The sequence below is a fragment of the Ranitomeya imitator genome, chromosome 4 (genome assembly GCF_032444005.1).
Source record: "Ranitomeya imitator isolate aRanImi1 chromosome 4, aRanImi1.pri, whole genome shotgun sequence".
Classification (NCBI taxonomy): domain Eukaryota; kingdom Metazoa; phylum Chordata; class Amphibia; order Anura; family Dendrobatidae; genus Ranitomeya; species Ranitomeya imitator.
In genome coordinates, this window is record NC_091285.1 from 48,868,663 (window position 1) to 48,940,751 (window position 72,089).

Here is a 72,089-nt window from a genome sequence, read left to right on the forward strand (position 1 = left end):
AGGTTGAGCCTTCTGATTGTCCTGGTGTAGATTCTGTGGTTGACAGGCTGCAGCAGATTTGGGCTCATGTGTTGGACAATTTGGTGTTATCTCAGGAGGAGGCTCAGTGTTTTGCTAACCGTCGTCGGTGTGTTGGTTCCCGGCTTCGGGTTGGGGATTTGGTCTGGTTGTCTTCCCGTCAGGTTCCTATGAAGGTTTCTTCCCCTAAGTTTATGCCTCGGTTTATTGGTCCTTATAGGATTTCTGAGATTATCAATCCAGTGTCTTTTCATTTGGCCCTTCCAGCCTCTTTTTCCATCCATAATGTGTTCCATAGATCTTTGTTGCGGAAGTATGTGGTGCCCGTTGTTCCCTCTGTTGATCCTCCGGCCCCGGTGTTGATTGATGGGGAGTTGGAGTATGTGGTTGAGAAGATTTTGGATTGTCGTTTTTCGAGGCGGAAGCTTCAGCATCTGGTCAAATGGAAGGGTTATGTGTTGTGAATTCTGTGGCCAAGCTCCCTCCTGTGGTCGAGAGTGGTACTTCGGCTGGTTCTGTCTATGAGCTTCCTTTGGTGGATAAGAGTGGTACTGCGGCTTCTGAGTTTCCTTCCTCAGGTGATGAGGTTAAGTCGTTAGGTGCTGCTCTATTTAACTCCACCTGGTGCTTTGATCCTGGCCTCCAGTTAATGTTCTAGTATTGGTCTTGCTTCCTCCTGGATCGTTCCTGTGGCCTGTCTATCCTGCATAAGCTAAGTTTTGCTTCTGTTTTTTTTGCTTGCTATTTTTTCTGTCCAGCTTGCTTTATTGGTTTTTCTTGCTTGCTGGAAGCTCTGAGACGCAGAGGGAGCACCTCCGTACCGTTAGTCGGTGCGGAGGGTCTTTTTGCCCCTCTGCGTAGTTGTTTGTAGGTTTTTGTGTTGACCGCAAAGCTATCTTTCCTATCCTCGGTCTATTCAGTAAGTCGGGCCTCACTTTGCTAAATCTATTTCATCTCTGTGTTTGTATTTTCATCTTACTCACAGTCATTATATGTGGGGGGCTGCCTTTTCCTTTGGGGAATTTCTCTGAGGCAAGGTAGGCTTATTTTTCTATCTTCAGGGCTAGTTAGTTTCTCAGGCTGTGCCGAGTTGCATAGGGAGCGTTAGGCGCAATCCACGGCTACCTCTAGTGTGGTGTGTTAGGATTAGGGATTGCGGTCAGCAGAGTTCCCACGTCTCAGAGCTCGTCCTTTGTTTTTGGTAATTGTCAGGTCACTTTGTGTGCTCTGAACTTCAATGTCCATTGTGGATCTGAATTACCTGTTCATAACAGTACTGGAGGCCCAAAGTACTAATGCTTCTCAATAGAGGGAAAAGAGAAGTTCTGAGTAGTGTTGAGCATTCCGATACCGCAAGTATCGGGCATCGGCCGATATTTGCGGTATCGGAATTCCGATACCGAATTCCGATACTTCCCGCGTATAGGATACCGGAATCGGAAGTTCCCAGAATTCAAACTGAACGCAGCAGCCAATGAGGAATGATTGGAAGTGTGGGCACATCCTTTTTAGCATGGTGGGCATGTAAGTACTGGCAAGGCTTGGATTGGCTGCTGAAATGATGTCACTCTGCACTATAAAAAACGCTGCCGCCATTTTGCGCTCACTCTGCTGTGATTTCAGTTAGGGACAGGACGCTGTGTTCTAACTGAGGGCCAGTCGAGCTAGCTAATTGCTTTATTTTCCTTTCCAAAGGCTAATTTAGCAAAACGCTGTGTGTTCTTCACTGTTCACCTTGCTCTTGCCTTGCAGCGCTGTTTTAACAGCGTTCTGCAAGGTCTCTGTGTGTGTGTGTATGTGTGTGTGCAGCTCACTCTGTAGTCTGTGTGCAGCCATATACCCGGTTGTATTCAGCTCAGGGGGGGTTCACACTGCCTCACACAGTTGTCCTTTTTTGCTCTTAGTGCAGCCTGCTGCACATTTTTTCTCAAATTTCCTATTAGTGTTTTTCCACCAGTCTCCAGCTCTATTGTGGAAAAACACTACATAGGATAACCTAGAGCGGGGTTTTTGGGCCTTGCAGCGCCGTTTACGGCTGTCTGCACGGTCTCCGTGTGAGCCCAGCTCGCCCTGTAGTCTGTGTGCAGCCATAGCCGGTTGGATTCAGCTCAGGGTTCGTTACTGGCTCATACCTTGAGAAAAATTTTACTTTTTTTCAAATAGTGCAGCCTGTTTAAAATTTAAAAAAAAAAAATTCCTATTAGTGTCTTTCCACTCGTATCCAGCTAAATAGTGGAAAAACACTATATAGGATAACCTAGAGGAGGGTTTTTTGGCCTTGCAGCGCCGTTTACGGCTGTCTGCACGGTCTCCGTGTGAGCCCAGCTCGCCCTGTAGTCTGTGTGCAGCCATAGCCGGTTGGATTCAGCTCAGGGTTCGTTACTGGCTCATACCTAGAGAAAAATTTTACTTTTTTTCAAATAGTGCAGCCTGTTTAAAATTTGAAAAACAAAAATTCCTATTAGTGTCTTTCCACTCGTATCCAGCTAAATAGTGGAAAAACACTATATAGGATAACCTAGAGGAGGGTTTTTTGGCCTTGCAGCGCCGTTTACGGCTGTCTGCACGGTCTCCGTGTGATTTAAACTAGCTCTGTAGCCCGATCTGCACCAAAAAAAAAGTTAAGTTCACCAAACACAACTTAACACTTGTGTAGGCCACATTTGAAAAATAATAAAGTTTAGTCCACAATTTACAACATTAGTGTTTCTTACACCTGTTAGGAGGAGCATTTCAGGAATAAGCACACTAAGGCCTTAGTACTTTTCTGCTTATCTTTATCTGTCAAGCAAGATGAAGAGGGCAGGGAGTAAGGCACGTGGGCGTGGGCGCGGAGCAGGGAGAGGAGCAGGGAGAGGACGTGGTGATTCTGTGCCTGCTGCGGGCGCCGGTGACTCGTCGTCACTCAGTTTCAGCAGGGAACAGTCTTTCATGCGCAGCTTTGTCGGAGAGCGCCGTGCACCGCTGCTACGTGAAGACCAAATTGAAGCCGTTGTCGGGTGGATGGCAGCTAACGCCTCGGCATCGACTTCAGTTAGTGCCACATCCTCTCAGGCACAGAGCACTGGAGAGCAGCCATCTGTCTCTTCACCACCTGCCAAATTGGCCAGGCAGTCAGAGAGCCCAGGACAGGAGCCGTCTCTACTTCTATTCTCTGAATCTCTTGGCTTGGAAACAGGGGGCCAGCCAAGCAGCATTGGAGAAATGGAAGAAGAGGCAGTGTGCAGTGATGCCCAAAAGCTTTATCTCTCTGACTCTGAAGAGGCAGGTGGGCCAGTGCCTCCGGTGACCACAGCGCAGTACGCATCTGATGATGAAACTCAGGTGCCGCTTTCTGATGCGTACTGTGCTGCCGAGACTACCCAGGAGGAGCAGTTGGTGGCAGAGGGTAGTGGAGATGATGAGGTCCTTGACCCATCGTGGCGTGAGGAACAGGAAGGTGGTGGGAGCAGCTCTGAGGAAGAGCTTCCCTTACGGGCCAAAGAGGGAGAGGGAGGGGGAAGACTGCGGAGCCTGTAGCCTCCACTTTGGCACCCGTTAGGAGCCTGTCTCTTTCCAAAGCCAAAAAGGGCGCTCCCAAGACTTGCAGTGCCTGGTCCTTTTTTGACACAGTTGCAGATGACATTTGTTTTGTCAAATGCAAGCTGTGTCATCAGAAAGTAAAAAGAGGTAAAAGTGTCAGCAACCTCAATACCACAAATATGTGGAAACATGTGCGGAACAGGCACGCGGTGGAGTTACAGAAACACAGTGAAGACGTAGGCCAACCAACAGCGGCAGCTACCACCTCTTCATCTCGTGTTGCCTCTTCCTCCACTGTTGTCCAGAGACCTAGTGTAATTCCACCCACAGCACCACCTTCCCAGTCATCCTTACACTCCCAGTCTACTCTACAGCCATCGGTAGTCCAGGCATGGGTGAAAAGGCGGGCATTCTCGGCCAACCACCCCCGAGCACAGGCTCTGAATGCAGGCATTGCCAAACTGTTGTCCCTGGAAATGCTCTCGTTCAGGCTGGTGGAGACTGACAGCTTCCATGACTTGATGGCATTGGCAGTCCCACAGTACAAGGTGCCCAGCCGCTTTTACTTCAGCAGGCAGGCTGTCCCTGCCCTGCACAGGCATGTTGAGGCAAACATAAAACATGCGCTACTGAACGCCGTCAGTAGCAAGGTCCACCTCACCACCGATGCGTGGACCAGTCAGCATGGACAGGGGCGATATGTTTCCCTCACTGCCCATTGGGTTAATGTTGTTGAGCCAGGTACAGATCGTGCGAGTGGCGCAGGACGTGTCCTGCCCACTCCAAGGATTGCAGGAATCCAGTCTCTACGCATCGACTCCTCCTCTTACACCAGTTCCTCTGATTCCTCTCTGCAGGATCCGTCACAGTCCACCTCCACATGGACCCGTGAACGTTTACCTATGACCGACATGAGCACAGCCGTGGCCAAACGTCAGCAGGCCGTCTTGAAACTAGTTTCATTGGGGCATCGAAGCCACACAGCGCAGGAGCTCTGGAATGCCATCAAGCAGGAGAGCGATGTGTGGTTACTGCCAGCGAATCTCCAGCCAGGCATGGTAGTGTGTGACAATGGCCGAAATCTGGTGGCAGCTTTGGCCCTTGGCAACCTCACTCACATCCCATGTCTGGCACATGTGCTCAATTTGGTTGTGCAGAGTTTTCTGAGGGACTATCCGGATCTTGATGCCCTGCTGCACAAGGTCCGCCTAGAGTGTGCTCACTTGCGGCGTTCCAGCTTGGCCAGATCCCGCATTGCTGCTCTGCAGCGCCGATTCCGCCTTCCGGAACACCGCATCATATGTGACCTACCTACCCGGTGGAATTCCACGTTACATATGTTGGAGCGGTTGTGTGAGCAGCAGCAAGCAGTTATGGAGTACCAGCTGCATCAGGCGCAAAGATGTCGCAGTCAGCGCCGATCAGACTTCACAACCACAGAGTGGGCCACTATGAAGGACGTCTGCCAGGTTTTGCGTCCTTTTGATTATTCCACGCGGATGGCAAGTGCAGATGATGCACTAGTCAGCATGACTGTCCCCCTTATCTGCCTGCTTCAGCAAACTTTGCAAGGGTTAAGGGATGATGTGGTGGAAGAGGTGGAGGATGAGGAGTCACCTTTTCCATCAGCTTCTGGAGAGTCAGCGCCACGTGGTTCCTCACAAAGGGGTACGCAGGGGCCAATTTGTGAGGAGGATGAGGAGGAGTCAATGGAGGAGGAAGAGCTCCGTCCAGAGGAGGGAGCGACACAATTGTCCAGTGGTCAGTGTGTACAGTGAGGGTGGGGTGATGACGAGCGGGCAGAGATCATGTCTCAAGCAGGGGACAGCGTTTCTGGGCCAGTTGGCACTCTGCAGCACATGGTGGATTTCATGCTGCAGTGCCTGAGAAACGACCGCCGCATCGACCACATTCTCAACATGCCTGATTATTGGGTGTTCACCCTCCTCGATCCTCGCTACCGGGACAACGTCCAAAACCTCATCCCTGCGTTGACCCGGGAGCGTAAATTGCGGGAGTACCACGACACACTGGTGAATTCCATCATCTTCTCCTGTCCAACTGAGAGGAGTGCTGCTAGTGCTTTACAAAGCAGCTCAGTGCGTCGAGGCAGTGGGGGAGGCTCTGCCCAAAGAGGGAGCAGAAGCAGTGCCTCTGCCCAAGGCAAGCCCAGTATGGCACAACTCTGGCACACTTTTGTGTGCCCGCCCCAAATGTCTACACCATCACCGGCGGCTCCAGTCAGCAGGAGGCAACGGTTCCGTCAGATGGTGACAGACTACATGGCTTGCCCTCTTACTGTACTCCCAGACGGCTCTTCCCCGTTCAAGTTTTGGGTCTCTAAGCTGGATACATGGCCAGAGCTAAGCCAGTATGCATTGGAGGTGCTGGCTTGCCCTGCGGCTAGTGTCTTATCGGAACGTGTCTTTAGTGCCGCAGGTGGTGTACTAACAGACCGTCGCATGCGACTATCCTCCGATAACGTTGACCGGCTTACTTTCCTGAAAATGAACCAGGCCTGGATCTCGCAGGAATTTGCCACTCCTCTGCCTGATTAAGTAATTGGGTGTCATCCAGGTCTCCTGCTGTGTTCATCTTTCTACCACCTGAACTGCTATTCCTGGGCTCCAACACCGCCAGTTGCGGCTCAGAAGTGCAGGCTGCACAGTAAAAACATACGACCCAGTGTTATTGGGTTTCAGTAACGTCAGCTGATCCCCAGCTGTGTAGCCGGCAATGTGTCCTGCGACCGCCACGCTGGCACAACAACCTAAATGTAAGGGAACCTGTCCCCCCCCCCCGTCGTTTGTTACTGAAAGAGCCATCTTGTGCAGCAGTAATGCTGCACAAGGAAAAGGTAGCTCTTTTTTTTTAGCTCTTTGCACACGCAGAACTTAACACTTATAAAATGTGTTCACTGATACCGTTATACCGTCCCGGAGCTGGGACTTTCCTTCGTAATGTGACGCAGCACAGCCGTCATTCCTACCCCCTTGGTGCCATGCGCTGCCTCCTCAGCGTTGTTTTAAGCTGTCACGGAGCCTGCGCTGTTCTGTTATCCCTTGGGCATGCCCTATTTGCGCTGCCTGTCTTCTGACATAATTTGGTGTCAGGCTGGCTGCGCCTGTGCGGCCGCGCTGCCCGAGATCCCGCCTCGCAGTGTCTTCTGATTGAGTCACACTGCGGGCCTGGGATCCATGGGCATGCGCAGTGCATATCTTCCCCTCGGGCTCTCGCTCATTTCCCTCCGCCTTCTTTAGACTGTGCGCCGTCAGCTGATCCCTAGCATGCCACGGCCGTGACACTGCACAGTCTGAAGAAGAGGGAAGGAGGGGAGTGAGAGTCGAGGTTATGCACTGTGCATGCCCATGGTTCCAAGGCCCGCAGTGGGATTACGTTAGACGAGACTGCGAGGTGGGATCTGGAGCAGCGTGGACGCACAGGCACTGACAGCCTGACACCAAATTATGTCAGAAGACAGGCAGCGCTAATTGGGCATGGCCAAGGGCTAACAGAACAGCGCAGGCTCCGTGACAGCTTAAAACAACGCTGAGGAGGCAGCGCACGGCATCAAGGGGATAGGAATGACAGCTGTGCTGTGTCCCATTACGAAGGAAATTTGCACCTCCGGAACGGTTTAACGGTATAAAGGGACACATTTTTAGTGTTTACTTCGGTGTTTGCAAGGAGCATAATTAAAAGGGCAACCTTTTCCTTTTGCATCCTTAGTGCTGCACAAGATGGCTCTTTCAGCTACAAACGTCTTGGGGGGGGGGTTAAAGGTTTCCTTTCAACTTGCTCCAATCAGGCTTCGGCCTACACTCTGTTCCTCTGCTCCTCCTGCTGTCCCTGGGCTCTAACACCGCCAGTTGGTGCCTGGAAGTGCCGTGTGCACAGTCAACAGTCGCTCCTCTGTTATTGGGGTTCAGTAACGTCAGCTGATCCCCAGCTGTGTGTGCGGCAATACCTCCAATCTGCTCCTCCTGCTGTCCCTGGGCTCTAACACCGCCAGTTGGTGCCTGGAAGTGCTGTGTGCACAGTCAACAGTCGCTCCTCTGTTATTGGGGTTCAGTAACGTCAGCTGATCCCCAGCTGTGTGTGCGGCAATACCTCCAATCTGCTCCTCCTGCTGTCCCTGGGCTCTAACACCGCCAGTTGGTGCCTGGAAGTGCTGTGTGCACAGTCAACAGTCGCTCCTCTGTTATTGGGGTTCAGTAACGTCAGCTGATCCCCAGCTGTGTGTGCGGCAATACCTCCAATCTGCTCCTCCTGCTGTCCCTGGGCTCTAACACCGCCAGTTGGTGCCTGGAAGTGCTGTGTGCACAGTCAACAGTCGCTCCTCTGTTATTGGGGTTCAGTAACGTCAGCTGATCCCCAGCTGTGTATCCGGCAACGTGTCATGCGACCGCCACGCTGGCACAACTAAAATGTAAGGGGACCTGTCCCCCCCCCCCTAGGCGTTTGTTACTGAAAGAGCCACCATGTGCAGCACTAATACTGCACAAGGGAAAGGTCGCTCTTGAAATTATGCTCCTTGCAAACGCTGAACTACACACTCATGTAATGTGTCCCCTCACACCGTCCAACCGTCCCGGAGGTGGGACTTTCCTTTGTAATGTGACGCAGCACAGCCGTCATTGCTACCCCCTTGGCACCGTGCGCTGCCTCCTTAGCGTTGTTTGATTCCGTCATGGACCCTGCGCTGTTATGTTATCCCTTGGCCATGCACAGTTTGCGCTGCCCGTCCTCTGACATCATTTGTTGTCGTCCTGGCTGCGCCTGTGCGTCCACGCTGCCCGAAATCACACCTCGCAGTGTCGTCTAATGTGATCCCACAGTGGGCCTGGTATCCATGGCCATGCGCAGTGCATATACTAGCCTCTCACTCCCCTTCTTCACGCTTCTTCAGACTAGGCGGCGTCAGCTGATCCCTAATAGCATGCCACGGCCGTGACGCCGCACAGTCTGAAGAAGCAGGAAGGAGGTGAGTGAGAGGCGATGATATGCACTGCGCATGCCCATGGATCCCTGGCTCGCAGTGGGACTACATTAGATGACACTGCAAGGTTGGATCTCGGGCAGCTTGGACGCACAGGCACTGCCAGCCTGACACCTACATGATGTCAGAAGACGGGCACCGCTAACTGTGCATGGCCAAAGGGATAACATTACAGCGCGGGCTCCGTGACAGAACCAAACAACGTTGAGGAGGTGGCGCCCGGCACCAAGGGGGTTGGAATGACGGCTGTGCTGTGTCACATTACAAAGGAAAGTCCCACTTCCGGGATGGTTTGACGGTGTGAGGGGACACATTATATGAGTGTGTACTTCAGCGTTTGCAAGGAGCATAATTTTCGGAGCCACCATGTTCCATGTGCAGTATTACTGCTGTACAAGATGGCTCTTTCAGCAACAAATGCCTGGGGGGGGGGGGTTAAAGGTTCCCTTTCAACTTGCTCCACTGCAGGCTTCGGCCTACACTCTGCTCCTCTTTGATTCCCTGGGTTTCAACACTGTCAGTTGCCACCTGGAAGTGTTGTCTACACAGAAAAAACACTAGGTGATGTGTCAGTGGGGTTCAGCACCGCCAGCTGTTCCCCTGCTGTGTAGTCGGCAACGTGTCCAGCACAAGCCACGCTGGCACAACAGAACAAAAGCTGCCACCAGTGCAGGCTTCGGCCTACACTCTGCTCCTCTCCTCCTCCTGCTGACCCTGGGCTCAAACACCGCTAGTTTTTGCCCGGAAGTGCTAGCTGCACAGAGAAAAACACCAGCCAATGTGTAAGTGGGGTTCAGCAACGCCAGCTGTTCCCCTGCTGTGTAGCCGGCAACGTGACCTGCAAACGCCACGCAGGCACATGAACTGAAATTAAAGGGAACCTGGCCCCACCCCCCAGGTGATTCTATGTATAACAGCCACCTAGTACAGCAGTACTGCTGCATTTGTACAAGGTGGCTGACTTTTTCTCCTTGCCCACGTGGAACTCAACACGTACAAAATGTGTCTCATTGAGACCATTCCACTGTCCCTGAGGTGTGACTTTCCTTTCTAATGATACGCAGCACCCCCCTTGGTAGCGTTTCCCGTCTTTTGTCATCATGGTTAGCTGGCTGCGCCTGTGCATCCGCCCTGCTAGAAACAACGCCCCTCGTTGTCATATTTATTTTGTCAGCGACGGTGTGGTTTATGGGCACGAGCAGTGCATATGTTCCCCTGTCTTAACTCATCTCCTTCCGCCTTCTTCAGACTGTAAACAGGAACACATGGGCTACTTGCACAGTGAACAAGTCTGTATGATCATGTTCACACACCACCAAGAAACCTGAAGACACAAAAGAGAATAGTAAAACCAAAAACACTCAGTTTGAAAAAATGTTGCAGTAATCCGCAAGTGCTAGTAAAAGATGTAAAAAACAGGGTATTTGGTTGATACGTTTTTTGCAAAAAATGTATACTAAGCTGCTCTACCAATCTTCACGGTATACCCTTTTTAGAGCAGTCCTAACTAATGTATGCAATCCCTATCTGATGTATTTAAAAACCTGATCATCTGTATATAACCTGTGTGAACAGGGTTCAGAGAGGAAAAATCCATGTGTGCATACAGGGTAGAACAGCTTTTGTGCAGATAGCCCAAGAGGAGTGGTGGAACTCCCCAGTCTTGTAGACACAAGAGAACAATTATGGAAACAGGAACACATGGGCTACTTGCACAGTGAACAAGTCTGTATGATCATGTTCACACACCACCAAGAAACCTGAAGACACAAAAGAGAATAGTAAAACCAAAAACACTCAGTTTGAAAAAATGTTGCAGTAATCCGCAAGTGCTAGTAAAAGATGTAAAAAACAGGGTATTTGGTTGATACGTTTTTTGCAAAAAATGTATACTAAGCTGCTCTACCAATCTTCACGGTATACCCTTATCAGAGCAGTCCTAACTAATGTATGCAATCCCTATCTGATGTATTTAAAAACCTGATCATCTGTATATAACCTGTGTGAACAGGGTTCAGAGAGGAAAAATCCATGTGTGCATACAGGGTAGAACAGCTTTTGTGCAGATAGCCCAAGAGGAGTGGTGGAACTCCCCAGTCTTGTAGACACAAGAGAACAATTATGGAAACAGGAACACATGGGCTACTTGCACAGTGAACAAGTCTGTATGATCATGTTCACACACCACCAAGAAACCTGAAGACACAAAAGAGAATAGTAAAACCAAAAACACTCAGTTTGAAAAAATGTTGCAGTAATCCGCAAGTGCTAGTAAAAGATGTAAAAAACAGGGTATTTGGTTGATACGTTTTTTGCAAAAAATGTATACTAAGCTGCTCTACCAATCTTCACGGTATACCCTTATCAGAGCAGTCCTAACTAATGTATGCAATCCCTATCTGATGTATTTAAAAACCTGATCATCTGTATATAACCTGTGTGAACAGGGTTCAGAGAGGAAAAATCCATGTGTGCATACAGGGTAGAACAGCTTTTGTGCAGATAGCCCAAGAGGAGTGGTGGAACTCCCCAGTCTTGTAGACACAAGAGAACAATTATGGAAACAGGAACACATGGGCTACTTGCACAGTGAACAAGTCTGTATGATCATGTTCACACACCACCAAGAAACCTGAAGACACAAAAGAGAATAGTAAAACCAAAAACACTCAGTTTGAAAAAATGTTGCAGTAATCCGCAAGTGCTAGTAAAAGATGTAAAAAACAGGGTATTTGGTTGATACGTTTTTTGCAAAAAATGTATACTAAGCTGCTCTACCAATCTTCACGGTATACCCTTATCAGAGCAGTCCTAACTAATGTATGCAATCCCTATCTGATGTATTTAAAAACCTGATCATCTGTATATAACCTGTGTGAACAGGGTTCAGAGAGGAAAAATCCATGTGTGCATACAGGGTAGAACAGCTTTTGTGCAGATAGCCCAAGAGGAGTGGTGGAACTCCCCAGTCTTGTAGACACAAGAGAACAATTATGGAAACAGGAACACATGGGCTACTTGCACAGTGAACAAGTCTGTATGATCATGTTCACACACCACCAAGAAACCTGAAGACACAAAAGAGAATAGTAAAACCAAAAACACTCAGTTTGAAAAAATGTTGCAGTAATCCGCAAGTGCTAGTAAAAGATGTAAAAAACAGGGTATTTGGTTGATACGTTTTTTGCAAAAAATGTATACTAAGCTGCTCTACCAATGAGCCTGTGTCTTCAGGTTTCTTGGTGGTGTGTGAACATGATCATACAGACTTGTTCACTGTGCAAGTAGCCCATGTGTTCCTGTTTCCATAATTGTTCTCTTGTGTCTACAAGACTGGGGAGTTCCACCACTCCTCTTGGGCTATCTGCACAAAAGCTGTTCTACCCTGTATGCACACATGGATTTTTCCTCTCTGAACCCTGTTCACACAGGTTATATACAGATGATCAGGTTTTTAAATACATCAGATAGGGATTGCATACATTAGTTAGGACTGCTCTGATAAGGGTATACCGTGAAGATTGGTAGAGCAGCTTAGTATACATTTTTTGCAAAAAACGTATCAACCAAATACCCTGTTTTTTACATCTTTTACTAGCACTTGCGGATTACTGCAACATTTTTTCAAACTGAGTGTTTTTGGTTTTACTATTCTCTTTTGTGTCTTCAGGTTTCTTGGTGGTGTGTGAACATGATCATACAGACTTGTTCACTGTGCAAGTAGCCCATGTGTTCCTGTTTCCATAATTGTTCTCTTGTGTCTACAAGACTGGGGAGTTCCACCACTCCTCTTGGGCTATCTGCACAAAAGCTGTTCTACCCTGTATGCACACATGGATTTTTCCTCTCTGAACCCTGTTCACACAGGTTATATACAGATGATCAGGTTTTTAAATACATCAGATAGGGATTGCATACATTAGTTAGGACTGCTCTGATAAGGGTATACCGTGAAGATTGGTAGAGCAGCTTAGTATACATTTTTTGCAAAAAACGTATCAACCAAATACCCTGTTTTTTACATCTTTTACTAGCACTTGCGGATTACTGCAACATTTTTTCAAACTGAGTGTTTTTGGTTTTACTATTCTCTTTTGTGTCTTCAGGTTTCTTGGTGGTGTGTGAACATGATCATACAGACTTGTTCACTGTGCAAGTAGCCCATGTGTTCCTGTTTCCATAATTGTTCTCTTGTGTCTACAAGACTGGGGAGTTCCACCACTCCTCTTGGGCTATCTGCACAAAAGCTGTTCTACCCTGTATGCACACATGGATTTTTCCTCTCTGAACCCTGTTCACACAGGTTATATACAGATGATCAGGTTTTTAAATACATCAGATAGGGATTGCATACATTAGTTAGGACTGCTCTGATAAGGGTATACCGTGAAGATTGGTAGAGCAGCTTAGTATACATTTTTTGCAAAAAACGTATCAACCAAATACCCTGTTTTTTACATCTTTTACTAGCACTTGCGGATTACTGCAACATTTTTTCAAACTGAGTGTTTTTGGTTTTACTATTCTCTTTTGTGTCTTCAGGTTTCTTGGTGGTGTGTGAACATGATCATACAGACTTGTTCACTGTGCAAGTAGCCCATGTGTTCCTGTTTCCATAATTGTTCTCTTGTGTCTACAAGACTGGGGAGTTCCACCACTCCTCTTGGGCTATCTGCACAAAAGCTGTTCTACCCTCTATGCACACATGGATTTTTCCTCTCTGAACCCTGTTCACACAGGTTATATACAGATGATCAGGTTTTTAAATACATCAGATAGGGATTGCATACATTAGTTAGGACTGCTCTGATAAGGGTATACCGTGAAGATTGGTAGAGCAGCTTAGTATACATTTTTTGCAAAAAACGTATCAACCAAATACCCTGTTTTTTACATCTTTTACTAGCACTTGCGGATTACTGCAACATTTTTTCAAACTGAGTGTTTTTGGTTTTACTATTCTCTTTTGTGTCTTCAGGTTTCTTGGTGGTGTGTGAACATGATCATACAGACTTGTTCACTGTGCAAGTAGCCCATGTGTTCCTGTTTCCATAATTGTTCTCTTGTGTCTACAAGACTGGGGAGTTCCACCACTCCTCTTGGGCTATCTGCACAAAAGCTGTTCTACCCTGTATGCACACATGGATTTTTCCTCTCTGAACCCTGTTCACACAGGTTATATACAGATGATCAGGTTTTTAAATACATCAGATAGGGATTGCATACATTAGTTAGGACTGCTCTGATAAGGGTATACCGTGAAGATTGGTAGAGCAGCTTAGTATACATTTTTTGCAAAAAACGTATGAACAAAATACCCTGTTTTTTACATCTTTTACTAGCACTTGCGGATTACTGCAACATTTTTTCAAACTGAGTGTTTTTGGTTTTACTATTCTCTTTTGTGTCTTCAGGTTTCTTGGTGGTGTGTGAACATGATCATACAGACTTGTTCACTGTGCAAGTAGCCCATGTGTTCCTGTTTCCATAATTGTTCTCTTGTGTCTACAAGACTGGGGAGTTCCACCACTCCTCTTGGGCTATCTGCACAAAAGCTGTTCTACCCTGTATGCACACATGGATTTTTCCTCTCTGAACCCTGTTCACACAGGTTATATACAGATGATCAGGTTTTTAAATACATCAGATAGGGATTGCATACATTAGTTAGGACTGCTCTGATAAGGGTATACCGTGAAGATTGGTAGAGCAGCTTAGTATACATTTTTTGCAAAAAACGTATCAACCAAATACCCTGTTTTTTACATCTTTTACTAGCACTTGCGGATTACTGCAACATTTTTTCAAACTGAGTGTTTTTGGTTTTACTATTCTCTATTGTGTCTTCAGGTTTCTTGGTGGTGTGTGAACATGATCATACAGACTTGTTCACTGTGCAAGTAGCCCATGTGTTCCTGTTTCCATAATTGTTCTCTTGTGTCTACAAGACTGGGGAGTTCCACCACTCCTCTTGGGCTATCTGCACAAAAGCTGTTCTACCCTGTATGCACACATGGATTTTTCCTCTCTGAACCCTGTTCACACAGGTTATATACAGATGATCAGGTTTTTAAATACATCAGATAGGGATTGCATACATTAGTTAGGACTGCTCTGATAAGGGTATACCGTGAAGATTGGTAGAGCAGCTTAGTATACATTTTTTGCAAAAAATGTATCAACCAAATACCCTGTTTTTTACATCTTTTACTAGCACTTGCGGATTACTGCAACATTTTTTCAAACTGAGTGTTTTTGGTTTTACTATTCTCTTTTGTGTCTTCAGGTTTCTTGGTGGTGTGTGAACATGATCATACAGACTTGTTCACTGTGCAAGTAGCCCATGTGTTCCTGTTTCCATAATTGTTCTCTTGTGTCTACAAGACTGGGGAGTTCCACCACTCCTCTTGGGCTATCTGCACAAAAGCTGTTCTACCCTGTATGCACACATGGATTTTTCCTCTCTGAACCCTGTTCACACAGGTTATATACAGATGATCAGGTTTTTAAATACATCAGATAGGGATTGCATACATTAGTTAGGACTGCTCTGATAAGGGTATACCGTGAAGATTGGTAGAGCAGCTTAGTATACATTTTTTGCAAAAAACGTATCAACCAAATACCCTGTTTTTTACATCTTTTACTAGCACTTGCGGATTACTGCAACATTTTTTCAAACTGAGTGTTTTTGGTTTTACTATTCTCTTTTGTGTCTTCAGGTTTCTTGGTGGTGTGTGAACATGATCATACAGACTTGTTCACTGTGCAAGTAGCCCATGTGTTCCTGTTTCCATAATTGTTCTCTTGTGTCTACAAGACTGGGGAGTTCCACCACTCCTCTTGGGCTATCTGCACAAAAGCTGTTCTACCCTGTATGCACACATGGATTTTTCCTCTCTGAACCCTGTTCACACAGGTTATATACAGATGATCAGGTTTTTAAATACATCAGATAGGGATTGCATGCATTAGTTAGGACTGCTCTGATAAGGGTATACCGTGAAGATTGGTAGAGCAGCTTAGTATACATTTTTTGCAAAAAACGTATCAACCAAATACCCTGTTTTTTACATCTTTTACTAGCACTTGCGGATTACTGCAACATTTTTTCAAACTGAGTGTTTTTGGTTTTACTATTCTCTTTTGTGTCTTCAGGTTTCTTGGTGGTGTGTGAACATGATCATACAGACTTGTTCACTGTGCAAGTAGCCCATGTGTTCCTGTTTCCATAATTGTTCTCTTGTGTCTACAAGACTGGGGAGTTCCACCACTCCTCTTGGGCTATCTGCACAAAAGCTGTTCTACCCTGTATGCACACATGGATTTTTCCTCTCTGAACCCTGTTCACACAGGTTATATACAGATGATCAGGTTTTTAAATACATCAGATAGGGATTGCATACATTAGTTAGGACTGCTCTGATAAGGGTATACCGTGAAGATTGGTAGAGCAGCTTAGTATACATTTTTTGCAAAAAACGTATCAACCAAATACCCTGTTTTTTACATCTTTTACTAGCACTTGCGGATTACTGCAACATTTTTTCAAACTGAGTGTTTTTGGTTTTACTATTCTCTTTTGTGTCTTCAGGTTTCTTGGTTGTGTGTGAACATGATCATACAGACTTGTTCACTGTGCAAGTAGCCCATGTGTTCCTGTTTCCATAATTGTTCTCTTGTGTCTACAAGACTGGGGAGTTCCACCACTCCTCTTGGGCTATCTGCACAAAAGCTGTTCTACCCTGTATGCACACATGGATTTTTCCTCTCTGAACCCTGTTCACACAGGTTATATACAGATGATCAGGTTTTTAAATACATCAGATAGGGATTGCATACATTAGTTAGGACTGCTCTGATAAGGGTATACCGTGAAGATTGGTAGAGCAGCTTAGTATACATTTTTTGCAAAAAACGTATCAACCAAATACCCTGTTTTTTACATCTTTTACTAGCACTTGCGGATTACTGCAACATTTTTTCAAACTGAGTGTTTTTGGTTTTACTATTCTCTTTTGTGTCTTCAGGTTTCTTGGTGGTGTGTGAACATGATCATACAGACTTGTTCACTGTGCAAGTAGCCCATGTGTTCCTGTTTCCATAATTGTTCTCTTGTGTCTACAAGACTGGGGAGTTCCACCACTCCTCTTGGGCTATCTGCACAAAAGCTGTTCTACCCTGTATGCACACATGGATTTTTCCTCTCTGAACCCTGTTCACACAGGTTATATACAGATGATCAGGTTTTTAAATACATCAGATAGGGATTGCATACATTAGTTAGGACTGCTCTGATAAGGGTATACCGTGAAGATTGGTAGAGCAGCTTAGTATACATTTTTTGCAAAAAACGTATCAACCAAATACCCTGTTTTTTACATCTTTTACTAGCACTTGCGGATTACTGCAACATTTTTTCAAACTGAGTGTTTTTGGTTTTACTATTCTCTTTTGTGTCTTCAGGTTTCTTGGTGGTGTGTGAACATGATCATACAGACTTGTTCACTGTGCAAGTAGCCCATGTGTTCCTGTTTCTATAATTGTTCTCTTGTGTCTACAAGACTGGGGAGTTCCACCACTCCTCTTGGGCTATCTGCACAAAAGCTGTTCTACCCTGTATGCACACATGGATTTTTCCTCTCTGAACCCTGTTCACACAGGTTATATACAGATGATCAGGTTTTTAAATACATCAGATAGGGATTGCATACATTAGTTAGGACTGCTCTGATAAGGGTATACCGTGAAGATTGGTAGAGCAGCTTAGTATACATTTTTTGCAAAAAACGTATCAACCAAATACCCTGTTTTTTACATCTTTTACTAGCACTTGCGGATTACTGCAACATTTTTTCAAACTGAGTGTTTTTGGTTTTACTATTCTCTTTTGTGTCTTCAGGTTTCTTGGTGGTGTGTGAACATGATCATACAGACTTGTTCACTGTGCAAGTAGCCCATGTGTTCCTGTTTCCATAATTGTTCTCTTGTGTCTACAAGACTGGGGAGTTCCACCACTCCTCTTGGGCTATCTGCACAAAAGCTGTTCTACCCTGTATGCACACATGGATTTTTCCTCTCTGAACCCTGTTCACACAGGTTATATACAGATGATCAGGTTTTTAAATACATCAGATAGGGATTGCATACATTAGTTAGGACTGCTCTGATAAGGGTATACCGTGAAGATTGGTAGAGCAGCTTAGTATACATTTTTTGCAAAAAACGTATCAACCAAATACCCTGTTTTTTACATCTTTTACTAGCACTTGCGGATTACTGCAACATTTTTTCAAACTGAGTGTTTTTGGTTTTACTATTCTCTTTTGTGTCTTCAGGTTTCTTGGTGGTGTGTGAACATGATCATACAGACTTGTTCACTGTGCAAGTAGCCCATGTGTTCCTGTTTCCATAATTGTTCTCTTGTGTCTACAAGACTGGGGAGTTCCACCACTCCTCTTGGGCTATCTGCACAAAAGCTGTTCTACCCTGTATGCACACATGGATTTTTCCTCTCTGAACCCTGTTCACACAGGTTATATACAGATGATCAGGTTTTTAAATACATCAGATAGGGATTGCATACATTAGTTAGGACTGCTCTGATAAGGGTATACCGTGAAGATTGGTAGAGCAGCTTAGTATACATTTTTTGCAAAAAACGTATCAACAAAATACCCTGTTTTTTACATCTTTTACTAGCACTTGCGGATTACTGCAACATTTTTTCAAACTGAGTGTTTTTGGTTTTACTATTCTCTTTTGTGTCTTCTTCAGACTGTGCGGCCTCCTGGCCGTGGTAGGCGATAAGGGATCAGCTGAGGCCGCCCAGTCTGGAGCAGGTGTAAGGACATGTGTAAGCGGCAAACCTATTTACTGCACAAGGCCACGAATCCCAGCCACGCAGTGTGATTTTTTGAAAACACACTGTGGGTCTGGGATTCATGTCCATCGCTAACCGCAACGGCCGAAATGAAATGAGGTCAGAAGACAGGAAGCGCTCACAGCGCATGGCCAAGGGATCACAATAGCGCAGACTCCTGTACGGCAAATAACAACGCTCAGGAATCTGCGGCCAGTACCTAGGTGCAAATTTTGACACCTGTGCTGCGTCTCCTTAAAAAGACAAGTCACGCCTCCACAACTGTTTGACAGTATAATGGGCTAAATAGTGTACGTGTTTTAGTCAGCGTGTGCAAGGAGCAAAACAAATAGAGCAACCTTTTACTTGTGCAGCATTAATGCTGCACAAGGTGTGGCTCTTGTACCTTGCAACACCTGAGGGGGGTTAAAGGTAACCTTTGAAATTGGTTCAACTAGGCTTCGGCCTACACTCTGCTCCTCTCCTGCTGACCCTGGGCTCAAACACCGCTAGTTTTTGCCCGGAAATGCTAGCTGCACAGAGAAAAACACCAGTCAATGTGTTAGTGAGGTTCAGCACCGCCAGCTGTTCCCCTGCTGTGTAGTCGGCATCGTGTCCAGCACATGCCACGCTGGCACAACTGACCAAAAGCTGCCACCAGTGCAGGCTTCGGCCTACACTCTGCTCCTCTCCTCCTCCTGCTGACCCTGGGCTCAAACATCGCCAGTTTCTGCCCGGAAGTGCTAGCTGCACAGAGAAAAACACCAGCCAATGTGTTAGTGGGGTTCAGCACCGCCAGCTGTTCCCCCGCTGTGTAGCCGGCATCGTGTTCAGCACAAGCCACGCTGGCACAACTGACCAAAAGCTGCCACCAGTGCAGGCTTCGGCCTACACATTGCTCCTCTCCTCCTCCTGCTGACCCTGGGCTCTAACACCGCCAGTTTTTGCCCGGACATGCGAGCTGCACAGAGAAAAACACCAGTCAATGTGTCAGTGGGGTTCATGTTGTGAATTCTGTGGCTGAATTCACTCCTGTGGTCACAAGTGGTACTGCAGCTTCTGAGCTTCCTCCCTCAGGTGTTCTGGTGAGCTCGTTAGCTGCTTCATTACTTAACTCCGCCTGATGCTGCTATCCTTGCTCCTTGTCAATGTTTCAGTGTTGGATCTGAGCTTCTCCTGATTGTTCCTGTGACCTGCTGCTCTGTATAGCTAAGTGCTTTTTGCTTTTTCGTTGCTTTTTTTCTGTCCAGCTTGTCTTTTGTTTTGCTGGAAGCTCTAAGACGCAAAGGGTGTACCGCCGTGCCGTTAGTTCGGCACGGTGGGTTTTTTTTGCCCCCTTTGCGTGGTTTTGCTTTAGGGTTTTTTGTAGACTGCAAAGTTCGCTTTACTGTCCTCGCTCTGTCCTAGAATATCGGGCCCCACTTTGCTGAATCTATTTCATCCCTACGTTTTGTCTTTTCATCTTACTCACAGTCATTATATGTGGGGGGCTGCCTTTTCCTTTGGGGAATTTCTCTGGGGCAAGTCAGGCCTATTTTTCTATCTTCAGGCTAGCTAGTTTCTTAGGCTGTGCCGAGTTGCCTAGGTAGTTGTTAGGCGCAATCCACAGCCGCTTTTAGTTGTGTTTAGGATAGGATCAGGTGTGCAGTCTACAGAGTTTCCACGTCTCAGAGCTCGTTCTTGTATTTTTGGGTATTTGTCAGATCACTGTGTGCGCTCTGATCGCTAAGCACACTGTGTTTCTGGATTGCCTTCATAACACCTGTCATTAGCAAACATAACAGTACAAGGAGCCAAACTAATGATTCTCAATAGAGGGAAAGAAAAAGTTCTGACATCATTTTTTTTTTTTTTTTTTCTGCTCTGTGTTCACCTTTTTTTTTTCCCCTAGACATTTGGGTGATTCTGGACACAGGTGTGGACATGGATATTCAGGGTCTGTGCTCTTCAATGGATAATCTCGTTATAAATGTACAAAAGATTCAAGATACTATTGATCAGAAATCTATGTTAGAACCAAGAATTCCTATTCCTGATTTGTTTTTTGGAGATAGAACTAAGTTTCTAAGTTTCAAAAATAATTGTAAGCTATTTCTGGCCTTGAAACCTCATTCTTCTGGTAATTCTATTCAACAGGTTTTGATTATTATTTCTTTTTTGCGCGGCGACCCTCAAGACTGGGCATTTTCTCTTGCGCCAGGAGACCCTGCATTGAGTAGTGTCGATGCGTTTTTCCTGGCGCTCGGATTGCTGTACGATGAGCCTAATTCAGTGGATCAGGCTGAGAAAAATTTGCTGGCTTTGTGCCAGGGTCAGGATGATATAGAAGTATATTGTCAGAAATTTAGGAAATGGTCAGTACTCACTCAGTGGAATGAATCTGCGCTGGCAGCTTTGTTCAGAAAGGGTCTCTCTGAGGCTCTTAAGGATGTCATGGTGGGATTTCCTATGCCTGCTGGTTTGAATGAGTCTTTGTCTTTGGCCATTCAGATCGGTCGACGCTTGCGCGAGCGTAAATCTGTGCACCATTTGGCGGTACTGCCTGAGGTTAAACCTGAGCCTATGCAGTGCGATAGGACTATGACTAGAGTTGAACGGCAGGAATACAGACGTCTGAATGGTCTGTGTTTCTACTGTGGTGATTCCACTCATGCTATTTCTGATTGTCCTAAGCGCACTAAGCGGTTCGCTAGGTCTGCCGTCATTGGTACTGTACAGTCCAAATTCCTTCTGTCCATTACCTTGATATGCTCTTTGTCGTCGTTTTCTGTCATGGCGTTTGTGGATTCGGGCGCTGCCCTGAATCTGATGGATTTGGATTATGCTAAACGTTGTGGGTTTTTCTTGGAGCCTTTGCGGTGTCCTATTCCATTGAGAGGAATTGATGCTACACCTTTGGCCAAGAATAAACCTCAATACTGGGCCCAGCTGACCATGTGCATGGCTCCTGCACATCAGGAAGTTATTCGCTTTCTGGTGTTGCATAATCTGCATGATGTGGTCGTGTTGGGGTTGCCATGGCTACAAACCCATAATCCAGTATTGGATTGGAATTCCATGTCGGTATCCAGCTGGGGTTGTCAGGGGGTACATGGTGATGTTCCATTTTTGTCGATTTCGTCATCCACCCCTTCTGAGGTCCCAGAGTTCTTGTCTGATTATCAGGATGTATTTGAAGAGCCCAAGTCCGATGCTCTACCTCCGCATAGGGATTGTGATTGTGCTATCAATTTGATTCCTGGTAGTAAATTCCCTAAAGGTCGATTATTTAATTTATCCGTGCCCGAACACGCCGCTATGCGCAGTTATGTGAAGGAATCCCTGGAGAAGGGACATATTCGCCCATCGTCATCACCACTGGGAGCAGGGTTCTTCTTTGTAGCCAAGAAGGATGGTTCGCTGAGACCGTGTATTGATTACCGCCTTCTTAATAAGATCACTGTTAAATTTCAGTATCCCTTGCCATTGTTATCTGACTTGTTTGCTCGGATTAAGGGGGCTAGTTGGTTCACTAAAATAGATCTTCGTGGTGCGTATAATCTGGTGAGAATCAGGCAAGGAGATGAATGGAAAACTGCATTCAAAACGCCCGAGGGTCATTTTGAGTATCTAGTGATGCCGTTCGGACTTGCCAATGCTCCATCTGTGTTTCAGTCTTTTATGCATGACATCTTCCGTGAGTATCTGGATAAATTCCTGATTGTTTACTTGGATGACATTTTGATCTTCTCAGATGATTGGGAGTCTCATGTGAAGCAGGTCAGAATGGTTTTTCAGGTCCTGCGTGCTAACTCTTTGTTTGTGAAGGGATCAAAGTGTCTCTTCGGTGTGCAGAAAGTTTCATTTTTGGGGTTCATCTTTACCCCTTCTACTATCGAGATGGATCCAGTTAAGGTCCAAGCCATCCAGGATTGGATTCAGCCGACATCTCTGAAAAGTCTGCAAAAGTTCCTGGGCTTTGCTAATTTTTATCGTCGCTTCATCTGTAATTTTTCTAGCATTGCCAAACCATTGACCGATTTGACCAAGAAGGGTGCTGATTTGGTTAATTGGTCTTCTGCTGCTGTGAAAGCTTTTCAGGAGTTGAAGCGTCGTTTTTGTTCTGCCCCTGTGTTGTGTCAGCCAGATGTTTCTCTTCCGTTCCAGGTCGAGGTTGATGCTTCTGAGATTGGAGCAGGGGCGGTTTTGTCACAGAGAGGTTCTGATTGCTCAGTGATGAAACCATGTGCTTTCTTTTCCAGGAAGTTTTCGCCCGCTGAGCGTAATTATGATGTGGGCAATCGAGAGTTGCTGGCCATGAAGTGGGCATTCGAGGAGTGGCGTCATTGGCTTGAAGGAGCTAAGCATCGCGTGGTGGTATTGACTGATCATAAGAACTTGACTTATCTCGAGTCTGCCAAGCGCTTGAATCCTAGACAGGCCCGTTGGTCGTTATTTTTTGCCCGCTTCGACTTTGTGATTTCGTACCTTCCGGGCTCTAAAAATGTGAATACGGATGCTCTGTCTAGGAGTTTTGTGCCCGACTCTCCGGGTTTATCTGAGCCAGCGGGTATCCTCAAGGAAGGAGTCATTGTGTCTGCCATCTCCCCTGATTTGCGGCGGGTGCTGCAAAAATTTCAGGCGAATAAACCTGATCGTTGTCCAGCAGAGAAACTGTTCGTCCCTGATAGGTGGACTAATAAACTTATCTCTGAACTTCATTGTTCGGTGTTGGCTGGTCATCCTGGAATCTTTGGTACCAGAGAGTTAGTGGCTAGATCCTTCTGGTGGCCATCTCTGTCACGGGATGTACGTACTTTTGTGCAGTCCTGTGGGATTTGTGCTAGGGCTAAGCCCTGCTGTTCTCGTGCCAGTGAGTTGCTTTTGCCCTTGCCGGTCCCAAAGAGGCCTTGGACACATATTTCGATGGATTTCATTTCTGACCTTCCCGTTTCTCAAAAGATGTCAGTCATTTGGGTGGTCTGTGATCGCTTTTCTAAAATGGTCCATCTGGTGCCCTTGGCTAAATTGCATTCCTCCTCTGATTTGGTACCTTTGTTCTTTCAGCATGTGGTTCGGTTGCATGGCATTCCTGAGAATATTGTTTCTGACAGAGGTTCCCAGTTTGTTTCAAGGTTTTGGCGAGCCTTTTGTGGTAGGATGGGCATTGACCTATCCTTTTCCTCGGCTTTCCATCCTCAGACTAATGGCCAGACCGAACGAACCAATCAGACCTTGGAAACATATCTGAGATGTTTTGTTTCTGCAGACCAGGATGATTGGGTGTCCTTTTTGCCGTTGGCTGAGTTCGCCCTTAATAATCGGGCCAGCTCGGCTACCTTGGTTTCTCCATTTTTTTGCAATTCTGGGTTTCATCCTCGTTTCTCTTCAGGACAGGTTGAGTCTTCGGACTGTCCTGGTGTGGATTCTGTGGTGGATAGGTTGCAGCAGATCTGGACTCAGGTAGTGGACAATTTGATCTTGTCCCAGGAGAAAGCTCAACTTTTCGCTAATCGCAGACGCCGTGTGGGTCCCCGACTTCGTGTTGGGGATCTGGTTTGGTTATCTTCTCGTCATATTCCTATGAAGGTTTCCTCTCCTAAATTTAAACCTCGTTTTATTGGTCCATATAGGATTTCTGAGGTTCTCAATCCTGTGTCTTTTCGTTTGACCCTCCCAGACTCCTTTTCCATACATAATGTATTCCATAGGTCGTTGTTGCGGAGATACGTGGCACCTATGGTTCCATCTGTTGAGCCTCCTGCCCCGGTTTTGGTGGAGGGGGAATTGGAGTATATTGTGGAGAAGATTTTGGATTCTCGTGTTTCTAGACGGAAACTCCAGTATCTGGTTAAATGGAAGGGTTATGCTCAGGAAGATAATTCCTGGGTCTTTGCCTCTGATGTTCATGCTTCCGATCTTGTTCGTGCCTTTCATGCGGCTCATCCTGGTCGGCCTGGGGGCTCTGGTGAGGGTTCGGTGACCCCTCCTCAAGGGGGGGGTACTGTTGTGAATTCTGTGGCTGAATTCACTCCTGTGGTCACAAGTGGTACTGCAGCTTCTGAGCTTCCTCCCTCAGGTGTTCTGGTGAGCTCGTTAGCTGCTTCATTACTTAACTCCGCCTGATGCTGCTATCCTTGCTCCTTGTCAATGTTTCAGTGTTGGATCTGAGCTTCTCCTGATTGTTCCTGTGACCTGCTGCTCTGTATAGCTAAGTGCTTTTTGCTTTTTCGTTGCTTTTTTTCTGTCCAGCTTGTCTTTTGTTTTGCTGGAAGCTCTGAGACGCAAAGGGTGTACCGCCGTGCCGTTAGTTCGGCACGGTGGGTTTTTTTTGCCCCCTTTGCGTGGTTTTGCTTTAGGGTTTTTTGTAGACTGCAAAGTTCGCTTTACTGTCCTCGCTCTGTCCTAGAATATCGGGCCCCACTTTGCTGAATCTATTTCATCCCTACGTTTTGTCATTTCATCTTACTCACAGTCATTATATGTGGGGGGCTGCCTTTTCCTTTGGGGAATTTCTCTGGGGCAAGTCAGGCCTATTTTTCTATCTTCAGGCTAGCTAGTTTCTTAGGCTGTGCCGAGTTGCCTAGGTAGTTGTTAGGCGCAATCCACAGCCGCTTTTAGTTGTGTTTAGGATAGGATCAGGTGTGCAGTCTACAGAGTTTCCACGTCTCAGAGCTCGTTCTTGTATTTTTGGGTATTTGTCAGATCACTGTGTGCGCTCTGATCGCTAAGCACACTGTGTTTCTGGATTGCCTTCATAACACCTGTCATTAGCAAACATAACAGGTTCAGCACCGCCAGCTGTTCCCCTGCTGTGTAGCTTGCAACGTGACCTGCAAACGCCACGCAGGCACATGAACTGAAATTGAAGGGAGCCTGCCCCCCACCCCCAGGTGTTTCTATGTAAAACAGCCACCTTGTACAGCAGTACTGCTGCATTTGTACAAGGTGGCTGACTTTTTCTCCTTGCCCACGTGGAACTCAACACGTACAAAATGTGTCTCATTGAGACCATTCCACTGTCCCTGAGGTGTGACTTTCCTTTCTAATGATACGCAGCACCACCCTTGTTAGCGCTGCCCGTCTTTTGACATCATTGGTTAGCTGGCTGCGCCTGTGCGTCTGCCCTGCTCGAAACAACGCCCCTCGGTGTCTTATTTTTTTGAACAGCGAGGGTGTGATTGATGGGCATGTGCAGTGCATATGTTTGCCTGTGTTCACTCATCTCCTTCCGCCTTCTTCAGACTGGGTGTCCTCATGGCCGCGGCAGGCGATAAGGGATCAGATGAGGCCGCCCAGTCTGAAGCAGGTGTAAGGACATGTGTGAGCGTCAAACATATTTACTGAACAAGGCCACGAATCCCAGCCACGCAGTGTGATTTTTTGAAAACACACTGTGGGTCTGGGATTCATGTCCATCGCTAACCGTAACGGCCGACATTAAATGAGGTCAGAAGACAGGAAGCGCTCACAGCGCATGGCCAAGGGATCCCAATAGCGCAGACTCCTGTACAGCAAATAACAACGCTCAGGAATCTGCGCACAGCAGCTAGGTGTAAATTTTGACACCTGTGCTGCATCTCCTTAAAAAGACTAGTAGTCACGCCTCCACTACTGTTTGACAGTATAATGGGCTAAATAGTGTACGTGTTTTATTCAGCGTGTGCAAGGAGCAAAATTAAATAGAGCAACCTTTGACTTGTGCATCATTAATGCTGTTCAAGGTGTGGCTCTTGTACCTTGCATCACCTGAGGGGGGGTTAAAGGTAACCTTTGAAATTGGTTCAACTAGGCTTCGGCCTACACTCTGCTCCTCTACTCCTCCTGCTGACCCTGGGCTCAAACACCGCTAGTTTCTGCCCGGAACTGCTAGCTGCACAGAGAAAAACACCAGTCAATGTGTTCGTGGGGTTCAGCACCACCAGCTGTTCCCCTGCTGTGTAGTTGGCATCGTGTCCAGCACAAGCCACGCTGGCACAACCGACCAAAAGCTGCCACCAGTGCAGGCTTCGGCCTACACTCTGCTCCTCTCCTCCTCCTGCTGACCCCGGGCTCAAACACCGCCAGTTTCTGCCCGGACATGCTAGCTGCACAGAGAGAAACACCAGCCAATGTGTTAGTGGGGTTCAGCACCGCCAGTTGTTCCCCAGCTGTGTAGTCGGCATCGTGTCCAGCACAAGCCACGCTGGCACAACTGACCAAAAGCTGCCACCAGTGCAGGCTTCGGCCTACACTTTGCTCCTCTCCTCCTCTTGCTGACCCTGGGCTCAAACAACGTCAGTTTCTGCCCGGACATGCTAGCTGCACAGAGAAAAACACCAGCCAATGTGTTAGTGGGGTTCAGCACCGCCAGCTGTTCCCCTGCTGTGTAGCTGGCAACGTGTCCTGCAAACGCCACGCAGGCACATGAACTGAAATTGAAGGGAGCCTGCCCCCCACCCCCCCAGGTGTTTCTATGTATAACAGCCACCTTGTACAGCAGTACTGCTGCATTTGTACAAGGTGGCTGACTTTTTCTCCTTGCACACGTGGAACTCAACAAGTACAAAATGTGTCTCATTACAGACCATTACAATGTCCCTGAGGTGTGACTTTCCTTTTTAATGACACGCAGCATCCCCATTGTTAGCGCTGCCCATCTCCTGACATCATTGGTTGGCTGGCTGTGCCTGTGCGTCCCCCCTGCCCGACACAACGCCCCCTGTTGTCTCATATATTTTGACTGCGAGGGTGTGATTGATGGGCACGAGCAGTGCATATGTTCCCCTGTCTTCACTCCCCTCCTTCCGCCTTCTTCTGACTGTGCGGCCTCATGGCCGCGGCATGCGATAAGGGATCAGCTGAGGCCGCCCAGTCTGAAGCAGGTGTAAGGACATGTGTGAGCGGCGAACATATTTACTGCACAAGGCCACGAATCCCAGCACCGCAGTGTGACTTTAGGAAAAGCCACTGTGGGTCTGGGATTTATGGCCATCGTTAACCGCACCGGCCAACATGAAATGAGGTCATGAGACGGCCTGCACTAACAGGGTATTGCCAAGGGATAACACAAGAGCGCAGTTTCCTGTACTGCAAATAACAACGGTAAGGAATCTGCGCACAGCACCTAGGTGTAAATTTGTACACCTGTGCTGCGTCTCCTTAAAAAGACTAGTAGTCACGCCTCCACTACTGTTTGACAGTATAATGGGCTAAATAGTGTACGTGTTTAATTCAGCGTGTGCAAGGAGCAAAATTAAATAGAGCAACCTTTGACTTGTGCATCATTAATGCTGTTCAAGGTGTGGCTCTTGTACCTTGCAACACCTGAGGGGGGGGTTAAAGGTAACCTTTGAAATTGGTTCAACTAGGCTTCGGCCTACACTCTGCTCCTCTACTCCTCCTGCTGACCCTGGGCTCAAACACCGCTAGTTTCTGCCTGGAACTGCTAGCTGCACAGAGAAAAACACCAGTCAATGTGTTCGTGGGGTTCAGCACCGCCAGCTGTTCCCCTGCTGTGTAGTTGGCATCGTGTCCAGCACAAGCCACGCTGGCACAACCGACCAAAAGCTGCCACCAGTGCAGGCTTCGGCCTGCACTCTGCTCCTCTCCTCCTCCTGCTGACCCCGGGCTCAAACACCGCCAGTTTCTGCCCGGACATGCTAGCTGCACAGAGAGAAACACCAGCCAATGTGTTAGTGGGGTTCAGCACCGCCAGCTGTTCCCCTGCTGTGTAGTCGGCATCGTGTCCAGCACAAGCAACGCTGGCACAACTGACCAAAAGCTGCCACCAGTGCAGGCTTCGGCCTACACTTTGCTCCTCTCCTCCTCCTGCTGACCCTGGGCTCAAACAACGCCAGTTTCTGCCCGTACATGCTAGCTGCACAGAGAAAAACACCAGCCAATGTGTTAGTGGGGTTCAGCACCGCCAGCTGTTCCCCTGCTGTGTAGCTGGCAACGTGTCCTGCAAACGCCACGCAGGCACATGAACTGAAATTGAAGGGAGCCTGCCCCCCACCCCCCCAGGTGTTTCTATGTATAACAGCCACCTTGTACAGCAGTACTGCTGCATTTGTACAAGGTTGCTGACTTTTTCTCCTTGCACACGTGGAACTCAACAAGTACAAAATGTGTCTCATTACAGACCATTACAATGTCCCTGAGGTGTGACTTTCCTTTTTAATGACACGCAGCACCCCCATTGTTAGCGCTGCCCGTCTCCTGACATCATTGGTTGGCTGGCTGTGCCTGTGCGTCCCCCCTGCCCGACACAACGCCCCCCGTTGTCTCATATATTTTGACTGCGAGGGTGTGATTGATGGGCACGAGCAGTGCATATGTTCCCCTGTCTTCACTCCCCTCCTTCCGCCTTCTTCTGACTGTGCGGCCTCATGGCCGCGGCATGCGATAAGGGATCAGCTGAGGCCGCCCAGTCTGAAGCAGGTGTAAGGACATGTGTGAGCGGCGAACATATTTACTGCACAAGGCCACGAATCCCAGCACCGCAGTGTGACTTTAGGAAAAGCCACTGTGGGTCTGGGATTTATGGCCATCGTTAACCGCACCGGCCAACATGAAATGAGGTCATGAGACGGCCTGCACTAACAGGGTATTGCCAAGGGATAACACAAGAGCGCAGTTTCCTGTACTGCAAATAACAACGGTAAGGAATCTGCGCACAGCACCTAGGTGTAAATTTGTACACCTGTGCTGCGTCTCCTTAAAAAGACTAGTAGTCAAGCCAAACTACTGTTTGACAGTATAATGGGCTAAATAGTGTACGTGTTTAATTCAGCGTGTGCAAGGAGCAAAATTAAATAGAGCAACCTTTGACTTGTGCATCATTAATGCTGTTCAAGGTGTGGCTCTTGTACCTTGCAACACCTGAGGGGGGGGTTAAAGGTAACCTTTGAAATTGGTTCAACTAGGCTTCGGCCTACACTCTGCTCCTCTACTCCTCCTGCTGACCCTGGGCTCAAACACCGCTAGTTTTTGCCCGGAACTGCTAGCTGCACAGAGAAAAACACCAGTCAATGTGCTAGTGGGGTTCAGCAACGCCAGCTGTTCCCCTGCTGTGTAGTCGGCAACGTGTCAAGCACAAGCCACGCTGGCACAACAGAACAAAAGCTGCCACCAGTGCAGGCTTCGGCCTACACTTTGCTCCTCTCCTCCTCCTGCTGACCCCGGGCTCAAACAACGCCAGTTTCTGCCCGGACATGCTAGCTGCACAGAGAAAAACACCAGCCAATGTGTTAGTGGGGTTCAGCACCGCCAGCTGTTCCCCTGCTGTGTAGTCGGCATCGTGTCCAGCACAAGCCACGCTGGCACAACTGACCAAAAGCTGCCACCAGTGCAGGCTTCGGCCTACACTTTGCTCCTCTCCTCCTCCTGCTGACCCTGGGCTCAAACAACGCCAGTTTCTGCCCGGACATGCTAGCTGCACAGAGAAAAACACCAGCCAATGTGTTAGTGGGGTTCAGCACCGCCAGCTGTTCCCCTGCTGTGTAGCTGGCAACGTGTCCTGCAAACGCCACGCAGGCACATGAACTGAAATTGAAGGGAGCCTGCCCCCCACCCCCAGGTGTTTCTATGTATAACAGCCACCTTGTACAGCAGTACTGCTGCATTTGTACAAGGTGGCTGACTTTTTGTCTTTGCCCACGTGGAACTCAAAACGTACAAAATGTGTCTCATTGAGACCATTCCACTGTCCCTGAGGTGTGACTTTCCTTTCTAATGATACGCAGCACCCCCCTTGGTAGCGCTTCCCGTCTTCTGACATCATTGGTTGGCTTGTGGCGCCTGTGCGTCCGCCCTGCCTGAAACAATGCTCCTCGTTGTCTTATTTTGACTGCGAGGGTGTGATTGATGGGCACGAGCAGTGCATATCTTCACCTGTCTTAACTCATCTCCTTCCGCCTTCTTCAGACTGTGCAGCCTCATGGCCGCGGCATGCGAGAAGGGATCAGCAGAGGCCGCCCAGTCTGAAGCAGGTGTAAGGACGTGTGTGAGCGGCCAAAATATTTACTGCTCAAGGCCACGAATCACAGCACCGCAGTGTGACTTTATGAAAAGGCACTGTGGGTCTGGGATTTATGGCCATCGTTAACCGCACTGGCCAACATGAAATGAGGTCATAAGACGGGCAGCTCTAACAGGGCATTGCCAAGGGATAACACAAGAGCGCAGACTCCTGTACAGGAAATAACAACGCTCAGGAAGCTGCACCAAGCACCAAGGCGTTATTTGGGACACCTGTGCTGCGTCTCCTTAAAAAGCCAAGTCACGCATCCACTACAGTTTGACTGTAGAATGGGCTAAATTGTGTACGTCTTTCATTCAGCGTGTGCAAGTAGACAAATTAATAGAGCAACCTTTCACTTGTGCAGCATTAATACTGCACAAGGTGTGTCTCTTGTACTTTGTAACACCTGAGGGGGGGTTAAAGGTTTCCTTTGAAATTGGTTCAAATAGGCTTCGGCCTACACTCTGCTCCTCTCCTCCTCCTCCTGCTTCAACACGGGCTCTAACATCGCTAGTTTGTGACCGCAAGTGCTAGCTGCACAGAGAAAAACACACGCCATTGTGTTAGTGGGGTTCAGCAACGCCAGCTGTTCCCCCACTGTGTAGCCGGCAAAGTGTCCTGCAAACGCAACGCAGACACAAAGCTGCCTCCAGTGCAGGCTTCGGCCTACACTCTGCTCCCCCTGCTTACCCTTAGCTCCAACACCGCTAGTTGGGGCTCTAGGAAGACAATCTTTAATAGGCAACGCATCTGGGTTCCAGCACCGCCAGCTGGTTCTCGGCAGTGTTCTTGTCACAGGTACTCCCTCGTGCCAAGCCTGGTTTCAGCACCGTCAGCTGTTTCCGGGTTGTGTCAAGCTCACTGAGATGCCTATGCTTGCCCCGTCGTGGTGCGGTCGGGTTAGCCAACTCCAGGGTGCCTCCAGTTTAGGAGCTTCCTATGTGGGCTGCGTGAACTGGTAGTCAAGGCTGGTTCTGTAGTGCCAGTAGGCCCAGCTCCCCCTGTAGGACTGTTGGGGTTCGGTAACTGCGGCTGCCTCGCGGCCTAGCTGTTCTCTCCTCTCCTGTGGGCCTTGGGGTCCACCACCTGGTTCCAGCATCGTCAGCTGGTTCCAGGCCGCGCCTTTGGCTTAGGTGCCTCCTCCTGGGTATCCGAGTTCCGCCAACGTCAGGCGGTCCTTGGTAGTGCTTTTAAGCGCGGGCACCTACAGCTTAGTAACCGGGTTCCAGCACCGCCAGCTGGTCCTCGGTCGTGCCATTGGCTCTTGCACACTGGGGCAACGCATCTGGGTTCCAGCACCGCCAGCTGGTTCTCGGCAGTGTTCTTGTCACAGGTACTCCCTCGTGCCAAGCCTGGTTTCAGCACCATCAGCTGTTTCCGGGTTGTGTCAAGCTCACTGAGACGCCTATGCTTGCCCCGTCGTGGTGCGGTCGGGTTAGCCAACTCCAGGGTGCCTCCAGTTTAGGAGCTTCCTATGTGGGCTGCGTGAACTGGTAGTCAAGGCTGGTTCTGTAGTGCCAGTAGGCCCAGCTCCCCCTGTAGGACTGTTGGGGTTCGGTAACTGCGGCTGCCTCGCGGCCTAGCTGTTCTCTCCTCTCCTGTGGGCCTTGGGGTCCACCACCTGGTTCCAGCACCGTCAGCTGGTTCCGGGCCGAGCCTTTGGCTTAGGTGCCTCCTCCTGGGTATCCGAGTTCCGCCAACGTCAGGCGGTCCTTGGTAGTGCTTTTAAGCGCGGGCACCTACAGCTTAGTAACCGTGTTCCAGCACCGCCAGCTGGTCCTCGGTCGTGCCATTGGCTCTTGCACACTGGGGCAACGCATCTGGGTTCCAGCACCGCCAGCTGGTTCTCGGCAGTGTTTTTGTCACAGGTACTCCCTCGTGCCAAACCTGGTTTCAGCACCGTCAGCTGTTTCCGGGGTGTGTCAAACTCGCTGAGACGCCTATGTTTGCCCCGTCGTGTTGCAGTCGGGTTAGCCAACTCCAGGGTGCCTCCAGTTTAGGAGCTTCCTATGTGGGCTGCGTGAACTGGTAGTCAAGGCTGGTTCTGTAGTGCCAGTAGGCCCAGCTCCCCCTGTAGAACTGTTGGGGTTCGGTAACTGCGGCTGCCTCGCGGCCCAGCTGTTCTCTCCTCTCCTGTGGGCCTTGGGGTCCACCACCTGGTTCCAGCACCGTCAGCTGGTTCCGGGCCGAGCCTTTGGCTTAGGTGCCTCCTCCTGGGTATCCGAGTTCCGCCAACGTCAGGCGGTCCTTGGTAGTGCTTTTAAGCGCGGGCACCTACAGCTTAGTAACCGGGTTCCAGCACCGCCAGCTGGTCCTCGGTCGTGCCATTGGCTCTTGCACACTGGGGCAACGCATCTGGGTTCCAGCACCGCCAGCTGGTTCTCGGCAGTGTTCTTGTCACAGGTACTCCCTCGTGCCAAGCCTGGTTTCAGCACCATCAGCTGTTTCCGGGTTGTGTCAAGCTCACTGAGACGCCTATGCTTGCCCCGTCGTGGTGCGGTCGGGTTAGCCAACTCCAGGGTGCCTCCAGTTTAGGAGCTTCCTATGTGGGCTGCGTGAACTGGTAGTCAAGGCTGGTTCTGTAGTGCCAGTAGGCCCAGCTCCCCCTGTAGGACTGTTGGGGTTCGGTAACTGCGGCTGCCTCGCGGCCTAGCTGTTCTCTCCTCTCCTGTGGGCCTTGGGGTCCACCACCTGGTTCCAGCACCGTCAGCTGGTTCCGGGCCGAGCCTTTGGCTTAGGTGCCTCCTCCTGGGTATCCGAGTTCCGCCAACGTCAGGCGGTCCTTGGTAGTGCTTTTAAGCGCGGGCACCTACAGCTTATTAACCGTGTTCCAGCACCGCCAGCTGGTCCTCGGTCGTGCCATTGGCTCTTGCACACTGGGGCAACGCATCTGGGTTCCAGCACCGCCAGCTGGTTCTCGGCAGTGTTTTTGTCACAGGTACTCCCTCGTGCCAAACCTGGTTTCAGCACCGTCAGCTGTTTCCGGGGTGTGTCAAACTCGCTGAGATGCCTATGTTTGCCCCGTCGTGTTGCAGTCGGGTTAGCCAACTCCAGGGTGCCTCCAGTTTAGGAGCTTCCTATGTGGGCTGCGTGAACTGGTAGTCAAGGCTGGTTCTGTAGTGCCAGTAGGCCCAGATCCCCCTGTAGGACTGTTGGGGTTCGGTAACTGCGGCTGCCTCGCGGCCTAGCTGTTCTCTCCTCTCCTGTGGGCCTTGGGGTCCACCACCTGGTTCCAGCACCGTCAGCTGGTTCCGGGCCGAGCCTTTGGCTTAGGTGCCTCCTCCTGGGTGTCCGAGTTCCGCCAACGTCAGGCGGTCCTTGGTAGTGCTTTTAAGCGCGGGCACCTACAGCTTAGTAACCGTGTTCCAGCACCGCCAGCTGGTCCTCGGTCGTGCCATTGGCTCTTGCACACTGGGGCAACGCATCTGGGTTCCAGCACCGCCAGCTGGTTCTCGGCAGTGTTTTTGTCACAGGTACTCCCTCGTGCCAAACCTGGTTTCAGCACCGTCAGCTGTTTCCGGGGTGTGTCAAACTCGCTGAGACGCCAATGTTTGCCCCGTCGTGTTGCAGTCGGGTTAGCCAACTCCAGGGTGCCTCCAGTTTAGGAGCTTCCTATGTGGGCTGCGTGAACTGGTAGTCAAGGCTGGTTCTGTAGTGCCAGTAGGCCCAGCTCCCCCTGTAGGACTGTTGGGGTTCGGTAACTGCGGCTGCCTCGCGGCCTAGCTGTTCTCTCCTCTCCTGTGGGCCTTGGGGTCCACCACCTGGTTCCAGCATCGTCAGCTGGTTCCAGGCCGAGCCTTTGGCTTAGGTGCCTCCTCCTGGGTATCCGAGTTCCGCCAACGTCAGGCGGTCCTTGGTAGTGCTTTTAAGCGCGGGCACCTACAGCTTAGTAACCGTGTTCCAGCACCGCCAGCTGGTCCTCGGTCGTGCCATTGGCTCTTGCACACTGGGGCAACGCATCTGGGTTCCAGCACCGCCAGCTGGTTCTCGGCAGTGTTTTTGTCACAGGTACTCCCTCGTGCCAAACCTGGTTTCAGCACCGTCAGCTGTTTCCGGGGTGTGTCAAACTCGCTGAGATGCCTATGTTTGCCCCGTCGTGTTGCAGTCGGGTTAGCCAACTCCAGGGTGCCTCCAGTTTAGGAGCTTCCTATGTGGGCTGCGTGAACTGGTAGTCAAGGCTGGTTCTGTAGTGCCAGTAGGCCCAGCTCCCCCTGTAGGACTGTTGGGGTTCGGTAACTGCGGCTGCCTCGCGGCCTAGCTGTTCTCTCCTCTCCTGTGGGCCTTGGGGTCCACCACCTGGTTCCAGCACCGTCAGCTGGTTCCGGGCCGAGCCTTTGGCTTAGGTGCCTCCTCCTGGGTATCCGAGTTCCGCCAACGTCAGGCGGTCCTTGGTAGTGCTTTTAAGCGCGGGCACCTACAGCTTAGTAACCGTGTTCCAGCACCGCCAGCTGGTCCTCGGTCGTGCCATTGGCTCTTGCACACTGGGGCAACGCATCTGGGTTCCAGCACCGCCAGCTGGTTCTCGGCAGTGTTCTTGTCACAGGTACTCCCTCGTGCCAAGCCTGGTTTCAGCACCGTCAGCTGTTTCCGGGTTGTGACAAGCTCACTGAGACGCCTATGCTTGCCCCGTCGTTGTGCGGTCGGGTTAGCCAACTCCAGGGTGCCTCCAGTTTAGGAGCTTCCTATGTGGGCTGCGTGAACTGGTAGTCAAGGCTGGTTCTGTAGTGCCAGTAGGCCCAGCTCCCCCTGTAGGACTGTTGGGGTTCGGTAACTGCGGCTGCCTCGCGGCCTAGCTGTTCTCTCCTCTCCTGTGGGCCTTGGGGTCCACCACCTGGTTCCAGCACCGTCAGCTGGTTCCAGGCCGAGCATTTGGCTTAGGTGCCTCCTCCTGGGTATCCGAGTTCCGCCAACGTCAGGCGGTCCTTGGTAGTGCTTTTAAACGCGGGCACCTACAGCTTAGTAACCGGGTTCCAGCACCGCCAGCTGGTCCTCGGTCGTGCCATTGGCTCTTGCACACTGGGGCAACGCATCTGGGTTCCAGCACCGCCAGCTGGTTCTCGGCAGTGTTCTTGTCACAGGTGCTCCCTCGTGCCAAGCCTGGTTTCAGCACCGTCAGCTGTTTCCGGGTTGTTTCAAGCTCGCTGAGACGCCTATGCTTGCCCCGTCGTGGTGCGGTCGGGTTAGCCAACTCCAGGGTGCCTCCAGTTTAGGAGCTTCCTATGTGGGCTGCGTGAACTGGTAGTCAAGGCTGGTTCTGTAGTGCCAGTAGGCCCAGCTCCCCCTGTAGGACTGTTGGGGTTCGGTAACTGCGGCTGCCTCGCGGCCTAGCTGTTCTCTCCTCTCCTGTGGGCCTTTGGGTCCACCACCTGGTTCCAGCACCGTCAGCTGGTTCCAGGCCGAGCCTTTGGCTTAGGTGCCTCCTCCTGGGTATCCGAGTTCCGCCAACGTCAGGCGGTCCTTGGTAGTGCTTTTAAGCGCGGGCACCTACAGCTTAGTAACCGGGTTCCAGCACCGCCAGCTGGTCCTCGGTCGTGCCATTGGCTCTTGCACACTGGGGCAACGCATCTGGGTTCCAGCACCGCCAGCTGGTTCTCGGCAGTGTTCTTGTCACAGGTACTCCCTCGTGCCAAGCCTGGTTTCAGCACCGTCAGCTGTTTCCGGGTTGTGTCAAGCTCACTGAGACGCCTATGCTTGCCCCGTCGTGGTGCGGTCGGGTTAGCCAACTCCAGGGTGCCTCCAGTTTAGGAGCTTCCTATGTGGGCTGCGTGAACTGGTAGTCAAGGCTGGTTCTGTAGTGCCAGTAGGCCCAGCTCCCCCTGTAGGACTGTTGGGGTTCGGTAACTGCGGCTGCCTCGCGGCCTAGCTGTTCTCTCCTCTCCTGTGGGCCTTGGGGTCCACCACCTGGTTCCAGCACCGTCAGCTGGTTCCGGGCCGAGCCTTTGGCTTAGGTGCCTCCTCCTGGGTATCCGAGTTCCGCCAACGTCAGGCGGTCCTTGGTAGTGCTTTTAAGCGCGGGCACCTACAGCTTAGTAACCGTGTTCCAGCACCGCCAGCTGGTCCTCGGTCGTGCCATTGGCTCTTGCACACTGTGGCAACGCATCTGGGTTCCAGCACCGCCAGCTGGTTCTCGGCAGTGTTTTTGTCACAGGTACTCCCTCGTGCCAAACCTGGTTTCAGCACCGTCAGCTGTTTCCGGGGTGTGTCAAACTCGCTGAGACGCCTATGTTTGCCCCGTCGTGTTGCAGTCGGGTTAGCCAACTCCAGGGTGCCTCCAGTTTAGGAGCTTCCTATGTGGGCTGTGTGAACTGGTAGTCAAGGCTGGTTCTGTAGTGCCAGTAGGCCCAGCTCCCCCTGTAGGACTGTTGGGGTTCGGTAACTGCGGCTGCCTCGCGGCCTAGCTGTTCTCTCCTCTCCTGTGGGCCTTCGGGTCCACCACCTGGTTCCAGCACCGTCAGCTGGTTCTCGGCAGTGTCTTTTGCTCTTGTACCTTCTGCTCCCCATCCTGGTTCCAGTACCGTCAGCTGGTTCCGGGCAGAGCCTTTGGCTTAGGTGCCTCCTTCTGGGTATCCAAGTTCCACCAACGTCAGGTGGTCCTTGGTAGTGCTTTCAGGCACGGGTACCTCCTGCTTAGTAACCGGGTTCCAGTAACGTCAGCTGGTCCTCGGTAGTTCCATTGGCTCTTGGACCTTCGGCTACCCATCCGGGTTCCAGTACCGTCAGCTGGTTCTCGGCAGTGTCTTTTGCTCTTGTACCTTCTGCTCCCCATCCTGGTTCCAGTAACGTCAGCTGGTTCCGGGCAGAGCCTTTGGCTTAGGTGCCTCCTTCTGGGTATCCGAGTTCCGCCAACGCCAGGCGGTCCTTGGTAGTGCTTTTTAGCACGGGTACCTCCTGCTTAGTAACCGGGTTCCAGTAACGTCAGCTGGTCCTCGGTAGTTCCATAGGCTCTTGAACCTTCGGGTAGCCATCCAAGTTCCAGTTCCATCAGCTGGTTCTTGGCATTTTCTCAGCCTTCTTGTACCTTCTGCTACATTTCCAAGTTTAAGACCCTAAAGTCGACGACCCGGAAGACCACCCCGATGACGACGACCCGGAAGACCACCCCGATGACGACGCCGACGACCCGGAAGACCACCCCGATGACGACGGCGGAGACGACGACGGCGGAGACGACGACGGCTGAGACGACGACGGCGGAGATGACGACACTGGAGACGACGACCCTGGAGACGACGACATGGAAGACCGAGAAGCAGAAGAACAAGAGGCTGCAGAACAAAGAGCAGAAGAACATTAAGCATAAGACTTAATATCAGAGCAAAAGATATTATCTAAATTATATGCAGAAGAAGACTAAGCAGTGTATGGGGGTGAGTCCGTTCCTCCTCGTGGTGCCCCTGGATAAAGCCTGATGCTGCAGGCCAAACTGAACGCGGACAAATGTAACTTTTGTGACTGGCAGAACGGAAGGTGTAATCTTCCAACTTTTATAGATAACAACTACGGGAATGCCTGTCACAAATGAGAATATGATGAAGAAGTAGAATAGGAAGAATAATAACAGTGGAATAAAAAGAATATGTAGAATAGGAAGAATAATAATAGTTGAATAAAATGAATATGAAGAATGTAATAAAAAAAAAAATAGGTAGAAGATGAAGAAGAAGATGAATAAGGTGAAGAAGAAGTTGATATCAAAGATGCTGATGATGATGAAGATGAAAGTGTGGGAAAAGTAAAAGAAAAAAAGAAAAAAAAGAAGGGGAAGGGCGTGGAATAGTGAAACATCAATATCTGACAAAATTAAAAAAAAATTACATACTCAATATCTTTTTCACTCCGAACGTCTTAAAAAAAAAAAAAAACATGCTATTCTATTTGATTGGGCTAAACCTCATTGCCTTTAATGTCTCCGCCACCTCCCACAATACATCCTACATTATTCTTAGTTCTTTTCCTTGATGTAGAATGAACCTACAAGGAAAGAAAGGGTTTATTTTAATTCCGATATTTTGGTCCCATTGACTTGCATTGGGATCGGGTATCGGTATCGGCGATATCCGATATTTTTTGAATATCGGCCGATCCCAACCGATACCGATACTTTCCGATATCGGAAGGTATCGCTCAACACTAGTTCTGAGACCATTTTTTTTTCCTTGCACTGTGTTCTGTCTTTCTTTTCCCCTTTACATCAGGGTGGTTCAGAACACAGGTGTGGACATGGACATTCAAGGTCTGTTCTCTTTGATGGATAATCTCGCTATAAATGTACAGAATATTCAAGATTTAGTGGTTCAGAATCCTATGTTAGAACCTAAGATTCCTATTCCTGAGTTATTTTCTGGAGATAGAGCAAAGTTTTTGAATTTTAAAAATAATTGTAAACTATTTCTGGCTTTGAAACCCCGCTCCTCTGGTGACCCAGTACAACAAGTTAAGATCATTATTTCTTTATTACGTGGCGACCCTCAAGACTGGGCATTTTCCCTTGCGCCAGGAGATCCTGCATTATGTAATATTGATGCGTTTTTTCTGGCGCTCGGATTGCTGTACGACGAACCTAATTCAGTGGATCAGGCAGAGAAAAATTTGCTGGCTCTGTGTCAGGGTCAGGATGAGATAGAGATTTATTGTCAGAAGTTTAGAAAGTGGTCCGTGCTCACTCAATGGAATGAATGTGCGCTGGCAGCTATTTTCAGAAAGGGTCTCTCTGAAGCCCTTAAGGATATCATGGTGGGATTTCCTATGCCTGCTGGTCTGAATGAGTCTATGTCTTTGGCCATTCAGATCGGTCGACGCTTGCGCGAGCGTAAATCTGTGTACCATTTGGCGGTATTATCTGAGCATGAACCTGAGCCTATGCAGTGCGATAGGACTTTGACCAGAGCTGAAAGGCAAGAACACAGACGTCAGAATGGGCTGTGCTTCTACTGTGGTGATTCCACTCATGCTATCTCCGATTGTCCTAAGCGCACTAAGCGGTTCGCTAGGTCTGCCACCATTGGTACGGTACAGTCGAAATTTCTTTTGTCCGTTACTTTGATCTGCTCTTTGTCTTCCTATTCTGTCATGGCATTTGTGGATTCAGGCGCTGCCCTGAATTTGATGGACTTGGAGTTTGCTAGGCGCTGTGGGTTTGTCTTGGAGCCCTTGCAGTGTCCTATTCCATTGAGAGGAATTGATGCTACGCCTTTGGCCAAGAATAAGCCTCAGTATTGGACCCAGCTGACCATGTGCATGGCTCCTGCGCACCAGGAGGATATTCGCTTTCTGGTGTTGCATAATCTGCATGATGTGGTCATGTTGGGGTTGCCATGGCTACAAGTCCATAACCCAGTATTAGATTGGAAATCAATGTGTGTGTCCAGCTGGGGTTGTCAGGGGGTACATGGTGATGTTCCATCTCTGTCTATCTCATCATCCACCCCTTCTGAGGTCCCAGAGTTCTTGTCTGATTACCGGGATGTATTCGATGAGCCCAAGTCCAATGCCCTACGTCCGCATAGGGATTGTGATTGTGCTATCGATTTGATTCCTGGTAGTAAGATTCCTAAGGGTCGACTGTTTAATTTATCTGTACCTGAGCACGCCGCTATGCGGAGTTACGTGAAGGAGTCTTTGGAGAAGGGTCATATTCGCCCGTCATCGTCGCCATTGGGAGCGGGGTTCTTTTTTGTGGCCAAGAAGGATGGTTCACTGAGACCTTGTATTGATTAACGCCTTCTAAATAAAATTACGGTCAAATTTCAGTACCCCTTGCCGCTGCTGTCTGATTTGTTTGCTCGGATTAAGGGGGCTAGTTGGTTCACCAAGATAGATCTTCGTGGTGCGTATAATCTTGTGCGTATTAAACGGGGCGATGAATGGAAAACAGCATTTAATACGCCCGAAGGCCATTTTGAGTACCTGGTTATGCCATTCGGACTTTCTAATGCTCCATCAGTGTTTCAGTCCTTTATGCATGACATCTTCCGAGAGTACCTGGATAAATTCCTGATTGTATGCTTGGATGATATTTTGGTCTTCTCAGATGATTGGGAGTCTCATGTGAAGCAGGTCAGAATGGTGTTCCAGGTCCTGCGTGCTAATTCTTTGTTTGTGAAGGGGTCAAAGTGTCTCTTTGGTGTTCAGAAAATTTCATTTTTGGGGTTCATTTTTTCTCCTTCTACTATCGAGATTGACCCTGTTAAAGTTCAGGCCATTTATGATTGGACTCAGCCAACATCTCTGAAGAGTCTGCAGAAGTTCCTGGGCTTTGCTAATTTTTATCGTCGCTTCATCGCTAATTTTTCTAGCATTGCTAAACCATTGACTGATTTAACCAAGAAGGGTGCTGATGTGGTCAATTGGTCTTCTGCTGCTGTGGAAGCTTTTCAGGAGTTGAAGCGTTGTTTTTCTTCTGCCCCTGTGTTGTGCCAACCAGATGTTTCGCTTTTGTTCCAGGTCGAGGTTGATGCTTCCGAAATTGGAGCAGGGGCTGTTTTGTCGCAGAGAAGTTCTGATTGCTCGGTGATGAAACCATGCGCCTTCTTTTCCAGGAAATTTTCGCCTGCTGAGCGAAATTATGATGTTGGCAATCGAGAGTTGCTAGCCATGAAGTGGGCATTCGAGGATTGGCGTCATTGGCTTGAAGGAGCTAAGCATCGCGTGGTGGTCTTGACTGATCACAAAAACTTGACTTATCTCGAGTCTGCCAAACGGTTGAATCCTAGACAGGCTCGTTGGTTGCTGTTTTTCTCCCATTTTGACTTTGTGGTTTCGTACCTTCCGGGCTCTAAAAATGTGAAGGCGGATGCCCTGTCTAGGAGTTTTGTGCCCGATTCTCCGGGTTTGTCTGAGCCGGCGGGTATTCTCAAAGAGGGGTAAATTTTGTCTGCCATCTCCCCTGATTTGCGGCGGGTGCTGCAAAAATTTCAGGCTAATAGACCTGACCGTTGACCAGCGGAGAAACTGTTTGTCCCTGATAGGTGGACGAATAAAGTTATCTCTGAGGTTCATTGTTCAGTGTTGGCTGGTCATCCTGGAATCTTTGGTACTAGAGATTTGGTGGCAAGATCCTTTTGGTGGCCGTCTCTGTCGCGGAATGTGCGTTTTTTTGTGCAGTCCTGTGGGATTTGTGCTCGGGCTAAGCCCTGCTGTTCTCGTGCCAGTGGGTTGCTTTTGCCCTTGCCGGTCCCGAAGAGGCCTTGGACACATATCTCTATGGATTTTATTTCGGATCTCCCCGTCTCTCAAAGAATGTCGGTCATTTGGGTGGTTTGTGATCGCTTCTCTAAGATGGTCCATCTGGTGCCCTTGTCTAAATTGCCTTCCTCCTCTGATTTGGTGCCGTTGTTTTTCCAGCATGTGGTTCGTTTACATGGCATTCCAGAGAACATCGTTTCTGACAGAGGTTCCCAGTTTGTTTCGAGTTTTTGGCGAGCCTTTTGTGGTAGGATGGGCATTGATTTGTCTTTTTCCTCGGCTTTCCATCCTCAGACAAATGGCCAGACTGAACGAACCAATCAGACCTTGGAAACATATCTGAGATGTTTTGTTTCTGCTGATCAGGATGATTGGGTGTCCTTTTTGCCTTTGGCTGAGTTCGCCCTTAATAATCGGGCCAGCTCGGCTACTTTGGTTTCGCCGTTTTTCTGCAATTCTGGGTTCCACCCTCGTTTCTCTTCAGGGCAGGTTGAGTCTTCGGACTGTCCTGGTGTGGATAATGTGGTGGATAGGTTGCAGCAGATTTGGACTCATGTAGTGGACAATCTGACTTTGTCCCAGGAGAAGGCTCAACGTTTCGCTAACCGCAGGCGTTGTGTGGGTCCCCGACTTCGTGTTGGGGATTTGGTTTGGTTGTCATCTCGTTATATTCCTATGAAGGTTTCCTCTCCTAAATTTAAGCCTCGTTTCATTGGTCCATATAGGATTTCTGAAGTTCTTAATCCTGTGTCTTTTCGTTTGACTCTTCCAGCTTCTTTTTCCATCCATAACGTGTTCCATAGGTCATTGTTGCGGAGATACGTGGCACCTGTGGTTCCATCTATTGATCCTCCTGCTCCAGTTTTGGTTGAAGGGGAATTGGAGTATATAGTGGAGAAGATTTTGGATTCTCGTGTTTCGAGACGGAAACTCCAGTATCTGGTTAAGTGGAAAGGTTATGGTCAGGAAGATAATTCCTGGGTCTTTGCCTCTGATGTCCATGCTGCCGATCTGGTTCGTGCCTTTCATGTGGCTCATCCTGGTCGGCCTGGGGGCTTTGGTGAGGGTTCGGTGACCCCTCCCCAAGGGGGGGGTACTGTTGTGAATTCTGTGGCCAAGCTCCCTCCTGTGGTCGAGAGTGGTACTTCGGCTGGTTCTGTCTATGAGCTTCCTTTGGTGGATGAGAGTGGTACTGCGGCTTCTGAGTTTCCTTCCTCAGGTGATGAGTTTAAGTCGTTAGGTGCTGCTCTATTTAACTCCACCTGGTGCTTTGATCCTGGCCTCCAGTCAATGTTCTAGTATTGGTCTTGCTTCCTCCTGGATCGTTCCTGTGGCCTGTCTATCCTGCATAAGCTAAGTTTTGCTTGTGTTATTTTTGCTTGCTATTTTTTCTGTCCAGCTTGCTTTATTGGTTTTTCTTGCTTGCTGGAAGCTCTGAGACGCAGAGGGAGCACCTCCGTACCGTTAGTCGGTGCGGAGGGTCTTTTTGCCCCTCTGCGTGGTTGTTTGTAGGTTTTTGTGTTGACCGCAAAGCTATCTTTCCTATCCTCGGTCTATTCAGTAAGTCGGGCCTCACTTTGCTAAATCTATTTCATCTCTGTGTTTGTATTTTCATCTTACTCACAGTCATTATATGTGGGGGGCTGCCTTTTCCTTTGGGGAATTTCTCTGAGGCAAGGTAGGCTTATTTTTCTATCTTCAGGGCTAGTTAGTTTCTCAGGCTGTGCCGAGTTGCATAGGGAGCGTTAGGCGCAATCCACGGCTACCTCTAGTGTGGTGTGTTAGGATTAGGGATTGCGGTCAGCAGAGTTCCCACGTCTCAGAGCTCGTCCTTTGTTTTTGGTAATTGTCAGGTCACTTTGTGTGCTCTGAACTTCAATGTCCATTGTGGTTCTGAATTACCTGTTCATAACAGTTATGGCCAGGAGGATAATTCTTGGGTTGTTGCCTCCGATGTTCATGCTGACGATTTGGTTCATGCCTTTCATTTGGCTCGTCCTGATCGGCCTGGGGGCTCTGGTGAGGGTTCGGTGACCCCTCCTCAAGGGGGGTACTGTTGTGAATTCTGCTCTTGGGCTCCCTCCGGGGGTTATGAGTGGTAGTGCTGCTGTCCTTGGATCGCAGCATTTATCAGGTGTATTCACTTTTTGCAATTTGGGCTGGGCTATTTAGTCCTTCTTTATCCTTTAGTCAGTGCCAGTTGTCCATTGTTTTTGGAGGATTCACATCCATTCCTGGTCTCTCCTGTTTTTTGCTGTTCTTTTCAACAAAGATAAGTTCTGGCTTTGTTTTTGCTGTCCACCTGCTGTGGACCGTATAGTTCTGTGCATTTTCTTGTTTTGTCTTGTCCAGCTTTGTCTGTGAAGGATTTTTTGCAGCCAAGCTGTGTCTCTGGAGATGCAGATATACCCTCCATGTCTTTAGTCAGATGTGGTGATTTGTATTTTCTGTGGTGGATATTTTCTAGTGTTTTAATACTGACCGCATAGTACTTTGTCCTGTTCTTTCTTTTTAGCTAGAATGGCCTCCTATGCTAAATCCTGATTTCATGTCTGCGTATGTTAATTCCCTCTCCTCTCACAGTCAATATTTGTGGGGGGCTGTCTATCCTTTGGGGATTTTCTCTGAGGCAAGATAGTTTTCCCGTTTCTGTCTTTAGGGGAAGTTAGTTCTTAGGCTGTGTCGAGGGGTCTAGAGAGTGTTAGGTACCCCCCACGGCTACTTCTAGTTGCGCTGCTAAGTTCAGGGTTTGCGGTCAGTACAGGTACCACCTTCTCCAGAGTACGTCTCATGCTGCTCCTAGGCCACCAGATCATAACAATAGTATATACCTGTAAGTCATCTCCTCCTGTATATAGTATACTAGATTGTGGCCCGATTGGTCGAGGCAACCTTTATGACATCATCGTCGCCATGGCAACCATTATGACATCTACGTCGATACTGTGCCCATCGCTGAATCAGAAACGTGAGATGTCTACGTCCTTTATGACATCATCGTCGCTGTGCCCGTTGCTGATTGGTCGAGGCCTGGCGGCCAATCAGAGACGCGGGATTTCTACGTCGATGCTGTGCCGGTCTCTGATTGGTCGAGGCCGCCATCAGAGAGCCGGGATTTCCAGGACAGACAGACAGACAGAAAGACAGACAGACAGACAGACGGAAAAACCCTTAGACAATTATATATATAGATGCCTGTGTGTCATCTGCTCCTGTATATAGTATATACCTCTGTGTCATCTCCCCTGTATATAGTATATACCTGTGTGTCATCTCCCCTGTATAGAGTATGTACCTGTATGTCATCTCCCCTGTATATAGTATTTACCTGTAGTATATATCTGTGTGTCATCTCCTCCTGTATTAGACCTCGTTCACAAGTTATTTGGTCAGTATTTTTACCTCAATATTTGTAAGCTAAATTGGCAGCCTGATAAATCCCCAGCCAACAGGAAGCCCTCCCCCCTGGCAGTATATATTAGCTCACACATACACATAATAGACAGGTCATGTGACTGACAGCTGCCATCTTTCCTATATGGTACATGTGTTGCTCTTGTAGTTTTTCTGCTTAGTAATCAGATTTTTATTTTTGAAGGATAATACCAGACTTGTGTTAGGGCGAGTTTCATGTGTCAAGTTGTGTGTGTTGAGTTGCGTGTGGCAACATGCATGTAGTGACTTTTGTGAGATGAGTTTTGTGTGGCGACATGCGTGTAGCAACTTTTTGGGTGTCGAGTTGCATGTCACAGGTTAGTGTAGCAAGTTGTTTGCAGCAACTTTTGCGCATGGTGAGTTTTGCGCGTGGCGAGTTTTATGTGTGGTGCGTTTTGAGTAGGTGCAAGTTTTGTGTAAGGCAACTTTTACATGTGTTGCAACTTTTGTGCATGTGGCAATTTTTCCATGTGTGCAAGTTTTGCATGTGGCGAGTTTTCCATGTGGCGAATTTTGCGCATGGCGTGTTTTGAGTGGTGACTTTTGTGTTTCGACTTTTATGTGGCAAGATTGGTGTATGTGTTGTAAAATGTGTGCTGAGGCTGGTATATGTTTTCAAGCACGTGGTAGTGTATGGCGCATTTTGTGTGTGTTCATATCTCCATGTGTGGTGAGTATCCCATGTCAGGGCCCCACCTTAGCAACTGTACGGTATATACTCTTTGGCGCCATTGCTCTCATTCTTTAAGTCCCCCTTAATCACATCTGGCAGCTGTCAATTTGTCTCCAACACATTTCCTTTCACTTTTTCCCCATTACATAGATAGGGGTTAAAATTCCGCCTCACAACATAGCCTATGATGCTCTCGTGGTCCAGACGTGTGACTGTGCAAAATTTTGTGGCTGTAGCTGCGACGGTGCAGATGCCAATCCCGGACATACACACAGACATACACACACACATTCAGCTTTATTTATTAGATTGCTGCTCAACTCTTTTGGTTCCAGGATAGGGGTGCGGCTTCCTCCTCAATTTGTCAGCTTTCTCTGCTCTTTGGTACAGTAAATTGCTACTCCACCTCTGACATCACAAACATAGACCATATAGGCCTCCTGAAAATTTAAGAAGTTGGGATCTACGCTGCTACTATCGCGTGCCTATAAACTGCTATAACACTGCTTAGCTTTACTTAGCTCAAATCATTTATTACCATACCTGTCTCCTTCAATAAATATCACAGTATCCTGTGACGTCTAGTGGTCGTCCTGTGCCTGTGCCCTGTAATTTCCATATTCTACGTTACTTTTCCACCCTTATATGGGCATTGCCATCGGATGAGTGCGTTTAAAAAATGCATTACTGTCTATGAGAACGCATGCGTACGCATGTCCTTGAGTACGCATGCGTTCGATGTGCTTGCGTACTTCGAACTGTGCATGTCCAGGAACTGATTGAGGCATGCCCATTGAGACACGCCCTCCTGGAAATATTTAATGCATGCACATAAAAATGTGAATGCAGGCAAAAAACACATACAAACGCATGCGTAATCATCATGTGTAAGATGATGTGGATAAAAATTGCTGCTTAACTTTTGCATGCGTTTTTGCATGCGTTTCCGCATGCAAATCATACTATGGACTCAAGCGCTAATGTGAACCTAAGCCTAAGGGCTTGAGGAGATGACCTCCTTTTTGGTTCAAGTTCAATCTAACTGAACACTGAATTACACTCAGGCGAAATTTATCCTATGGGGCCATGCACATGTCTGATTTTTTCCTGAGAAAAAAATTGTAGAATGCACAACTTGCATGCACTTATATAAAAAAAAAAAAATAAGGAGTAATTATCAAATCACACTCAGCCATGCAGGTAAATGGGACCATGAAAGAAAATACTTCCGAGGGTGGTCACAGACTGACAGAATGGAGGAGATGTAGAAAATAGTTTTTCCATCTTCTCCACATCTGAGAGAATTGGATCACATTGTGATCAAATTCTGATCAAACTCTGATCTGAGTATGATTAGTATAATTGTCTTGATTCTCTAAAAGGAGAAAAAATATGATTGTGTGACCCTAGACTAATAGACATATAGATCAGAATTAGTGATGGGCGAACCCTTGGATGCTCGGCCGGCAAACAGTTGGGGGCTGGTATTTTCAGACTGGTAAGGGACCATGTATATTTTCCCCCTCAACCAAAAAATCTCAGCCACTCCAGAAAAAGCGCATCTATTAGATGAGCCAATTCTCATCAGCTGTTTTATGGCTGCTAACATAAAGCTGATATTAACCTCACAAATATTACTCCACTTGCCACCGCATCAGGGAAAATGGGAAGAGCTGGGCCAAACACCAGAATTGGCTCATCTAATAGATGCGCTTTTTCTGGAGTGGCTGTGGGCTGCGATTGTTTGGCTGAGGGGGAAAATATACATGGCCCCTTACCAGTCTGAAAATACCAGCCCCAAACTGTTTGCTTTAGCTTGGCTGGTTGCTAATTATTAGAGTGACCAAAAAGTTTGTTTTAATTATCATTTATTTAAATAATTAAAAAAATTGTCGTGGGGACCCCTCTATTCTTGATTACCAGACATGATAAAGCTGACAGCTGAGGGTTGCAGCCCACAGCTGTCAGTTTTGCCTGTGTTGGTTATCAAAAATAGAAGAGACCCCAATTCATTCTTTTTTATTTATTTTTAGCACAGGTGCCGGCTGACGAATACTCCCATCAGTGATGACGGCTCTCGCTGTTATCAGTGACTGCAGGTGTAGGCTGATGGGAGCAGCACTGTCCAATCTCCTGACACCTGTGGCCGTAACTAACCTTTCTACCGCCGATCACAGATGCTGGCTCACGATGTCATCTGACAGCATGGAAAACGCAGCTCTCTGACCGGCGGTAAGATCAAAGATGCAGATGTTTCTCGAGCTGTCATGCACGTGACAGCGTGGGAAGTACCTGATGTTCTAGGTACCGAACCCAAACAGTAACACAGACTTCCTGGAGAAGTCCATGTTCAGGATCTGTGCGCAAACACTAAGTATTATTTACGGATCCCAAACTTTATTTTTTGGGTTCGCCCATCCGTAATCAGAAAACTAAATATTTATAAATAATTTGAATGTGGTTCAAACTTATTTTTTATGTTCTCTTAAAAAAATCTGTCCATTATAAATTCATTTTCAAATAACCTGTTTTAGTATTACTAGTAAATGAGCAATGAACCAAAACTTATCACCCCTTCCTTATAGCCAGAGAGGCTTAGGAGAGCACATCACACTCTGAAGGACTCTGGCAAAGCTAATGAATATATCCCAGTTTATGGCCATGGTAATTCTTTAATGCTTTATTTTCCCTGTGGTTTTGCAGGAAAATACCATACATATATAATGCATACATTCTATTACTTATCTGTTACTGAACTTGGGTCAAAGCATGCTTTATAGTCAAGAAAATGTCAATTTAAGGTTCCCTGGGTCCACCAAAAGAAATTATTCTGTGGGTCTGCACTCTGTCTATATAGAATGTGCAATTTTTTAACATTTTTTATTGCATGCAATGGATACATCAACAATAAAGACTGATAGCTTATATGTATAGTAGTGATGAGAGAGTGTGCTCGTTACTGGAGTTTTCCGAGTATGCTCAAGTGTTCTCCGAGTATCTTGGGCGCGCTCGTAGATTACGTTTGTGTCCCCGCAGCTGCATGATTTGCGGCTGTTAGACAACCTGAACACGTGCCGGGATTGTCTGTTTGTTAGGGAATCCCCACATGTATTCAGGCTGTCTAGCAGCCACAAATCATGCAACTGTGGGGACTCCAACATAATATATGAGCACACTCAAGATACTCGGAGAACACTCGAACATGCTCAAAAAAGTCAGATAATGAGCACACTCGCTCAAAATTAATGTAGAGATGAGCTAGGACTAAAATACATGGATTCTTGTTATTCAAACCGAGCAAGTCCTAATGCTTGGATGCTCATTTTGAGTAATGAGTATAATGGGAGTCAATGGGAAATCTGAGCATTTTGTCCAGCAGACTCTACAAAGAGGTCTGGGGGGCAGTGAAAATGTTGAATAAAGTCACACTTTTACTCCTCTTTTAAGACTCACAATAAAACATTTAAAATTGGCGAGAATATTATGTTTACAGGAAAAAATGTTAAGAAAATGTTTTTTCTGTATAATGACTTGTTTGTTAGGCAAAATAAAAAAAATGATTTTAAGAAAATTTAATTTTAAGTATGCTAAAATTGCATTTTTTTATTAAAGAAAATGGAAATTTCAGTGCAATTTATGAAGAAAGCAAGAAGTGCCAAAATTGGGAACTCAGAGGGACTCAATATACTCTGCATTAGATATAAAGAAGGGCCATCATATACATTCTGTTCAAATTGTAATGTAGTAGTTCCTAGACTCATAAATGTTATGCAGTAAATTATAAGAAGGTGCATCCATACACCCTTGAATGCACCAACTGTATTGCCTCATTCAAATATTGTGAAGAAAGTGTAGTTTTGTACTCCTACATAAAAGCTCTGCACTATGTACAAAGTCTTCCATTAATTTTAAGCAGGATTATCTATGCACCCTTAAATGCACCATGTGGAGTGCCTCATAAAAAAATATAGAAAGTGTAATTGCGGTACTTATACACTCACAAAGGCTTTGCACAAATTGGAAAGACAGGGAAAATTATAATTAGGGTCATTCTGTCATCCATATAGCCTAGAAGACAATAAATGGTGGATTAAAAAATTGAACTTTAAAAATACTTTATGTGCTGCTGTCATCTTGTGGTGTGGAAAAGGGGGTTTTAATCCAGGCATTGTTCATTGCTATCGGAGTGAGCATTTCAGCACTTTTTCTTGAAAGGCGAAAGTGCATGTCTGTTATGACCCCCTTGGTGGCACTAAAAAACATCCAGACAAGACATTAGGGCAGTTCAGCACTGCACCTTGAAGACATAGAGGTCAAGCGCTTGTCAGATGTCCAGCTTTGAGACCAAATAGCTGAAGATCGCAGGAGAATTAGGGAGTAAGCTGGTTTTGTCGGCCATGGATTGCTTGACCATCTTTAAAAACTTTTCCTTACTTGATGAAAATACCTGGTCATCAGGTCATGGACGCTGGGAGGATGTAATGAAATTGACCAAAGCCTTTGACAGTGTACCGCTGCCTCTGCTGTGGTGTGTGTCTCCTCCACCTTTCCTCTTTGGTTGGGTAAGGAAGAAGCCTACCTCCAGCTGCTAGCATTGTCTGATGGGAATTATTTTCACATATTTTCCATAATAGACTTCTGGTATAGCGCATTTTAGACAACTTCTCTGGAACAAGAGAGGCAACGTTCTCCTTGTAGCATGGGTCTATCAGGGTAAACAACAAGTACTTTTTTTTGCCCAAGATGAATGTAACGCGAGGGTCATGGAAAAGGGAGGGGTAATTAAAGTCTGCCATGGACCCTACAACAAACACTTCCCTGTCTATCATGATGACTACTCTTTTTTTCCTGCTCCATCTCTTCATCCTCATTCCCCTCCTAAGCCTATCCATGTAGGAGAGAGACAGGACAAAGATTGCGTGGGTACAAGCTTCTGTTGCACTATCATCAAGCTCATGTTCCTTCTCCTCCTCAGCCTTCACATCCTTATTGGTACTATCATCCAGCTCATGTTCCTTCTCCTCAGCCTTCACATCCTTATTGGTACTCAATCTGCGCTGAGTAGATGACATGATGTTGGGCTGGGTAATATCTCCATGTCTCATGTCTTACTCCATCTCCACCTGGTCTGCATGCAAAGCTTCATGTTTGTCAGCAGCCACTGTTTAACTAGGCACAGAAGCAGGATCGACACTCTCCATCTTCGTGGGGTCCTCAAAGTCTTGGAGATTTGCACAAATGTCAGACATCCATGCCCACTCTTCAGTTGTTATATGCAAAGTCTGACCAGAATACCAACAGGTGTGTTGGAGCTGGTAATCCACAACTGGCCTCTGCTGCTCACAAAGCCTTGACAGCATGTGCAATATGGAGTTCCAGCACGTGGTCATGTCAAACACCAGTGGGTTAGCTGGCACTTGCATGCACTGCTTGGCCACTGACAGAACATTCCCTGACCAAAAACTGGCAAATATAGGTAGGTTTTCAGAAACTGACGACTATCAAATTGAACACTTGGGTCAGGCATGGTGCGACCATGAGTTTGTCAATCTTCTCAGCTGCCACCAGGCCTTTATCATGCAAGGCTATGCCTGGTTGTAAGTTCAGTGGTGAGAACCACAAATCTGGCTGGTCTGTTTATTCCTTTCAATAACTATATCACGGTGTGTGGTTTGTCTCCTAGACAAATTAGCTTCAGCAGAGCTTGTTGCCTCTTCACTCAGGCAGTGCTGCAGAGATTCCAGATGATGGGTGCTCTCACACAGCATGTTGGAGATGGAGGATGAGGAGCAGGAGGGGGTTTAGGAACTGGAGTAGGGGGTGGGGGAAGCCCTGATTGAAGTAGGGCCATAAATCTTTGGAGCTGGTAGCATACTGTAATGGTTGTGTCAGAGGCTGCAGACCATTGAACTGCATATGTCTGCAGAAGGTCTCAGCAGTTTGCTTTGCAAACTTCTGCCTGGTGCTTCTGATGCTAGGATCTAATGGCCACCTCCCCCGGTGCTAATGGCCACACCTGGGCCTCAGTGTTGATATACCTCCTGCTTGCTGCTTAAAGAACACAGTAAGCACCTAATATACCCACAATTCTCACCTAAGTATAAATATGAATCGAAATGTGTCTCATGGGGTAGAGGTGCACTGTGAAAGCTTCAGTGGATAACCACCTGTATGCATATATCTATACATGTCCTCACCATGGCCTATATATATTCTTTTCCCCCCTTGTTGAGTATTTTTGTATTATTTTTCATCTCTCTCTATTTTATCTAACCAGCCCTTGGTGATGTCCCCACGTATTCATTATATTGGAGAGTCATTGTTTATCCATTTAAATCACACCCCCCTCACATTCATTCGACCTCGATATTATCTAGCTATCTTATTTTAGGATCTTTTGCGCTCCACTAGATATACAGCTGAGTACAACCTCGCTCACGCTGTGGTCCCGGTCCCGGTGGTGCGCATGCGCGGTTCGTGCCTGTGAGTCACGGCACTCTGCGTCCTTGGTTGTCTGGTCACGCCGGGTACTCCGTTCCCGTGGTGACGGATCATGTGACCGGAACTTGCCGGCCTCCAAACTGCGCATGCGCCGCACACATCCGGACTGCAGCGTCTAGTGAGTGTGCTATAAAAACCCCTCTGGGATCATTATTCAACACCCCCTGACGAAGGAAAGACATCCGAAACGCGCGTCGGGCGCATGCAGGTCCTGGACCCAGTCTCACCCCACAGGTAGCTATGAAAAGCTTATGTGCGGCTATGATTTGCTCGCCTAGTTATTAATTAGCTACCATACAGGGAGCTCACTTGCGGCTAGGTTTTGCCAGTTCAGTCATTTATTTGTTTGCACATGGGTATATATATTTAGTGAGTCAATAGATTGTATGTTTATGAACCCACGGCTTACTTTGGCTATCTAGCACATATATCAGCAGTGAGACAGTACAATCCCCACCTACCTCGCTGTGCCATCATTGCCATCACCTCTTTTTTGGACTCTGACACTTTATATATAATGAATTAATAGAGCTCCCATTTACCTAGCTGTGTTATTAACACTTTATGCACTTGCACACTTTATAGTAAATCCGCTGCTATAATCCCACTCATACTTCTTTTATGAATTTTCTATTTGTATTTTCCATAGCACCATTGTTGTTTATGAACATTCATATATAAATTTTATTCAAGTTTTGCACTATTTTTTTATATATATATTTTTTTAAACAACGGATATTTGAAGTGGTTTTTGGTTTCACTTTTATTTTTTATAAATAGTAGATTCTATATGGGCTATATATAATTCAACTTTATATAATTTTTTTTTTTTTTGTGGATCTATTACAGAACTATTAATTTGTATATATACACTCTTGTGTTGCACAGCGAGTAATTGGTTTTGTTATCCCTGGTGGGTTTTTTAATTTTTTGGGACTTCTTGGTCCCATATAAACATTATTCCTGCGGTTTGTTTTTATTTTTGTTTTTATTTTTATATATGTACTCATATTTTAAAATATATATATTTTTTGATGTATGAATTGCCAAGTATATGTAATATAGGCACATTAATGATATTAGTGCTGTGGTACCCTCTGGTGATTTCTTATCCTGTGGTGGGCAGGTGGTTTGGTTCTGCTTGCTGCTTGCAAGAGCGGGAGATATTTTCTACAGTATTTGCACTTTCCTGTTGCAGCTTGGAGCTGCAACAGTAGACTAGCGTACTCTTTGGAGTTTGAAGGACGATGGTGTTTCTCTATGCATCATCTCAAGCTAAGTTTCCCCGTGTTTTGTGTATCATAGCTGTCTTTAGTAGTTAGTGAGGTTCGACCAGTGTCCACCACATCATTCCCTAAGCAGGGTTTACTGCTAGGGTCTGACAGGGACTAGGGATCCTGCTTGGCGATAGATGTGGAAGCTATTTAGGGACTCTTAGGGCAGACAGTGTGACGGTAGATCTGCCTAGGGGTCTCCATTCGCCAGTTCCCTAGTGTTGAGCCAAGTTTTGCCTTATCCCTTTGTGTTGCAATTAGTCTGTCCTACACTGTGCGTGATACACGTGTGCCATGCCAGGGTGGGACTCAGCCCCGGCTTCAACCATGGTCACCAAGTGGGCTGTCAGTGAGATGTAATGTCGCTGGCCAGAAGCGCTTGTCCACAATTTTGTCTTTAACTAGACAATGACTTTAACCATGTTGGTAAGGACACTGGTGATGTTCCTGGAAACAAATTGGTACAAGGCGTGGATGCCACATCGGGAAAAAGAGTGGCGAATGAGGGTCAAAATTTCTACACCTGTAGTGGGTCAATTTTGGTTTTTATTTCAAACAATTGAAACTGCACACAAACCAAGTTCTACAGTATATATTACAATGGTCAAATTTTGAACAGTCAAATTTGTACACCTATAGCTGGCCAATTTTATCTATCTTTCAAACCAACAAAATTATACACAAAGTAGGTTCTGCAGTATATATGACAGTAGTCAATTTTTAAAACAAAAATATTTTGTCAGGTCATGTGATTTTTAAAAGTGTTAACCCACCATAATTTTAAACAAAGCATGTTAAACTGTATGGATGACTAATTTAATCCATAGAAATGTGGGAAGCTTTTTAGGAGTTTTATATACTATAATACCGTAATGTAACAAAACCACAAAACCATGTTAAACAGTATGGATGAATAATTGAATCCATAAAAAAGTTTTGGAAGGTTTTTTGACAGTTTTATATAATGTAAGTTTTATGTAATTATGTAAGTTTTTTTTATATAATATGACTGTAACACCCTAAGAGGATGCAAAGTTTGATGGGAGTGCTTCTTTAAAGTACAACTCCAGGTTTTGTTTTCTGTTTTTTTTTTATTTTGCCACTGGATAGGTATCAGCAATGTATGTTATGTCTGCATAGTAAAATATTTCTGGGCATAGTCTCTTGCTGTTCCCAGAGCTGTTCTGGTATTGATCTCAATGTAGAAAGAGGTTCTCATAGACTTACAGAAAGTATTCACTTATGGCCAGTCAGAGATGCGTTAAAAAAATAGCAGAGAGGAACCAGAGTGGCATTGGTAAGAATAAAAGATGACCACTGGTAAGTAACATATTTTTTGTACTATAAAACACATTTTTTTTCCTCCAAAATTTTGGGGGAAAGTGAGGGTGCATCCTAGAGTCCAGATGTGCCTTAGTCTGGCTGTGGTTGTGGCTGTGGAAGGTGGTGGGGGGGGGGGCAGCTGCCAGTCTCTGTGATGTGTGACTAAATAAAAGAGCCATCATTCAAGCAGGAGGACACAGCATTAGACGGGAAAAAGAGCTGGAGTGATAGAGGTTTCAGATATACAGCCTCTTTTATATTTCAATTCAAACACTGATTTCTCAGTAACGGAGGGATAGACTGGATATGTAAAGGTATTTCTGGATCTGAACTACATGCACCTATATTATTTTTTGGGTGGGCGGAAAATACTGCTGATGGACTCCTTCTTAGTGAAAAAACCATCTGTGACAAGTGGCACGGGGTCCATCTCCAGTATCACACAATCAACAGAACAAGAGAATAGTGAACAATTCCAAGACCTTTATTTAGGCAAAAATACGAAAGATCCATATATAATCCACTACACAAAGGATAAGATAGTTCAGAAGCCGAATGCAGTTCAGTAATTGGATAAAAGCCCTGCGAGATGAGAGTCCAACAATCAAGCAGACAGAGGATAACAGAGTCCATATACTCTTCTTTCTCTCTGAGGTGCTGTGATCACATCATAGTTCCACACAAGATCTGATCTGTGTCTCACCTCCCTGATATTTTAAAAGTCCCCCTCCTCATTCACAGGTCAGGAGGGGGAAGGTCGCAAGGGCTAATGGTTTCAACAAGCTAGTTCAATATGTCATTAGTATATTAGCAAACATGATTATTCACTGACCCTGTGAGAAGACAACAATACAGTACTGTGGGGGCTAATATCAGATGGCAACCACAGCCATTCATCAATTAGCAAATAACTCATCCTACAAGACAACACCATGATAATCAGTAAAATATTTAATACAAATAAAATGATCTCCACATACCATATCCCGCCATCACAACCTCTCCCCCCTCTTAATAAGTTAGCACGCCATAAGGTCTACACAGACCTCTGGCCTGCTCACTTTAGTCCACATTGCTCCACTATTTATAGTTCCTTCTACAATGGCAGGGGTTGCAATAATCTTGAGCACTTGTCCTTAAATGTTCGGGTCCTGGCTTTATGGTCATACCAGGTTTTTTGACTGGACTGGGCCATTCGCTGATGTTCATTAGCCAAGGTAGCTAGTTTGGCGTGACAGTCTCTGAACTCTAGAACGTAGGGAATGATGGGCGTTCCGGTATCTGCGATATCTCCCTCCAATTGTTCTTTCAGAAGAGTGAGAGGCCCACAGAGCTTCTGGCCAAACATATTGCTCCCCAGTGAGGTCTGGATGTCGTGGTGCTTGAAGGGCCTGTAGTCGGCTGACTGCTCCCATAAAATGACACTGTAACTCCTTAATGTCATTTCCAAGGAGGATATCTGCAGTCCTCCCATAACTCCAATCCAACACAGTTTTTCTCCAAAACCATAGTCCAAACATACCAAAGCCTGCTGTATATATTTGTGGACACCCCCCACCAGGACAATGGGAATTCCCAGGCCTTGGTGAATTGCCTCGGGTCTGATGGAGAAAGGCCGGAGTCCATACACTCCAGGAGGGCTATCTATGGTACCTGGGTCGGTGGTCCTCTCAGGTGGGGGTGGTGGTAACTCTTCCTCAGGCAGGATGGAGTGCACAAAATGCACTGGACAAGGTGGGGATGCGTGAGGCTGCCTCTGAGTCCTTGAGGGACAACTTGATTGCAAATGCCCAGGTTGCCTACACCCATAACATCTCCTCTCAGTGATACCCCCAGGTCGTGGTCAGAACTGTTGGGGCCCAGGATTGTGAGGCGTGATTGTCATTGGCCTGCGGCTGGGTGGAGGGGCAGATATAATCTCAGGAGGCCGAGGTGCGAGAGAAGGCTGTGGTTTATTGTCCAGAAGCCTCCTCCATTGCAGTTGGATAGTAAGGGCCTCATTGGCCAGGGCTGCAGCTCTATCCACGGTACACGGCATACGCTCCCGGACCCATTCCTGTACCTCTGTGGGAGAACTTGACAAGAAATTGTTCTATAAGGGACACCTGTATAACATCTTCAACAGTAAAGGCGCTTTCTGCTTCCACCCATCTCCGACATGCCTGGGACATGTTATAGTTACATAGTTACATAGTTATTAAGGTTGAAGGAAGACTATTTGTCCATCTAGTTCAACCCATAGCCTAACCTAACATGCCCTAACATGTTGATCCAGAGGAAGGCAAAAAAACCCCATGTGCAAAGAGTAAGCTCCACATTGGGGAAAAAAATTCCTTCCCGACTCCACATACGGCAATCAGACTAGTTCCCTGGATCAACGCCCTATCAAGGAATCTAGTATATATACCCTGTAACATTATACTTTTCCAGAAAGGTATCCAGTCCCCTCTTAAATTTAAGTAATGAATCACTCATTACAACATCACACGGCAGAGAGTTCCATAGTCTCACTGCTCTTACAGTAAAGAATCCGTGTCTGTTATTATGCTTAAACCTTTTTTCCTCCAACCGCAGAGGATGCCCCCTTGTCCCTGTTTCAGGTCTATGATTAAAAAGATCATCAGAAAGGTCTTTGTACTGTCCCCTCATATATTTATACATTAAAATGAGATCACCCCTTAGTCTTCGTTTTTCCAAACTAAATAGCCCCAAGTGTAATAACCTATCTTGGTATTGCAGACCCCCCAGTCCTCTAATAACCTTGGTCGCTCTTCTCTGCACCCGCTCCAGTTCAGCTATGTCTTTCTTATACACCGGAGACCAGAACTGTGCACAGTATTCTAAGTGTGGTCGAACTAGTGACTTGTATAGAGGTAAAATTATATTCTCCTCATGAGCATCTATGCCTCTTTTAATGCATCCCATTATTTTATTTGCCTTTGTAGCAGCTGCCTGACACTGGCCACTGAATTTAAGTTTGTCATCCACCCATACACCCAGGTCTTTTTCATTGACGGTTTTGCCCAGAGTTTTAGAATTAAGCACATAATTATACATCTTATTACTTCTACCCAAGTGCATGACCTTACATTTATCCCCATTAAAGCTCATTTGCCATTTATCAGCCCAAGCTTCTAGTTTACATAAATCATCCTGTAATATAAAATTGTCCTCCTCTGTATTGATTACCCTGCAGAGTTTAGTGTCATCTGCAAATATTGAAATTCTACTCTGAATGCCCCCTACAAGGTCATTAATAAATATGTTAAAAAGAAGAGGGCCCAATACTGACCCCTGTGGTACCCCACTGCTAACCGCTACCCAGTCCGAGTGTGCTCCATTAATAACCACCCTTTGTTTCCTATCCCTGAGCCAGCTCTCAACCCACTTACACATATTTTCCCCTATCCCCATTATTCTCATTTTATGTATCAACCTTTTGTGTGGCACCGTATCAAAAGCTTTTGAAAAGTCCATATACACTACATCCACTGGGTTCCCTTGGTCCAATCCGGAACTTACCTCTTCATAGAAACTGATCAAATTAGTCTGACATGAACGGTCCCTAGTAAACCCGTGCTGATACTGGGTCATGAGGTTATTCCTCTTCAGATACTCCAGTATAGCGTCCCTTAGAATGCCCTCCAGGATTTTACCCACAGTAGAGGTTAAGCTTACTGGCCTATAGTTTCCGAGTTCAGTTTTTGTTCCCTTTTTGAATATTGGCACCACATTTGCTATACGCCAGTCCTGTGGCACAGACCCTGTTATTATGGAGTCTTTAAAGATTAAAAATAATGGTCTATCAATGACTGTACTTAATTCCTGCAGTACTCGAGGGTGTATCCCATCCGGGCCCGGAGATTTGTCAATTTTAGTGATTTTTAGACGCCGCCGCACTTCCTGCTGGGTTAAGCAGGTGACATTTAATTGGGAATTTTTATCACTAGACATTTTGTCTGCCATGGGATTTTCTTGTGTAAATACTGATGAAAAAAAGTCATTTAGCATATTGGCTTTTTCCTCATCCTCATCCACCATCTCACCCAGACTATTTTTAAGGGGGCCAACACTATCATTTTTTAGTTTCTTACTATTTATGTAGTTAAAGAATATTTTAGGATTATTTTTACTCTCTCTGGCAATGAGTCTCTCTGTCTCAATCTTTGCTGCCTTGATTTGCTTTTTACAGAATTTATTTAATTTTCTGTATTTATTTAATGCCTCATCACTACCTACTTCCTTTAATTCTCTAAATGCTTTCTTTTTGTCACTTATTGCGCCCCTTACAGCTCTATTTAGCCATATTGGTTTCTTCCTATTTCTAGTATGTTTATTCCCATACGGTATATACTGTGCACAGGTCCTATCCAGGATGCTAATAAATGTCTCCCATTTTCTTTGTGTATTTTTGTGTCTCAGGATATCGTCCCAGTTAATTGCACCAAGATCCTCTCTCATCCGTTGGAAATTTGCCCTCCTGAAGTTTAGTGTCCTTGTAACCCCTCTACTACACATCTTTTTAAAGGATACATGAAAACTTATTATTTTGTGATCGCTATTTCCCAAGTATCCCCCAACCCTTATATTTGATATGCGGTCTGGCCTGTTGGTTAATATTAGGTCTAGCAGTGCCCCCCTTCTTGTTGGGTCCTGAACCAGTTGTGAAAGGTAATTGTCTCTCATAATTGTCAAAAACCGATTACCTTTGCTGGAACTGCAGGTTTCTGTTCCCCAATCTATTTCAGGGTAGTTGAAGTCCCCCATAATAATGACTTCTCCTTGAGTCGCAGCTTCATCTATTTGCTTTACGAGGATATTCTCCATTGCTTCCATTATTTTTGGAGATTTATAACAAACCCCTATCAGTAATTTATTATTTTTTCCCCCTCCCCTTATCTCCACCCACAGGGATTCTACATTTTCATTAAATTCACCTATATTATCGAGCAGGATGGGTTTTAAGGATGATTTTACATATAGACACACCCCTCCCCCTCGCTTATCTGTACGGTCATTTCTGAACAGGCTATAGCCCTGCAAGTTAACAGCCCAGTCATGGCTCTCATCCAGCCACGTTTCAGATATCCCCACCATGTCATAATTATGCTCCAACAACATTAGTTCTAATTCGTCCATTTTGTTGGCGAGGCTTCTGGCATTAGTATACATGCACTTTATGTTCCTCTCTGTACTTCTATTTCTTAAATTATTAACTGTTCTGACCCCACCCCCCATGCCACCGCCACCCCCAACTTCCTTATTTGTGCCCAGGACTCTGTCTGCACTATCTTCCCCTCCTATAAAATGAATACCCTCCCCCCCAATTCCTAGTTTAAACACTCCTCCAACCTTCTAGCCATTCTCTCCCCCAGCACAGCTGCACCCTCCCCATTGAGGTGCAGCCCGTCCCTAGCGTAGAGCCTGTAGAGCCTATGTGCATACATCCTAAACGATCTCCCCGTGGTGCATGGGAGGTCTCGGGACTTGGCCCTATATGAGTCTGGGGTGAGAGCATGGTAATCCAGGACAGTTGCTTTACAATGTTATAATCCCAATTCTGCTGTGAGCCAATGGTTCGGTAATCCTCTGCCATGCTACCGTTCAGAAGTCCCACTAACAAATGCATCCAGCCACCAGAGTGGGGCACCTCCATCTCAGCACACTTCTGCTCAAAGTCCTTGAACAACCCCTAAACATCTCTGGATGTCTCATCAAATGGCTTGAAGTCTAGGGTTGAGCGACTTTTGTTTTTATAGGATCGGGGCGGATTTCACGAAACCCGACTTTTTCAAAAGTCGGGTCGAGTGAAATCGGCCGATCCTATAGAAAAGTCGGGGTTGGGGTCGGCCGAAACACGAAACCCATTGCAGTGCATTGGGTTTCTAATGGTTCCCAGGGTCTGAAGGAGAGGAAACTCTCCTTCAGGCCCTGCGATCCATATTAATGTGTAAAATAAAGAATAAAAATAAAAAATATTGCTATACTCACCCTCGGACGCGCCCTGGTTGTAACCGGGAGCCTTCCTTCCTAAGAATCAGCGCTTGTAGGACCTTTCGATGACGTTGCGGCTTGTGATTGCTCGCGTGAGCGGTCACATGGGCGTCATGCGACCAATCAGAAGCCGTGACATCATCGAAAGGTCCTTCAAGCGCTGATTCTTAGGAAGGAAGGCTGCGGGTTACAACCAGGACGCGTACGAGGGTGAGTATATACCTATTAGGAATATGCTCACCCTCGGACGCGCCCTGGTTGTAACCCGCAGCCTTCCTTCATAAGAATCAGCGCTTGAAGGACCTTTCGATGATGTCACGGCTTCTGATTGGTCGCGTGAGCGGTCACATGGGCGTCACGCGACCAATCAGAAGCCGTGACGTCATCGAAAGATCCTTCAAGCGCTGATTCTTAGGGAGGAAGGCTCCCGGTTACAACCAGGGCGCGTCCGAGGGTGAGCATAGCAAAAATTTTTATTTTTATTCTTTATTTTACACTTAAATCTGAATTCCGATACCAATTCCCGATGTCTTAAACATATCGGGAATCGGTATCGGAATTCCGATTCCAGATTCAGAAGATCGCCGACTTCATGGCCGACCCCACACAGGGGTCGGGTCGGGTTTCATGAAACCCGACTTTGCCAAAAGTCGGCGACTTCTGAAAATGGCCGACCCGTTTCCCTCAACCCTATTGAAGTCTGTTTGGGTGATCTGTTCAGGCTCCCAGATCATGGAGTTTGGACTCCACATTGCATTACTCCCTCTTTCGATCTCTATCGCTTCTTGTCTCCTTTGTGCTCGGCAGGCAGCCTCCTCCTTATACTCATGAGAGACACCTGGACCCAGAACCGCCATCACTTCTTCGTACCACACCACCCACTGGCTTTTTGGCGTGGGGGTCCTTGTCTCCTTGGCTTGTCCTTCAGACATATGGGAGTAGGTGGTCTGGCTAGCACCAACCAGAAGACAATTAAGGACTCTTTAGTCAGTCCCTGGTAGTTCAGGCCCAGGTCTCTGGCTCTCTTCTGTATACTGGATACAGTCCAATTTCTGTACTCACTCTGTGTGTGGTTCTCCATTTGGTTACGCTCTGTTCATCCTGCTGCTGCCACCAGTTGTCACGGGGTCCTTCTCCGGTATCACACAATCAACAGAGCAAGAGAATAGTGAACAATTCCAAGACCTTTAGGCAAACATACTAGTCCAGAAGCCGAATGTGGCTGTGGCTGTGGATGGTGGGGGGGCAGCTGCCATTCTCTGTGATGTGTGACTTTAGATAAAAGAGCCATCATTCAAGCAGGAGGACACAGCATTAGATGGGATAAAGAGCTGGAGTGACAGAGGTTTCAGATATACAGCCTCTTTTATATTTCAATTCAAACACTGATTTCTCAGTAATGGAGGGACAGACTGGCCATGTAAAGGTATTTCTGGATCTGTCTTTCAAAGAACTACATGCACCTGCTGATGGATTCCTTCTTAGTGAAAAAAACATATGCAACAAGTGTCACGGGGTCCTTCTCCTGTATCACACAATCAACAGAGCAAGAGAATAGTGAACATTTCCAAGACCTCTATTTAGGCAAAAATACAAAAGATCCTTATACAATCCACCACACAAAGGATAAGATAGTCCAGAAGCCGAATGCAGTTCAGTAAGAGGATAAAAGCTCTGGGAGATGGGAGCCCAACAATCCAGCAGAGGATAACAGTCTATATACTCTTCTTTCTCTGTGAGGTGCTGTGATCACATCATAGTTCCACACAGGATCTGATCTGTGTCTCACCTCCCTGATTTTTTAAAAGTCCCCCTCCTCATTCACTGGTCAGGAGGGGGAAGGTTGCAAGGGCTAATTGTTTCAACAAGCTAGTTTAATATGTCATTAGCATATTAGCAAACATGATTATTCACTGACCCTGGGAGAAGACAATACAGTACTGCGGGGGGCTGATATCAGATGGCAACCACAGCCATTCATCAATTAGCAAATAACTCATCCTACAAGAGAACACCATGATAATCAGTAAAATATTAATACAAATAAAATGATATCCACATACCATATCCCACCATCACAACAAGTTATCAAGATGGTGTGAAATGAGTCTTGCTAGTAACCTTTCCTATGTCTGTAAATTAAATAAACTTTATATCTATTAATACAATGCACAGACACCTATAGTGATGCATGATTACGACTCAATCCCGTCTTCCCTAAGCCTAGATCTTTTTATATATATCATTTTTTTCACACTGACAATAGTTTATATTTTTATATTTGCTTGCATCTCCTCTTACGTCTCTTACCCCTTCCCACACAGACTCATCTTTCTCGAGATGTCATATTTAAGTAACTGATTCATAGCAACTATTGTGTGCCAGAAACTTTTTCCTACAGTCTCTTATAGGATGTAGAAGAAGCTGTAAATTATATATTAGGGGGAAAAAAGCACCATTTTACTATTGGTAGGTAGAGGAGGACAAATACTCCCCGTTATATAATGTCTAATTTATGGTGTGTCTACTTTGGATAGGGCTCGTAGATCAGCCTTTGGTGTAGAAGAATGAAGCCTTTTAGAGAAGGCGAGAAAGGAAAACAAGAATTGTTAAGCCGTAATGTTCACAGGGGAGTAAATTGTTTAAGTGTTGCAGCAAGAAGGAGGACAGAACAAGGTACAGCTGCGGAGACAGGTTTATGCGGCAGGTGGGATCGGAAGGCATCGTATATTCTAGGCTGCCTTTCTGAAAGGAAATGGCTCTTACTCCCTTATTGAGTCATATCATATTATTTGTCTATCCAGTTATTAAGTCCATTTGCACTGTACATTAGTGGAAAAATGATCTGACCCCAAAACTGAGGTGACTGACGTTATCCGATATGGCTTTGTCTTCATTTCCTTTCTAGTATCTTCAGTTCCCAAGTTTACAATGAACCAGCAGTGCATGTTTAAGCATTATCATCCCTTTCATTGGCAGTAAATCATGTTTCTTAACCTTAAATTAGAAATTTATTACCGCAATAGAGATTCTCCCAGATGACATCCATGAGAGTTATTTCGGAAGCGTCTTGCTAATTACATTCATATAGTTCGGCAAATGGGCTTTGACTTCAGGTTAGTAATTTTGCACATATGCAGAAAAATGTTTAACTAGTCAACCCAGATCCCAGATGCTTTACTTTTTTTTATTAAGTTAATGCATCTTGTTTATATAAAATTAATAAATCAATTAATAAGTTTGTACTGAGTATTTCTAATACACCCATCAGTTCTGTATCTAAAGTCCAGTGACAGCCATGGCTCAGTACATGCTAATATTCCTATTAATTTTATTTTTCAAATCCATTCTTTACTCAACCCTGAATCTACTAAAATGTTAGTGCATTCCCTCATCATCTCCTGCATCAACTACTGCCACTGGCTTCCCTGTTAGCACTGTACCACCTCTCCAGTCCGACCAATCCACCTCTCTGCTTGCTACTATTAAGCTCTCCCCTTTGCAAAACCCTCTACTGACTCCCAATTCCCCAGTGTATCCACTTAAAACTAGAAATATTGACCTGCGAGGCCATCCGTTATCTGTCTCCCCCATATATTTCCAAAATAATCTCCCGATATCTTCCTACAGATAACCTCTAGACAGGGCCATCATCAGCACCCAGCACAACCGGGCAAGTGCAGGCAGGCGGGGGGCCCACTCGCCATCGGGGACACCGGCATGTTATGGGGGCCACCCCCCACCTACTCAGGGACCCAGTACTTACCTCTCCCCATTCCTCCGCTGCGGCATCTTCCAAGTCTTTTGACTCTGTAACGTTCTGGTCAGAAGGAGCAATCACGTGACTAGTAGTGTTGAGCGATACCTTCCGATATCGGAAAGTATCGGTATCGGTTTGGATCGGCCGATATTCAAAAAATATCGGATATCGCCGATACCGATACCAGATCCCAATGCAAGTCAATGGGACCAAAATATCGGAATTAAAATAAACCCTTTCTTTCCTTGTAGGTTCATTCTACCTGAAGGAAAACAACTAAGAATAATGTAGGATGTATGGGGGAGGTGGCGGAGACATTAAAGGCAATGAGGATTAGTCCAATCAAATAGAATAGCATGTTTTTTTTTTTTTTTTAAAGATGTTCGGATTGAAAAAGATATTGAGTATGTAAATTTTTTTTATTTTGTCAGATATTGATGTTTCACTATTCCACGCCCTTCCCCTTCTTTTTTTTCTTTTTTTTTTTTCTTTTCCCACACTTTCATCTTCATCATCATCAGCATCCTTGACATCAACTTCTTCACCTTATTCATCTTCTTCTTCATCTTCTACCTATTTTTTTTTTTTATTACATTCTTCATATTCATTTTCTTCAACTATTATTATTCTTCCTATTCTACATATTCTTTTTATTCCACTGTTATTATTCTTCCTATTCTACTTCTTCATCATATTCTCATTTGTGACAGGCATTCCCGTAGTTGTTATCTATAAAAGTTGGAAGATTACACCTTCCGTTCTGCCAGTCACAAAAGTTACATTTGTCCGCGTTCAGTTTGGCCTGCAGCATCAGGCTTTATCCAGGGGCACCACGAGGAGGAACGGACTCACCCCCATACACTGCTTAGTCTTCTTCTGCATATAATTTAGATAATATCTTTTGCTCTGATATTAAGTCTTATGCTTAATGTTCTTCTGCTCTTTGTTCTGCAGCCTCTTGTTCTTCTGCTTCTCGGTCTTCCATGTTGTCGTCTCCAGGGTCTTCGTCTCCAGTGTCGTCATCTCCGCCGTCGTCGTCTCAGCCGTCGTCGTCTCCGCCGTCGTCGTCGTCGTCGTCATCGGGGTGGTCTTCCGGGTCGTCGTCATCGGGGTGGTCTTCCGGGTTGTCGACGTTAGGGTCTTCAACTTGGAAATGTAGCAGAAGGTACAAGAAGGCTGAGAAAATGCCAAGAACCAGCTGATGGAACTGGAACTCGGATGGCTACCCGAAGGTTCAAGAGCCTATGGAACTACCGAGGACCAGCTGACGTTACTGGAACCCGGTTACTAAGCAGGAGGTACCCGTGCTAAAAAGCACTACCAAGGACCGCCTGACGTTGGCGGAACTCGGATACCCAGAAGGAGGCACCTAAGCCAAAGGCTCTGCCCGGAACCAGATGACGTTACTGGAACCAGGATGGGGAGCAGAAGGTACAAGAGCAAAAGACACTGCCGAGAACCAGCTGACGGTACTGGAACCCGGATGGGTAGCCGAATGTCCAAGAGCCAATGGAACTACCAAGGACCAGCTGACGTTACTGGAACCCGGTTACTAAGCAGGAGGTACCCGTGCCTGAAAGCACTACCAAGGACCACCTGACATTGGTGGAACTTGGATACCCAGAAGGAGGCACCTAAGCCAAAGGCTCTGCCCGGAACCAGCTGACGGTACTGGAACCAGGATGGGGAGCAGAAGGTACAAGAGCAAAAGACACTGCCGAGAACCAGCTGACGGTGCTGGAACCAGGTGGTGGACCCCAAGGCCCACAGGAGAGGAGAGAACAGCTAGGCCGCGAGGCAGCCGCAGTTACCGAACCCCAACAGTCCTACAGGGGGAGCTGGGCCTACTGGCACTACAGAACCAGCCTTGACTACCAGTTCACGCAGCCCACATAGGAAGCTCCTAAACTGGAGGCACCCTGGAGTTGGCTAACTCGACCGCCCCACGACGGGGCAAGCATAGGCGTCTCAGTGAAGTTGACACAACCCGGAAACAGCTGACGGTGCTGAAACCAGGCTTGGCACGAGGGAGTACCTGTGACAAGAACACTGCCGAGAACCAGCTGGCGGTGCTGGAACCCGGATGCGTTGCCCCAGTGTGCAAGAGCCAATGGCACGACCGAGGACCAGCTGACGGTGCTGGAACCCGGTTACTAAGCTGTAGGTGCCCGCGCTTAAAAGCACTACCAAGGACCGCCTGGCGTTGGCGGAACTCGGATACCCAGGAGGAGGCACCTAAGCCAAAGGCTCGGCCCGGAACCAGCTGACGGTGCTGGAACCAGGTGGTGGACCCCAAGGCCCACAGGAGAGGAGAGAACAGCTAGGCCGCGAGGCAGCCGCAGTTACCGAACCCCAACAGTCCTACAGGGGGAGCTGGGCCTACTGGCACTACAGAACCAGCCTTGACTACCAGTTCACGCAGCCCACATAGGAAGCTCCTAAACTGGAGGCACCCTGGAGTTGGCTAACTCGACCGCCCCACGACGGGGCAAGCATAGGCGTCTCAGTGAAGTTGACACAACCCGGAAACAGCTGACGGTGCTGAAACCAGGCTTGGCACGAGGGAGTACCTGTGACAAGAACACTGCCGAGAACCAGCTGGCGGTGCTGGAACCCGGATGCGTTGCCCCAGTGTGCAAGAGCCAATGGCACGACCGAGGACCAGCTGACGGTGCTGGAACCCGGTTGCTAAGCTGTAGGTGCCCGCGCTTAAAAGCACTACCAAGGACCGCCTGGCATTGGCGGAACACGGATACCCAGGAGGAGGCACCTAAGCCAAAGGCTCGGCCCGGAACCAGCTGACGGTGCTGGAACCAGGTGGTGGACCCCAAGGCCCACAGGAGAGGAGAGAACAGCTAGGCCGCGAGGCAGCCGCAGTTACCGAACCCCAACAGTCCTACAGGGGGAGCTGGGCCCACTGGCACTACAGAACCAGCCTTGACTACCAGTTCACGCAGCCCACATAGGAAGCTCCTAAACTGGAGGCACCCTGGAGTTGGCTAACTCGACCGCCCCACGACGGGGCAAGCATAGGCGTCTCAGTGAAGTTGACACAACCCGGAAACAGCTGACGGTGCTGAAACCAGGCTTGGCACGAGGGAGTACCTGTGACAAGAACACTGCCGAGAACCAGCTGGCGGTGCTGGAACCCGGATGCGTTGCCCCAGTGTGCAAGAGCCAATGGCACGACCGAGGACCAGCTGACGGTGCTGGAACCCGGTTACTAAGCTGTAGGTGCCCGCGCTTAAAAGCACTACCAAGGACCGCCTGGCGTTGGCGGAACTCGGATACCCAGGAGGAGGCACCTAAGCCAAAGGCTCGGCCCGGAACCAGCTGACGGTGCTGGAACCAGGTGGTGGACCCCAAGGCCCACAGGAGAGGAGAGAACAGCTAGGCCGCGAGGCAGCCGCAGTTACCGAACCCCAACAGTCCTACAGGGGGAGCTGGGCCTACTGGCACTACAGAACCAGCCTTGACTACCAGTTCACGCAGCCCACATAGGAAGCTCCTAAACTGGAGGCACCCTGGAGTTGGCTAACTCGACCGCCCCACGACGGGGCAAGCATAGGCGTCTCAGTGAAGTTGACACAACCCGGAAACAGCTGACGGTGCTGAAACCAGGCTTGGCACGAGGGAGTACCTGTGACAAGAACACTGCCGAGAACCAGCTGGCGGTGCTGGAACCCGGATGCGTTGCCCCAGTGTGCAAGAGCCAATGGCACGACCGAGGACCAGCTGACGGTGCTGGAACCCGGTTGCTAAGCTGTAGGTGCCCGCGCTTAAAAGCACTACCAAGGACCGCCTGGCGTTGGCGGAACACGGATACCCAGGAGGAGGCACCTAAGCCAAAGGCTCGGCCCGGAACCAGCTGACGGTGCTGGAACCAGGTGGTGGACCCCAAGGCCCACAGGAGAGGAGAGAACAGCTAGGCCGCGAGGCAGCCGCAGTTACCGAACCCCAACAGTCCTACAGGGGGAGCTGGGCCTACTGGCACTACAGAACCAGCCTTGACTACCAGTTCACGCAGCCCACATAGGAAGCTCCTAAACTGGAGGCACCCTGGAGTTGGCTAACTCGACCGCCCCACGACGGGGCAAGCATAGGCGTCTCAGTGAAGTTGACACAACCCGGAAACAGCTGACGGTGCTGAAACCAGGCTTGGCACGAGGGAGTACCTGTGACAAGAACACTGCCGAGAACCAGCTGGCGGTGCTGGAACCCGGATGCGTTGCCCCAGTGTGCAAGAGCCAATGGCACGACCGAGGACCAGCTGACGGTGCTGGAACCCGGTTGCTAAGCTGTAGGTGCCCGCGCTTAAAAGCACTACCAAGGACCGCCTGGCGTTGGCGGAACTCGGATACCCAGGAGGAGGCACCTAAGCCAAAGGCTCGGCCCGGAACCAGCTGACGGTGCTGGAACCAGGTGGTGGACCCCAAGGCCCACAGGAGAGGAGAGAACAGCTAGGCCGCGAGGCAGCCGCAGTTACCGAACCCCAACAGTCCTACAGGGGGAGCTGGGCCTACTGGCACTACAGAACCAGCCTTGACTACCAGTTCACGCAGCCCACATAGGAAGCTCCTAAACTGGAGGCACCCTGGAGTTGGCTAACTCGACCGCCCCACGACGGGGCAAGCATAGGCGTCTCAGTGAAGTTGACACAACCCGGAAACAGCTGACGGTGCTGAAACCAGGCTTGGCACGAGGGAGTACCTGTGACAAGAACACTGCCGAGAACCAGCTGGCGGTGCTGGAACCCGGATGCGTTGCCCCAGTGTGCAAGAGCCAATGGCACGACCGAGGACCAGCTGACGGTGCTGGAACCCGGTTGCTAAGCTGTAGGTGCCCGCGCTTAAAAGCACTACCAAGGACCGCCTGGCGTTGGCGGAACTCGGATACCCAGGAGGAGGCACCTAAGCCAAAGGCTCGGCCCGGAACCAGCTGACGGTGCTGGAACCAGGTGGTGGACCCCAAGGCCCACAGTAGAGGAGAGAACAGCTAGGCCGCGAGGCAGCCGCAGTTACCGAACCCCAACAGTCCTACAGGGGGAGCTGGGCCTACTGGCACTACAGAACCAGCCTTGACTACCAGTTCACGCAGCCCACATAGGAAGCTCCTAAACTGGAGGCACCCTGGAGTTGGCTAACTCGACCGCCCCACGACGGGGCAAGCATAGGCGTCTCAGTGAAGTTGACACAACCCGGAAACAGCTGACGGTGCTGAAACCAGGCTTGGCACGAGGGAGTACCTGTGACAAGAACACTGCCGAGAACCAGCTGGCGGTGCTGGAACCCGGATGCGTTGCCCCAGTGTGCAAGAGCCAATGGCACGACCGAGGACCAGCTGACGGTGCTGGAACCCGGTTGCTAAGCTGTAGGTGCCCGCGCTTAAAAGCACTACCAAGGACCGCCTGGCGTTGGCGGAACACGGATACCCAGGAGGAGGCACCTAAGCCAAAGGCTCGGCCCGGAACCAGCTGACGGTGCTGGAACCAGGTGGTGGACCCCAAGGCCCACAGGAGAGGAGAGAACAGCTAGGCCGCGAGGCAGCCGCAGTTACCGAACCCCAACAGTCCTACAGGGGGAGCTGGGCCTACTGGCACTACAGAACCAGCCTTGACTACCAGTTCACGCAGCCCACATAGGAAGCTCCTAAACTGGAGGCACCCTGGAGTTGGCTAACTCGACCGCCCCACGACGGGGCAAGCATAGGCGTCTCAGTGAAGTTGACACAACCCGGAAACAGCTGACGGTGCTGAAACCAGGCTTGGCACGAGGGAGTACCTGTGACAAGAACACTGCCGAGAACCAGCTGGCGGTGCTGGAACCCGGATGCGTTGCCTTGCCTATTAAAGATTGTCTTCCTAGAGCCCCAACTAGCGTTGTTGGAGCAAAGGGTAAGCAGGGGGAGATGAGTGTAGGCCGAAGCCTGCACTGGAGGCAGCTTTGTGTCTGCGTTGCGTTTGCAGGACACTTTGCCGGCTACACACTGGGGGAACAGCTGGCGTTGCTGAACCCCACTAACACAATGGCGTGTGTTTTTATCTGTGCAGCTAGCACTTGCGGGCAAAAACTAGCGATGTTAGAGCCCGTGTTGAAGCAGGAGGAGGAGGAGAGGAGCAGAGTGTAGGCCGAAGCCTAGTTGAACCAATTTCAAAGGAAACCTTTAACCCCCCCCTCAGGTGTTACAAAGTACAAGAGACACACCTTGTGCAGTATTAATGCTGCACAAGTGAAAGGTTGCTCTATTAATTTGTCTACTTGCACACGCTGAATGAAAGACATACACAATTTACCCCATTCTACAGTAAAACTGTAGTGGATGCGTGACTTGGTTTTTTGATGAGACGCAGCACAGGTGTCCAAAATAACGCCTTGGTGCTTGGCGCAGCTTCCTGAGCGTTGTTATTTGCTGTACAGGAGTCTGCGCTCTTGTGTTATCCCTTGGCAATGCCCTGTTAGCGCTGCCCATCTTATGACCTCATTTCATGTTGGCCGGTGCGGTTAACGATGGCCATAAATCCCAGACCCACAGTGTCTTTTCATAAAGCCACACTGCGGTGCTGGGATTCGTGGCCTTGAGCAGTAAATATTTTGGCCGCTCACACACGTCCTTACACCTGCTTCAGACTGGGCGGCCTCTGCTGATCCCTTCTCGCATGCCGCGGCCATGAGGCTGCACAGTCTGAAGAAGGCGGAAGGAGATGAGTTAAGACAGGCGAAGATATGCACTGCTCGTGCCCATCAATCACACCCTCGCAGTCAAAATAATTAAGACAACGAGGAGCATTTTATTCAGGCAGGGCGGACGAACAGGCGCAAGTAGCCAACCAATGATGTCAGAAGACGGGAAGCGCTACCAAGGGGGGTGCTGCGTATCATTAGAAAGGAAAGTCACACCTCAGGGACAGTGGAATGGTCTCAAAGAGACACATTTTGTACGTGTTGAGTTCCACGTGGGCAAGGAGAAAACATCAGCCACCTTGTACAAATGCAGCAGTACTGCTGTACAAGGTGGCTGTTATACATAGAAACACCTGGGGGTGGGGGCCAGGCTCCCTTCAATTTCAGTTCATGTGCCTGCGTGGCGTTTGCAGGTCACGTTGCAAGCTGCACAGCAGGGGAACAGCAGGCGGTGCTGAACCCCACTAACACATTGGCTGGTGTTTTTCTCTGTGCAGCTAGCATGTCAGGGCAGAAACTGGCGTTGTTTGAGCCCAGGGTCAGCAGGAGGAGGAGAGGAGCAAAGTGTAGGCCGAAGCCTGCACTGGTGGCAGCTTTTGTTCTGTTGTGCCAGCGTGGCTTGTGCTGGACACGTTGCCGACTACACAGCAGGGGAACAGCTGGCGGTGCTGAACCCCACTAACACATTGGCTGGTGTTTTTCTCTGTGCAGCTAGCATTTCCGGGCAAAAACTAGCGGTGTTTGAGCCCAGGGTCAGCAGGAGGAGTAGAGGAGCAGAGTGTAGGCCGAAGCCTAGTTGAACCAATTTCAAAGGTTACCTTTAACCCCCCCCTCAGGTGTTGCAAGGTACAAGAGCCACACCTTGAACAGCATTAATGATG